This window comes from Jaculus jaculus, chromosome 14 (assembly GCF_020740685.1).
Source record: "Jaculus jaculus isolate mJacJac1 chromosome 14, mJacJac1.mat.Y.cur, whole genome shotgun sequence".
Taxonomy (NCBI): domain Eukaryota; kingdom Metazoa; phylum Chordata; class Mammalia; order Rodentia; family Dipodidae; genus Jaculus; species Jaculus jaculus.
In genome coordinates, this window is record NC_059115.1 from 20,805,837 (window position 1) to 20,872,953 (window position 67,117).

General features: G+C 44.8%; 1 protein-coding gene across 2 annotated transcripts; it reads left to right on the forward strand.

Moving 5' to 3' along the window:
- Positions 1 to 598: 598 nt before the first annotated feature.
- Tsks (testis specific serine kinase substrate) lies at positions 599 to 37,845 on the forward strand. 2 transcript variants are annotated; one of them, XM_004672226.2, is made up of 11 exons: positions 599 to 768; positions 1,276 to 1,498; positions 32,858 to 32,953; positions 33,278 to 33,361; positions 33,529 to 33,639; positions 34,141 to 34,427; positions 34,679 to 34,873; positions 35,615 to 35,788; positions 36,269 to 36,404; positions 37,442 to 37,566; positions 37,689 to 37,845. In XM_004672226.2, the coding sequence occupies exons 1-11, from the start codon at positions 599 to 601 to the stop codon at positions 37,843 to 37,845; spliced, it is 1,758 nt and encodes a 585-aa protein (XP_004672283.2). The 2 variants fall into 2 exon arrangements, with proteins under 2 accessions (XP_004672283.2, XP_004672284.2); XM_004672227.2 differs by having other exon boundaries at positions 33,556 to 33,639.
- The last annotated feature ends 29,272 nt before the right edge of the window (positions 37,846 to 67,117 follow it).

Here is a 67,117-nt window from a genome sequence, read left to right on the forward strand (position 1 = left end):
TGATGGGTACTGAGGAATGAAACCTGGGTCATTAGGCTAACAGCTAAGCCATCTATCTCTCCAGCCCTCGATACTTTTTTTTTTTTTTCATAGTGAAAATTCATAATAGCATGAGGTTCTAATCCCAAGACACAAGTTGGTGAATTTTAGCAAATTCCCGCCCTTCCTTTGACTTGCTTTGTACCACTTCCAACTCACATCTCTGCCACCTCCCCTCCTAGGCTTCCATGGAATATGAGGTCCCCTAGGGCAGGCCTGGGATTGAGCCTATCTGTGTGTCATAGAAATCCCAGGCACCAAGACCATGCGCTTCATGAAGCAAAAAGAGGGACTGAGGGCTGGGTGACTCCAGGGTCAGCCCAGGAAGAGGAACCAGAGGCCCACCGTGAACTGGAACCAGGCCATCCATTCGCAGAACTTTAATCCTGGGCAGGAACAGTCCACTGTGGTCTGTGGGGGAGTGCCCTAGCCTCCCCCATGCACCTCACTGGGTCCACTGGTTGAGTCCTTTGTGACATAGGCCAGAGGTCAGGAGACTCTGAGCACTGGAAGCCAGAGTAAATGGTGAGTCTCCCCCTGGGAGCAGGTCCCCCACGCCATGGCAAGCGTGGTCGTGGAGACTATCTGGCAGTCCAAGGAGATCCACGAGGCGGGGGACCCGCCTGCAGGGGTCGAGAGCCGTGCCCAGCTGGTCCCGGAGGCTCCTGGGGGGGTAACCAGCCCTGCCAAGGGAATCACGAAGAAAAAGAAGACCGTGTCGTTCCACGGGTGGGTCTGCCCGCAGGGCCCAGTGCTCAGCGTTGCCTGGAGCAGAGCAGGAATTCCAGCAGGGGTGCCGTTGGGTGGAGAGGAGTGAAGACAGCGAGCCATGGGGGCCTGCGGAGCGGGGAGAGAGCAGGCCGTGCGAGCCGGGGAAAGAGAAGGGAGCCCGGGGTCAGGACCAGGGAGAAGGCAGGTGGTGGGAAGGGAAGAGCGAAGGCGGGTGGCAGGGGCTGGAAAGAGAAAAGAAAGCAGGCGGTGAGGACCAAAGAAGGCAGGCGGCAGGGCTGAGGAGAGGCGAGCATGCAGAGAGGACGGAGGAGGGGGAAGAAAGCAGGGTGTAAGCCAGAAGAGGGCAGGCAGTGGAGGCTGGGGAAGGGGGAAAGGAGGCAGCAGGAAAGGGCAAGCAGGGAGGTGGAGGTAGGGGGTGCAGCACCCACGTAGCAGAAGCAAGGCTGAAGCCTCGGGGGTTCCACCCTCACCTGCCTGCTCTCCGCTGGTCCTTCCTTCCCACAGGGTTGAGCCCCCGATGTCCCATGAGCCCATGCACTGGTGCCTCAACCTCAAGCGGTCGTCAGCCTGCACCAACGTGTCCTTACTTAACCTGGCTGCCATGGAGCCCGACTCCTCAAGCACAGACTCCACCACGGAGGACAGTGGCCCACTGGCGCTGCCCGGGCCTCCCGCCTCACCAACCCCGGCCTGGGCTCCAGAGGACCCAGACATCACAGAAATTCTCGTGAGCTGTTCCCACGGGGAAGGAAGACTAGGGCCTTGTCAGGTAGGCAGGCTGATGATGCTAGGGAGGGGGCAGCTTTGAGTGAGAAAGTTCTAGATGCCGAGGCCCCAAAGGACCACGCTGCTAGGGGGTGTCTGGAAAAGTTTCCTGGGGCTGGGAGTGTAGCTAAGTGGCATGGCACTTTCTGGGCCAGTGGGTGGTTCCGGGCCTTTGGTTCCATCCCCAGTTTGGCTGGAAAAAAAAAAAAAATCAAAAATCTGTGTCTCTCATTCAACTACATAATTTATTTTTTTTTTATTGTTATTTTTTGGTTTTTCGAGGTAGGGTCTCACTCTAGCCCAGGCTGACCTGGAATTCACTATGGAGTCTCAGGTTGGCCTTGAACTCACGGCGATCCTCCTACCTCTGCCTCCCAAGTGCTGGGATAAAAGGCGTGCGCCACCACGCCCGGCTTCAACTACATAATTTCTTTAAAAGGAAATCAAACAAACAATTCTTAGAATGAAATAAGGGGACTGGAGATATGGCTCAGTGGTTAAGGCACTTGCCTACAAAGCCTAAGGACCCAGGTTTGAGTCCCCAGTACTCATTTAAAGGCAGATGCACAAGGTGGCACATGCATCTGGAATTTGTTTGCTCCTTGTTTGGTCCTCAAAGATCAGCAGCTAGAGGCCCTGGTGCACCCATTCTCTCTCTCTCTCTGCGATCTGCCTCTTTCTCATAAATAAGCTGGGTATGGTGGCACATACCTTTAATCTCAGCACTCGGGAGGCAGAGGTAGGAGGATCACTGTGACTTTGAGGCCACCCTGAGGCTACATAGTGAATTCCAGGTCAGACTGGGCTACATTGAGACCCTATTCCAAAATAAATAAATAAATAAATAAATAAATAATATTTCTGTTCCCCCCCCCAAAAAAAAAAACCCATGGTGTTCTCCCTAAGGGTCATAGTGGATTCAGGGGGATAGAAAGGGCCACTTGGTAGGCTAAATGTATTCCCATATCCTAAGGTCCTACTGTGTGCTAAGGACTGAGTTATATCTGGGCAGTGATTTCATTTTCCTGTTTTAGAACTTCGAAAGAAGCTGTCGTAATGACCCAGTTTAAAGATGTGAACAGAAATAACTGAGTTGTGGAGGCGTGTAGGAATCTCCAAGGTCAAGGTTGGCGAGCTTGTAAGAAGCAGGGTCAGGGTGAAGAAGGCTGCTGGGTTTGATAACAAAGCAAAAGTCTTCTCCTTCCTTGACTCTCCTGTAGTACTGGATGCTGGATGAGAAGGGAGGAGAAGGGGCTAGGAGGCCAGAGGAGAGGCTGGCCAGGGCTGCAGAGGAAGTGGTTACAGGGCCCCCTCCTGTGCCCACGTCAGTGCAGTCCTTCAATCTGTCACCCATCCAGAGGCTCTCATGAAACACCTTCCTTCTGCCTCTCCTCAGAGTTATTTCTGATTCATGTCCCCCAGGGACTGATGATGCCTAGAAAACCCTGGATGACAGGGATCAAGGCCTCAGAGATCAAGGCTATGTGAGCTCCCAGTGGGCTGTGCGTTTTTACCAGGCTGCAGCTTCCTTCCCAGAATGGAAGCAGTGCGTCAGCCACGCAGGGCAGTGTTGGGGGTGGGGCAGGACAAGAGCAGATGTTAGCCCACAGCCGGTGAGCTGCAGAGAGGGAGAGCGGGAGAGAGGAGAAGGAGGGGTGGAGACTAGGAGAAAGGGGGACAGAGATCCAGAGAGAGAGAGACAGAGAAGAGAGAAAGGGACAGATACTGAAAAGGGGGAGGAAGGAAGAGAAGAAGAGACTTGAGAGACAGAAACTCTGAGAAATGGGGATAGGGACACAGAGAGAAGGGGACAGAGATAGATAGAAGAGAGAGAAACTCAGAGAGTCCCAGAAAATGATGGAAGTCCTGGCTGATTTATAGTCTCTGACAGGGAGAAAGAGAGGGAACCAGATGTAAACTGTCTATTGCGCTCTCTCTCTCTCTCTCTTTTTTTCCTTTTCTTTTGGTTTTTTGAGGCAGGGTCTCGCTCTAGCTCAGGCTGATCTGGAATTCATTCTGTAGTCACAGGGTGGCCTTGAACTCATGGGAACCTCTGCCTTTCTGAGTGCTGTGTTCTTAGGTTTGTTTTTTTGTTTGTTTGTTTGTTTTTGGAGGTAGGGTCTCGCTCTAGACCAGGCTGACCTGGAATTCACTATGTAGTCTCAGGTGGCTTCAGACTCATGCTGATCCTTCTACCTCTGCCTCGAGTGCTGGGATTAAAGGTGTGCGCCACCATGCCTGGCTTGGAGGCCTGCTTTTTATGTCCATTTTCCAGCTCTCTGGTTATGACAGTCCTAGGTGTTGCTCTCTGTTGGTTTACATCATTTAGAGTTAATTGGGCTTCTTGGAAGTACCAATTAATTGGGGAAGTGTCTGCCATTCTTTCTCTTAAAAAATATTTTATTTATTTATTTGAGAGAGATAATAGACACACCAGGGCCTCCAGCCACTACAAATGAACTGCAAATGCATGCACCACCCTGTGCATCTGGCTTATGTTGATATTGGGAATTGAACCTGATTCCCTAGGCTTTTCAGGCAAGCACCTTAACCACTAAGCCATTTCTCCAGCTCTGCAATTTTTTTTCTTACCTCTTTTCTCCTCTCTTCTAACCCTCTGATCCATAGGTCTCTGGCACTCTGTTCATTTTTCTTCATTTAAAAATATTTTTAGACAGGCGTGATGGTGCACACCTTTAATCCCAGCACTCAGGAGGCAGAGGTAGGAGGATTGCTGTGAGTTCAAGGCCACCCTGAGACTACATAGAGAATTCCAGGTCAGCCTGAGCTAGAGTGAGATCCTACCTCAAAAACAAAATAAAAATATTTTTATTTGTTTGCAAGAGAGAGATTCTTACAAACAGGGTTTCTTGCTGCTGCAAAGGAACTCCAGATACATGTGCCACGTTTTGTTTGTTTTTTAATTTTTATTGACAACTTCCAAAATTGTAAACAATATCCCTCCCATGGTAATTCCTTCCCCCCCCCCACTTTCTCCTTTGAAATTCCACTCTCCATCCTATCCCCTCCCCCTCTCAATCAGTCTCTCTTTTATTTTGATGTCATGATCTTTTCTTCCTATTATGATGGTCTTGTGTAGGCAGTGTCAGGCACATGTGCCACTTTGTGCATCTAGCTCTACACTGGTAATTTAAGCTAGGCCAGCAAGCTTTGCAAGCAAACACTTTAAACCACTGAGCCATTTCCTTAGCCCATTTATTTTCATTCTTCTTTCTTTATGTTCTTCAGATTAGATGATCTTGGAAAACTATGTTCAAATTCATTGATTCATTCCTCTTATTATGTAACTAGGGCTACTGAGCTCCTTGGAGTGAATTTTTTTTAAAGAATTTTTTAAAAATTTATTTGAGACAGGGAGGGAGGGAGAGAGAGAGAGAGTGAGAATGAGCGTGCCAGGGGTTCTAGCCACTGTAAACGAACTCCAGACAGATGTGTCACCATGTGCATCTGGTCTACGTGGGACCTGGAGAATTGAACCTGGGTCCTTGGGTTTCATAGGCATGTGCTTTAACCACTAAGCCATTCTCCATCCTGGAGTGAATTTTTTTTTTTTTTTTGAGAAACAGTCTCCCTGTGTAGCTCAGGCTAGCCTCACCCTCACAACTCCGCTCCTCTAATATCAACTTTCTGTTGTCATTATCTTCACATTCTTGAGAACAACGCTGGACCAAAAGCAGCTGATGGGAGGAAAGTTGTTTTTTGTTTTGTTTTGTTATTGTTTTCTACTGAATCACATCCTCCAGAGTACGAATTTCATTTTGTTTTGTTTTTTGAGGTAGGGTTTGACTCTAGCCCAGGCTGACCTGGAGTTCACTACGTAGTCTCAGGGTGGCCTTGAACTCACAGCAATCCTACTACCTTTGCCTCCCAAGTACTGGGATTAAAGTTGTGCGCCACCATGCCTGGCTAAGGAAAGTTTTCCCTTTGGCTGACAATCTTGAGGAAAAGCACCATGATGGCAGAGAAAGCATGGCCTGAGCAGAGAGTGGACATCACCTCTGCCACAGCAGGTGGACAACAGCAGCCAGAAACTGAGTCAGGCTGTGTCAAGGGGGAGCGAGCTATAATACCCATAAGCCTGTTCCCAACAATACACCTCCTCCTAAAGGCTTCACCTCCCAAATTGCCACCAGCTGGGCACCAAGCACTTGGAACATGAGTTTATAGGAACATCTGACCAAAATAAACTCTTGCCTCCCATCAGCTGCTTTATGTTGGATGTCCCAGCAATGTATACTAACTACATCAAGGATATTGGTCTATACCAATGTAGGGTAATGACATCAGGGATATTGGTCTATAGTTTGTGTGTGTGTGTGTGTCTATCTGTTTTTGCTATTAGTATAATGCTGACTTCAAAGAACTAGTTAGGAAGCATTACCTCCTCTTCAATTTTATAAAATACCTTGAGCAATGCTTTTAGATCTTCTATAAAGCTCTGATAGAATTCTTCAGTGAGCCCATCTTGGCCTGGACTTTTGGGAGAGTTTTACTTATTGCTTCAATTTTGTTACTTGTTACAAATTTATCTCATCTCTATTTAACTTTGGTAGATCACATGTATCAAGAAATTCAGAAGCCGGGTGTGGTGGTGCATGCCTTTAATCCCAGCACTCGGGAGGCAGAGGTAGGAGGATTGCCATGAGTTCGAGGCCACCCTGAGACTCCATAGTGAATTCCAGGTCAGCCTGGGCTAGAGTGAGACCCTACCTCGAAAAACCAAAAAGAAAAAGAAATTCAGGGCTGGAGAGATGGCTTAGGGATTAAGGCACTTACTGACAAAGCAAAAGGACCCAGATTCAATTCTCCAGTACCCACATAAAGCCAAATGTATACCTCTGGCTCCCAAGTGCTGAGATTAAAGGTGTGTGGTACCCAAATTATGAAAATCTGAAAGAAATGGATGATTTCCTTGATTTATATGATCTACCTAAATTAAATCAAAATGAGATTAATCACTTAAATAGACCTATAACAAACATGGAGATCCGAACAGTTATCAATAATCTCCCAACTATAAAAAGCCCAGGCCCAGATGGATTCACTGCTGAATTTTACCAGACCTTTAAGGAAGAGCTAACACCATTGCTTCTTAAGCTTTTCCAGGAAATAGAAAAAGAAGGAATTCTACCAAACTCCTTCTATGAGGCCAGCATCACCCTGATACAGAACCAGGCAAAGATAGAACAAAAAAAGAAAATTACAGACCAATCTCCCTCATGAACATAGATGCAAAAATTCTCAATAAAATATTGGCAAACAGAATACTAGAGTATATCAAAAAGATCATTCACCCTGACCAAGTAGGCTTTATCCCAGAGATGCAGGGATGGTTCAATATATGCAAATCTATAAATGTAATACATTATATAAACGGGTTGAAGGACAAAAATCACATGATCATCTCATTGGACACAGAGAAAGCATTTGACAAAATCCAACATCCCTTCATGATAAAAGTCCTACAGAGACTGGGAATAGAAGGAACATATCTCAATATAATAAAAGCTATTTATGACAAGCCTACAGCCAACATATTACTAAACGGGGAAAAACTGGAAGCTTTTCCACTAAAATCAGGAACAAGACAAGGGTGTCCACTGTCCCCACATTTATTTAATGTAGTTCTAGAAGTCTTAGCCATAGCAATAAGGCAAGAGACGCACATAAAAGGGATACAAATTGGAAAGGAAGAGATCAAGTTATCATTATTTGCAGATGACATGATTCTATACATAAAGGACCCTAAAAACTCTACTAGCAAACTGTTAGAGCTAATCAAAACCTACAGCCATGTAGCAGGATACAAAATAAATACACAGAAATCATTAGCCTTCATATATGCTAACAACAAACACACAGAGGATGAAATCAGAGAATCACTCCCATTCACAATTGCATCAAAAAAATAAATAAATAAATAAAGTACCTTGGAATAAGCCTAACCAAGGAAGTAAAGAATCTCTACAATGAGAACTTTAAAACACTCAAGCGAGAAATTGCAGGAGACACTAGAAAGTGGAAAAACATCCCCTGTTCCTGGATTGGAAGAATTAATATTGTGAAAATGGCAATCTTACCAAAAGCAATCTACACATTTAATGCAATCCCTATCAAAATTCGAAAAGCATTCTTCATGGAAATATAAAAAACAATCCAAAAATTCATTTGGAATCACAAAAAAACCTCGAATATCTAAAATAATACTGAGCAACAAAAATAAGGCTGGTGGTATCACCATACCTGATTTTAACCTATACTACAGAGCCATAGTAACAAAAACAGCGTGGTACTGGCACAAAAACAGACATGTAGATCAGTGGAACAGAATAGAGGACCCAGATGTAAGCCCAAGTAGCTATAGCCACTTGATATTCGATAAAAATGCCCAAAATACTCATTGGAGAAAAGACAGCCTCTTCAGCAAATGGTGTTGGGAAAACTGGATATATGTCTGTAGAAGGATGAAAATAGATTCTTCTCTCTCTCCATGCACAAGAATTAAGTCCAAATGGATTAAAGACCTTAACATCAGACCTGAAACTCTGAAACTGCTAGAGGAAAAAGTAGGGGAAACCCTTCAACATGTTGGTCTTGGCAAAGACTTTCTGAATACAACCCCAATTGCTCAGGCAATAAAACCACAGATTAATCACTGGGACCTCATGAAATTACAAAGATTTTGCTCTGCAAAGGACACAGTGAAAAAAGCAAAGAGACAACCTACAGAATGGGAAAAAAATCTTCGCCAGCTATATATCTGATAGAGGATTAATATCTAGGATATACAAAGAACTCAAAAAGTTAAATAATAAGGAATCAAACAAGCCAATCAAAAAATGGGCCATGGAGCTAAATAGAGCATTCTCAAAGGAAGAAATACGAATGGCATATAAGCATCTAAAAAAATGTTCCATGTCACTAGCCATCAGGGAAATGCAGATTAAAACTACATTGAGATTCCATCTCACTCCTGTCAGATTGGCCACCATCATGAAAACAAATGATCATAAATGTTGGCGGGGATGTGGAAAAAGAGGAACCTTTCTACACTGCTGGTGGGAATGCAATCTGATCCAGCCATTGTGGAAATCAGTGTGGAGGTCCTAAAACAGCTAAAGATTGATCTACCATATGACCCAGCTATAGCACTCCTAGGCATATATCCAAAGGACTCATCTCATTTCCCTAGAAATACGTGCTCAACCATGTTTATTGCTGCTCAATTTATAATAGCTGGGAAATGGAACCAGCCTAGATGTCGCTCAACTGATGAGTGGATAATGAAGATGTGGCACATTTATACAATGGAGTTCTACTCAGCGGTAAAGAAAAATGAAGTTATGAAATTTGCAGAAAAATGGATGGACCTGGAAAGGATTATACTAAGTGAGGTAACCCAGGCCCAGAAAGCCAAGCGCCACATGTTCTCTCTCATATGTGGATACTAGCTACAGATGACTGGGCTTCTGCATGAGAATGAAAATACTTAGTAGCAGAGGTCAGTAAGTTAAAAAGGAGACATAAAGGGAAGAGAAAGGAAGGGAGAAGGGTACTTAATAGGTTGATATTGTATATATGTAAGTACAATGATTGTGATGGGGAGGTAATATGATGGAGAATGGAATTTCATAGGGGAAAGTGTGGGGGGTGGGGAAGGAGGGAATTACCATGGGATTTTTTAATTTTAATTTTTTATAATCATGGAAAATGCTAATAAAAAATTTAAAAATTAAAAAAAAGACACTCAGAACTCATTAAAAAAAAAAGGTGTGTGGTACCACGCTTGGCTAAATACATTTATTTATTTATTTATTTGCAACCTGAGTCTCTCTCTCTCTCAAATAAATAAAATATTTTGAAAACATTATTTATTTACTTATTTGAGAGAGATGAAAGAAAGAATGGGCATGCCAGGGTGTCTAGCCACTGTAAATGAACTCCAGATGCATGTGCCACCTTGTGCATCTGGCTTACTTTGGTCCTAGGGAATCAAACCTTAGTCCTTTGGTTTTGAGGTAAGGCCTCACTCTAGCCCAGGCTGACCTGGAATTCACTCTGTATTCTCAGGGGCCCTCGAACTCACTGTGATCCTCCTACCTCTGCCTCCTGAGTGCTGGGATTAAAGGCATGCGCCACTATGCCCGGCTCCTAAAATTTTTTTTAAAAGAAATTCATCTTTTTTTTTTTCTAAATTTTCCTGTTTGATGGAATACAGGGTTTTAAAATTATTTTATTTTTATTTATTTATTTATTAGAGACAGAAAGAGGAAGGAGAGAGAGAGATTGAGAATGGGAATACCAGGGCTTCTAGCCACTGCAAATGAACTCCAGATGCATGCGCCACCATGTGCATCTGGCTTACGTGGGACCTGGAGAATCAAACTTGGGTCCTTAGGTTTTGGAGGCAAGCATCTTAACCACTAAGCCATTTCTCCAGCCTTATTTTTTAATTGTTAAAATATTTTTATTTATTTATTTGAGAGAGAGACTCGGGTTGCAAATAAATAAATAAATAAATGTATTTAGCCAAGCGTGGTACCACACAGGGAAAAGAGGAAAAGAGCAGACTGAGAGAGGGAGAGAATGGGCACACCAGGGCTTCCAGCTACTGCAAATGAACTCTGGATGCATGTGTCACCTTCTGCATCTGGCTTACGTGGGTACTGGGGAATCGAACTGAAGTCTTTTGGCTTTGCATGCAAGTGCCTTAACTGCTAAGTCATCTCTCCAGCCCAGGTTTTTTATTTTATTTTATTTTATTTTATTTTTATGAAAGAGAGAGAATAGGTGTGCTAGGGCTTTAAGCCACTGCAATTGAACTCCAGACATGTGTGGCCCCTTGTGTGTATGCATCACCTTGTATGTCTGGCATAAGTGGGTTCTAAGGAGTCAAACCTGGGTCCTTAAGCTTTGCAGGCAAGCACCTTAAACACTAAGCCATCTCTCCAATCCCCAGGTTTTTTTTATTTTTATGTTATTTATTTGAGAGAGAGAGAGAGGCAGACAGAGAGAAGGAATGGGTCCACCAGGGCCTCCAGCCTCTGAACTCCCAATGCGTGTGCCACCTGGTGCATCTGGCTTATGTGAGTCCTGGGGAATATATCCTGGCTCCTTAGGCTTTGCAGGCAAACGCTTTAACCACTAATCCATCTCTCCAGCCCACAATACAGGTTTTAAAAATAATACTTTATTTATTTATTTATTTATTTGAAAGCAGAAAGAGAGAGAGAATGGGCACACCAGGGCCTCCAGCCACTGCAAACTCCACATGCATCCGCTTTATGTGGACACTGGAGAATTGAACCCAGGTCATTAGGCATTGCAGGCAAGTACCTTAACTGCTAAGCCATCCCTTCAGCCCCAGAATGCAGTTTTTTGAAATCTGTCTTAATGATCCCCTTGATTTCACTGGTAGCTGTTATGATATCTCCTTTTAAAAATGTTTTAAATTTTTATTTATTTATCAGAGAAAGAAGGGAAGAGAGAGAGAGAAAGAGAGAGGGAAAGAATGGGTGTACCAGGGCCTCCAGCCACTGCTAACAAACTCTCGTGTGCCCCCTTGTGCATCTGGCTAACGTGGGTCCTGGAAATCGAACCTGGGTCCTTTCGCTTTGCAGGCAAATGCCTTAACCTCTAAGCCATCCCTCCAGCCCTCCGTTTTTATAAAAAAATATTTATGTATTTGAGGGAGAGAAAGAGGCAGAGAGAGAAAGAGGGAGAGAGAATGGGCACACCAGGGCCTCCAGCCACTGCAAACTAACTCCAGATGCATGTGTCCGCTTGTGTATCTGGCTTACGTGGGTCCTGGAGAATCAAACTGGGATCCTTTGGCTTTGCAGGCAAACACCTTAACTACTAAGCCATCTCTCCAGCTCAATATCTCCTTTTAAATCTCTAAACATTTCTTTCTTTCTTTCTTTTTTTTTTTTTTTTTTTTTGATTTAGAGTCTTGCTCAAGTCCAGGCAGACCTGGAATTCACTATGTTGTCTCAGGGTGGCCTCAAACTCATAATGCTCCTCCTACCTCTGCCTCCCAAGTGCTGGGATTAAAGGTGTGCACCACCATGCCTAGCTAAATATTTTTAATTATTTATTTGCACAGAGAGAGAATGAGAATGAGAATGGTGTGCCAGACGCTGCAGCCATTGCAAACAAAGTCCAGATGCATGTGCAACTTTATGCATCTGGCTTTAGTGGGTACTGGAGAATCAAACATGAGCCATTAGGCTTTTCAAGCCAGCATCTTAACCACTGAGTCATCTCTCCCACCCCCTTATTTTTATTCAGTTGTAAGAATTGTTTGATTTCCTTTTTTAAAAAGTGTTTTATTTATTTGAAAGAGAAAGGAGAGGGAGAAAGAGAAAGAGGCAGATAGAGAATGGGCATGCTAGAACTTCCAGCCACTGCAAACCAACTCCAGAAGCACGCACCACTTTGTGCATCTGGTTTACATGGGTACCAAGGAATAGAACCCGGGTCCTTAGGCTTAGCAAGTAAGCACCTCAACCACTAAGCCATTTCTCCAGCCCTGATTTTCTTGTTTTAAATTTATACTGTTGCTTGGCGTCGTGGCACACACCTTTTTTGTTTGTTTGTTTGTTTTTATTTATTTATTTGAGAGTGACAGAGAGAGAAAGAGGCAGAAAGAGAGAGAATGGGTATGCCAGGGCCTCCAGCCACTGCAAAGGAACTCCAGATGCCTGTGCCCCCTTGTGCATCTAACGTGGGTCCTGGGGTATCGAGCCTCGAACCAGAGTCCTTAGGCTCCACAGGCAAGTGCTTAACCGCTAAACTGTCTCTCCAACCCCATGGCACACACCTTTAATCCCAACACTCTGGAGGCAGAGGTAGGAGGATTGCCATGAATTAGAGGCCACCCTGAGACTACATATTAAATTCCAGATCAGCCTGAGCTAGAGAGACCCTACCTCGAAAAACCAAAAAGAAAAAAATTTTTTTTTATTGTTGAATGAGAGACAGATTATGTGTGTATGGGCAAGCCAGGGCCTCTTGCACCTGCAAACAAACTCCACACACATGGGCCACTTTGTGCATCTGGTTTTACATGGGTACTGGAGAATCAAACCCAGGATGGTAGGCTTTGCAAGCAAGTTAACCAGTGAACCATCTCCCTAGTCTTCTTGTTGGTTTCTTCAACAAGTCGTTCATGTTCAAAAAATATGCTTAGCCAGGCATGGTGGCACATGCTTTTAATCCCAGGCAGAGGTAGGAGGTTCGCTGTGAGTTTAAAGCCAGCCTGAGATTGCATAGTGAATTCCTGGGCTAGAGCAAGACCATACCTCCAAAAACCAACATATATATATATTAGTGTCTTGTTCAATCTTCAGGAGTTGTTTTTTTTTTTTTTTTTTTTTTCCCTGTAGATTGTCTTGTTACTTTCTAACTTTACTGCATTGTGGTACTCATACAAAACACAAGGAGTTATTTCAATGTTCCTAACTTGTTTAGAATTGGCATTGTATCCTAATATGTGATCTATTTTAGAAAAAATTCAGTGGGCTGGTGAGAAGAATGTATTCTGGAATATTTGGATAAATGTACTGTAAATGTCTCCTAGGTCCATTTGGTCTATAGTGTTGAATAACTTCCTTGTTTCTCTGTTTCTCTTCTTCTTAATGACCTGTTGGTAAAAATGGGGTATTGAAGTCACCCACTATTATTGTGTAGTAGATTTTTTTTCCTTTTTGAAGAGTTGGGTTTTTTTTTTTTGTTTGTTTGTTTTGTTTTTTTTTTAATGAGAGAGAGAGAGCATTGGCATGTCAGGGCTTCCAGGCTCATCAATTGAGCACCAGACGCTTACGCCACCTAGTGGGCATGTGCGACCTTGTGTTTGCCTCACCTTTCTGCATCTGGTTTATGTGGGATCTGGAGAGTCAAACATCGGTCCTTAGGCTTTGCAGGCAAGCACCTTCATCGCTAGGCAATCTCTCCAGCCCTAGATTTTGTTTAAGAAATTTAGGTGCACCTGTGTTTGGTGTGTATATGTTTAGAATTGCAATGTCCTCTTGGTGAAGTGTTCCTTTGACTAGTATGAAGTGACCTGCTTTGAGACTTCTGCTTAATTCTGGTTTTAAGTCTATTTTGTCAGATATTAGACTAGTTGTACCTGCTTGTTTCCTAATTCCTTTGCTTGTAATATCTTTTTCCATCCTTTCATTCTAAGTAGTCTGTCTATGACAGTGAGGTGAGTTTATTGAAGACAGCAAAAGGATGAATCCTGTTGTGTGATCCAAGCTGTTAGTCTATGTTTGGTGAGTTTTTGTGTGTGTGTGTGTGTGTGTGTTTGTATTTATTGTATCTTGTATTTTTGTATTTATTTTATTTTATTTTTATTTTTATTTTTTTAAATTTTATTTTTATTTACTCATTTGAGAGTGTCAGAGAGAGAAAGAGGCAGAGAAAGAGAGAGAGAATGGGCGCACCAGGGCCTCCAGCCACTGCAAACGAACTCCAGACGCATGCACCCCCCTTGTGCATCTGGCTCACGTGGGTCCTGGGGAATCGAGCCTCGAACCAGGGTCCTTAGGCTTCCCAGGCAAGCGCATAACCGCTAAGCCATCTCTCCAGGCCCGTATTTTTGAGTTAGCTCTAGCTCTGGCTGCCCTGGAATTCACTACGTAGTCTCACGGTGGCGTTGAACTCACAGCATTCCTTCTACCTCTGCCTCCCGAGTGCTGGGATTAAAGGTGTGCGCTAATATTATTATTAGTCGGCTGTGGTGGTGCACACCTTTAATCCCAGCACTCGGGAGGCAGAGGTAGGAGGATCGCCATGAGTTCGAGGCCACCCTGAGACTACATAGTGCATTCCAGGGCAGCCTGAGCCAGAGTGAGACCATACCTCAAAAAAAGAAAATATTATTATTAAAGTTATTATTAGAAAATGCTAGTCCCTGTAATATTGATGATTTTGTAGTTTGATGTTTCTTTCTTTTTCTCCTTCCTTCCTTTTTCCCTTCCTTCCTTCCTTCCTTCCTTTCTTCTTTTTTCCTTCCTTCCTTCCTCCCTCCCTCCCTTTCTTCCTGCCTTCTTGCAAGCAAAGAGGGAAGCATACACAGAGAGAGAGAGCATGGGCACACCAGGGTCTCCTGCCACTGTAAATGAACTCTAGAGGTATGTGTCTGGCTTCATGTGGGTACTGGGGAATTGAATCTGGACCATCAGGGTTTACAAGCTTGCCTTTAATGGCGGAGCCGTCTCTCCAGCCCTATCTTTTTCAAGGTAGAGTCTCACTCTAGCTCAAGCTGACCTGGAAATCACTATGCTGTCTCAGGGTGGCCTCAAACTCATGGCGATCCTCTTACCTCGGTCTCCTGAATGCTGGGATTAAAGGCATGTACCACCACACATGGCCAGCCCTGTTTATTTATTTTTTAAAGTTTTATTTATTTGAGAGAGTCAGAGAGAGAGAGAGAGAGAATGGGCATGTCAGGGCCTCTGGCCACTGCAAATGAACTCCAGATGCATGTGCCCCCTCGTGCATCTGGCTTACATGGGTCCTGGGGAATTGAACCAGGGTCCTTTGGCTTCACAGGTAAATGCCTTAACTGCTAAGCCATCCTTTCAGCCTCCCCAGTTTATTTAATTTTAATTAATTTATCTGTGTGTATGAGAAAGAAAGAGAGTGAGAGAGATAAAGAATGTGCCTCTTGGGCTGGAGAGGACTTAGCATAGCAGTTAAGCGCTTGCCTGTGAAGCCTAAGGACCCCAGTTCGAGGTTCCATTGCCCAGGACCCATGTTAACCAAATGCACAAGGAGGCGCACATGTCTGGAGTTCGCTTGCAGCGGCCGGAGGCCCTGGCGGGCCCATTCTCTCTCTCTCTCTCTCTCTCTCTCTCTCTCTCTCTCTCTCTCTCTGCCTCTTTCTCTGTCTGTCACTCTCAAATAAATAAAAATTAAAATAAAAAAAATTAAAAAAAAATAGAATGTGCCTCTTAAACTGGGTATGGTGGTACATGCCTTTAATCCTAGCACTTGGGAGGCAGAGGTAGGAGGATCACCATGAGTTGAAGGCCACCCTGAGACTACATAGTGAATTCCAGGTCAGCCTGAGCTACAGTGAGACCCTACCTCGAAAAATAAAAAATAAAAAAGGAATGTGCCTCTTGCCACTGAAAATGAACTCCAGAAGAATGTCACATCCATGTTGTGCATCTGGCTTTATGTGTGTATTGTGGAATCAACCCCATGCTGGCAGGCTTTGCAAGCCATAACCTTGAATATTTTTCTTTATTTTAAAGAAACAGAGGGAGAGAATTGGTGCGTCAGGGCCTCAGCCACTGTAATCCAACTCCAGATGTTGTGCTGCATAGTGGGAGTGTGCAACCTTGCACTTGCCTCATCTTTGTGCGTCTGGCTTACATGGGATCTGGAGAGTCTAAAATGGGTCCTTAGGCTTTGCAGGCACGAGCCTTAACTGCTAAGCCATCTCTCCAGCCCTCCTCTATTTTTTAAATATGTTTTTATTTTTATTTGTTTATTTATTTGGGAGAGAACCTGGCAGATAGAGGGAATGAGCATACCAGCACTTCCAGGTACTGCAAATGAACTCCAGATGCATGTACTACCTTGTGCATGTACCACCTTGTGCATCTGGCTTATGTAGGTCCTGGAGAATTGAACTTGGGTCCTTTGGCTTTGCAGTCAAGTGCCTTAACTGCTAAACCATCTCTCCAGCCCTCTTCTTCTATTATGAGAGATAACTTTGCTGGGTTTAGTAGTTTGGTTTGGAAGCTGGGGTTTTACAAACTTGGATTACATCATTTCATGCCCTTCTGGCTTTTAGTGTTTCCACTGAAAAATTCGCCATTATTCTGATGGGTCTGACTTTGTATGTGGTGGGATGTTTTGCTCTTGTAGTTTTCAGTACTTTTTCCTTTATTCTGCATATTTGGTGTTTTGACTATATTAGAATATGGGGAACTTATTTTCTGATCTGGTCTAACTCGTATTCTGTATTCCTCTTGTGCCTGAATGGGCATCCCTTTCTCTAGATTTGGGAATTTTTCCACTATAATTTTAATTAAAATATTTTCTGGGGCTGGAGAGATGGCTCAGTGGGTAAAGGCACTTGCTTGCAATGTCTGATGGCCTGGGTTCGGTTTCCCAGTACTCACATAAGATGAGATGCACAAAATGGCACATGCATCTGGAGTTCATTTACAGTGGCAGGAAGCCCTGGTGCACCCACATACATTCCCTCCCTCTCTCTCTCTCTCTCTCTCTCTCTCACACACACACACACACACACACACACTCACACACAAATAAATAAAATACTTAAATTTTTTTTCTTCTGGGGTTGGAGAGATGGCTTAGCAGGTAAGGTGTTTGCCTGCAAAGCCAGAGGATCCTGGTTCTCTTCTCCAGGACCCACATTAGCCAGATACACAACGGGGCGCATGCATCTGGAGTTCGTTCGCAGTTGCTGGAGGCCCTGGTATGCCTATTCAGTCTCTCTGTGCCTCTTTCTCTCTCTCAAATAAATTAGATAGATAGATAGATAGATAGATAGATAGATAGATAGATAGATAAAATATTAAAAAAAGAAAATTCCCTTTCCTTTAAAATTTTTTTTCTTCTGTGTCATTCTGTGAAGTTGTTCTTGTATGCCCATAGTTTGGACATTTGGTCTTTTCTAGGTGTTACATATTTGTTTCTTTTCTCTTCTTTTTTTTTTTTTTTTTTTTTTTTTTTTTTGGTTTTTCAAGATAGGGTCTCACTCTAGTCCAGGCTGACCTGGAATTCACTATGTAGTCTCAGACTGACTTTAAACTGACAGCAATCCTCCTACCTCTGCCTCCCAAGTGCTGGGTTTAAAGGTGTGTGCCATCACACCCAGCTTCATGTTCTTTTCTCAATTTTTTAAAAAAAAATGTTTTATTTATTTATTTTTAGAGAGACTGAGAGAGGCAGATAGAGAATGGGCACACCAGGGCCTTCAACCACTGCAAACTCCAGATGCATGTGCCTCCTTGTGCATCTAACTTATGTGAGTCCTGGAGAATTGAACCTAGGTCCTTTGGCTTTGCAGGCAAGCGCCTTAACTGGGAAGTCATCTCCCCAGTCCATTTTATAAAATTTTTATTTATTTATTTATTTGAGAGAGAGAGAAAGAAGCAGAGAGAGAGAGACACACACACACAGAGAATGGGCGCACCAGGACCTCAAAGCACTGCAAAGGAACTCCATATGCATGTACTACCTTGTGCATCTGGCTTATGTAGGTCCTGGAGAATCGAATCTGGTTCCTTTGGCTTTCTAAGGAAGTGCCTTAACCACTAAGCCATCTCACCACCCCTTTTCTTTAAAATTTATCTTCATTTATTTATTTGAGAGAGAGAATGAGAGATAATGGGCATGCCAGGGCCTCCAGCCGCTGCATCTGGCTTTATATGGGTACTGATGAATTGAACCTAGGTCATCAGGCTTCACATGCAAGTGCCTTTAACCACTGAGCAATCTCTTCAACCCACATCGAGTATTTGTTTAATAAATTTGGGTGCACCTAAGTCAGTGCATATATAGAAGTAATATCAGTATGAAGTGACTTTTTTGTTTGTTTGTTTTATTTTTCAAAGTAGGGTCTCGCTCTAACCTAAGCTCATCCGAAATTCACTATGTAGTCTCAGGATAGCCTTGATCTCACAGCGATCCTCCTACCTCTGCCTCTCAAGTGCTGGGATTAAAAACATGCACCACCATGCTGGCTTGAAATGTCTTTTTAAAATTATGAACTTACTGCATGAAGAAATCGCATATTGGTCCTATTCCCCTGGTGGAAGTTTTATATCCTCACCTTCCCTGCCTTATTCTACTGAGGGTCCTGGAGTTACTGGTATTCACCATGGGGTTATGAATACATCATTCTCTGTCCATAAGTGGGAACAATGCCTCAGGAACTCCTTCCCACTCTATGGCTCTTGCAGTCTTTCAGTCCCCTCCCCTGCATTGTTCCCTCAGCCTTGGTGGATGTGTTATGTCTAGTTTTGAGCTCTTGGCAATTTCTGGATTTCTGCTTTGATGGGTTTTGAGTGATCTCAATGTCTAAATGTTTAAATTCCCACTTCCTCTGTGATGTCTCCTGGGCCCTGACAGATGTGCTAGATGTGGCTCATCTCATGCTAGCCACTTGACTATCTTTTCTTTCATATTGATGGATGTTGGATCTTCCCAGTAGTCTCTGTCATGTGTTGATGTATGTAGCCACTCTTCTTGGTCAAAGACTAATAGGTACTTCTCTCTGGAGTCTAGGACCATCATAGCCATAGGATTCTGACTTGGTTCTCAGAAGGTAGGAGTTCTCTCCCACTGATGGAGTCTTTTATCCAGAGAACTGTTGATTACCTACATAGGCTGTGTGCCACTATTGCTTGGGTGTGGACATGTTGTCTGGCTGGTTGATTTCTTAGCTTGTGGGATCCCCTGCTTGTTCATGCTCTTGGTGACCATTATCCCCCAGCAGCTTGCATAGCACTTTCTTGCACTACAAGGGGTAGTCAGCAGGGAGCTGGCTTCTTTCTAAATTCCATCTTAATCTCTCAATGTCCTTTGTCCACAGCCTGTACTGTCTTCAGCCATAGGGTCTTATCATTGAGCTCTGGCAGGTAACCAAATGATTTGGCTATTTATAGCCTGCACTGTTTTGGGGACCTCATGCGTTGCCTCAACCAACAGCACACTGTGGGGGTGTAATCCAATTCTGGCATTGGGATTTGCAATTAGAGCCCATTGTTTTAGGATTAGGCTTTCCCCGCCTTCACCAGCTCTCCGGGGCCTTTGGGGAAGGGGAGAATGGCCCCTCCCTCTCACTAAGGGTTATATCTTTTAGTTTGCTATCCAGAAGGAAGGTTCTTTTTATCTTTTTATTTTATTTTATGTTTTTGGTTTTTTTGAGGCAAGGTCTCACTCGAACCCAAGCTGACCTGTTATTCACTATGTAGTCTCAGGGTGGCCTTGAACTCATGGCAGTCTTCCTACCACTGCCTCCCGAGTGCTGGGATTAAATTATTAAAGGCGTGCGTCACCACACCCAGTTTAGTCTGTGTCTTGTGATCCGAGAATTGAGGCCATTAATATTCAGAGGTTTTATTGTTTTTTGTTTGTTTGTTTGTTTGTTTGTTTTTCGAGGTAGCGTCTCACTCTAGCCCAGGCTGACCTGGAATTCACTATGGAGTCTCAGGGTGGCCTCGAACTCACAGCAATATGCCCGACAATATTCAGAGTTATTAAGGGGGCTGAAGAGATGACTCAATGGTTAAAGGTGCTTGCTTGCAAAGCCTGATGGCCTAGGTTTGATTTCCTAGTACCCCCATGAAGCCAGATGTACAAAGTGGTGTATGCATCTGGAGTTCATTTTTAGTAGCAGCTGCTGGCATGTCCATTTCTCTCTGTCTCTCTCTCTCTTTCTCTCAATAGGTAAATAATGGGTAAAGTTATTTACCTATTTGCATGTGTGTGAGCATGCACGCGCACTAGGGTCTCTTAACCATTGCAAATGACACTTGCACCACTCTTTGCATGTGGCTTAAAGTGGGTGGCTGGGAATTGAGCCAGAGGCAGCAGACTGTGCAAGCAAATACCTTTAACTGCTGACTCATCGCCCTAGCCCTTTGGTGATATTTTTTAAAATTTCCTATGCTTTTCATTTCCAATATTTCAAGTTGGTTTTTCTTCAATGTTTCCCATTTCCTTCTCATATCTTGTGTGAACCTCCTTAATTTTATTTTTTATTTTTTTAACATTTAATTAATTTATTTATTTGAAAGAGAGAGAGAGAAAGAGGCAGAGAGAGAGATGGGCATGCCAGGGCCTCTAGCCACTGAGTTCCAGGTGCTGGCTTTTCCTTGTACATCTGGCTTAGTGGCTCCTAGGGAATCGAACAGAGGACTTCTGACTTTGTAGGCAAATGCCTTAACCACTAAGCCATCTCCCCAGCCCTGAGCTTCCTTATTTTGATTAACTTCTTTCTGTTTTTTATTTTTATTTATTTGCAAGCAGAGAGAGAGACAGTGAGAGAGAGAATGGGTATCCCAGGGCCTCTAGCCACTGCAAATGAGCTCCAGGGGCATGGGCCACTTTGTGCAGCTGCCTTTACATGGGTACTAGGGGATCAAACCTGGGTTGTTTGGCTTTGCAGGCAAGTACCTTAACCACTGAGCAATCTCTCCAGTCCTTGTTTGGCTACTTTCTTATGTCCTTTTGGGATTCTTTTAGGAGTTTGTTCTTTTATGCCTTTGAACACACTTATAATTATTCTTTTGAATTATCTGGCATTTCATCTAATTTAGTCTCATTGTAGGTCATTACTGTGGGATTTACAATTTTTAGATAGGTTATGTTGTCATAGTTTTTTAATTTTATTTATTTATTTGAAAGAGAGAGAGAGAAAGGGAGAAAGAGAGAGAGAGAGAATGGATGCGCCAGGTCCTCCAGCCACTGCAAACAAACTCCAGACACGTGCACCACCTTGTGCATCTGTGCAAAGCCAAGCGCCTTTGGCTTTGCAGGCCAACACCAGCACTTTCTCTCTCCTTATTAAAGTAGTGTCTCACTTTAGCTCATGCTGACCTGGAATTCATTATGTAGTGTCAGGGTGACCTTGAACTCACAGCTATCCTCCTACCCTGGCGTCCAAGAGCTGAGATTAAAGGCATGTGCCACCATGCCCAGCTTTTTTTTTTTTTTCTGTTTGTTTTTGTTTTGAGGTAGGGTCTTTCTTTCTATATAGGATGACCTAGAATTCATTATGTAGTCTTGGGCTGGTCTCAAACTCATGGTGGTCTTCCTATGTCTGCCTCCCAAGTGCTGGGATTAAAGGCATGTACCACCATGTCTGCCTCTTTAAAAAAAAAAAATTATGCTGAAGAAGTGACGGAAAGCATGTAAGAGCCAAAGAAAGGGTAGGACTCCTTACAACGTGCTCCTCCAAGACACAAAATGGCCTAGGTATCCAAGACCTCACAGTGCCTGACACTACCTACACAAGACCATCATAATAGGAGGAAAAGATCATGACATCAAAATAAAAAAAGAGACTGATTGAGAGGGGGAAGGGATATGATGGAGAGTGGAGTTTCAAAAGGGAAAGTGGGGGGAAGGAGGGTATTACCATGGGATATTTTGTGTGTGTATGTCTTATTTTAATGGGATATTTTTTTATAATCATGGAAGTTGTTAATAAAAATAAATTTGAAAAGGAAAAAAATTTTTTGATTTATTTGAGAAAGATAGAGAATATGGGCACACCAGGGAGACTTTCCTCTGCAAATGAACTCTAGATGCATGTGCCACTTTGTACATCTGGTTTTACATGGTTCCTGGGGAATCCACCCTGAGCTGTTAGGCTTTGCAAGCAAGTGCCTTTATCTATCCACCCTTTTTTTTTGTTTTGTTTTTGTTTTTCGAGGTAGGGTCTCACTCTGGCCCAGGCTGACCTGAAATTCAATCTGCATTCTCAGGATGGCCTCGAACTCATGGCGAGCCTCCTACCCCTATCCCCCCCACCCCAAGTGCTGGGATTAAAGGCGCATGCCACCACGCCCGGCTATCCAGCCCTTTTTATCAGCTATATTATTGGATGTGTAGACCCTAAACTGTATCTTCAGCATAGGAGCTCCGGGGGTCAGGTGTGGCCTCTGTTCTCCTCCCAGAGCAGAGTGCTAGCAGCAAGAGTGACCTGAGCTGGCAGGTATCACTGCTATGAGGGTGTGCTTATAGTGAATTAACCACAATGCTCCTTGTGACTTCAGTACTTTGGGGGGGTAGATTTGATTTGTGAAGCTGGTTCCCTCTATGGCATACATTTATTTACAAGGAAAAAGAGAGAGGAAGAAGCAGATAGAGAGAGTGGGCATGCCAGGACCTCCAGCCACTGCACACGAACACCAAGTGCATGTGCCATCACATGCATCTGGCTTTTGTGAGTACTGGGGAGTTGATCCTGGGTCCTTATGTTTAGGATGGTGTTTCTGGAACTTTTTTTTTTTTTTTTACAAGAAAAGAAGAGGAAGAGAGAAAGAGAGAATTGGCACACCAGGGTCTACAGCCACTGCAATCAAACTCCAGATGCGTGCACCACCATGTGCACAAGTGCGACCTTGCACACTTGTGTTACTGCATCTGACATATGTGGGAGCTGGAGACTTGAACAGGGGTCCTTAGGCTTCACAGACAAGTGACTTAAGCACTAAGCCATCTTTCCAGCCCCTAGAAGTGTTTTTTGTTTATCTATTTGTTTGAGGTGGGGTTTCACTGTAGTCCAGGTTGACCTGAAATTCACTCTCTACTCTCAGGGTGGCCTTGAATTCACAGCGGTCCTCCTACCCCCGGCCCCTGAGTATTGGGAATAAAGGCATGTGCCACCACACCCAGCTCCTGGAAGTATGTTTGTTTTTTTTTTATTATTCTTATTTGGTTGGTTTTTATTGACAACTTCCATAATGATCAACAATAAACCATGGTAATTCCCGCTTTCCTCCCACTATCTATCATATCCCCTCCCCCTCTCAATCAGTCTCTCTTTTATTTTGATGTCATCTTTTCATATTATTTCCTATTATGATGGTCTTGTGTAGGTAGTGTCAGGCACTGTGAGGTCATGGAGATCCAGACCATTTTGTGTCTGGAGGAGCACATTGTATGGAGTCCTACCCTTCCTTTGGCTCTTACATTCTTTCTGCCACTTCTTCTGCAATGGACCCTGAGCCTTGGAATATGTAATAGAGATGTTTCAGTGCCGAGCGCTCTTCTGTCACTTCTTCTCAGCGCCATGGTGTCTTCTGTGTCATCCCAATGTCACCGCCATCTGAAAAGAGAAGCTTCTCTACTCAAAAGTGAGAGTAGCATTAATACATGGGTATGAATATTAAGAGAACTGCTTCTCAAATAAATAAATAAATAAAATTAAGAAAAAAAAAGCCCTGGCGCACCCATTCTCTCTCTCTCCCTCTACCTGTCTTTCTCTCTGTGTCTGTCGCTCTCAAATAAATAAATAAATAAAATTAAAAAAAAAAACTGCTTACCAGGCACTTTGGTGAGCATAATATATACATTTAGCCAGATGGACAATAGACATTACACCCCTAGGGCTCATGACTTCCTCCAACATATTTTTTTTTTTTTTTTTCGTTTTTTTTTTTTTTAGGTAGGGTCTCACTGTGGCCCATGCTGACCTGAATTTCACTATGTAGTCTCAGGGTGGCCTTGAACTCACAATGATCCTTCTACTTCTGCCTCCCAAGTGCTAGGATTAAAGGCATGCGCTACCACGCCCAGCTAGTTTTTTTTTAATATCTTATTTTATTTATTTATTTGAGAGTGCTAGATACAGAAATAGCCAGGTAGAGAGAGAGAATGTGTGTGCCGTGTGCCAGGGCCTCCAGCCACTGCAGATGGACTCCAGATACATGCCCCCCCCCGAGGCCTCTGGCTTACATGGGTCCTGGGGAGTTGAACCTGGGTCCTTTGGCTTTGCAGGCAAGTGCCTTAACCACTAAGCCATCTCTCCAGCCCTCCAACATAGGTTTTCAGTATCAGGGATGTATTCCCTCCTGTGGAGCGGACCTCTAATACAATTAGAGAGCAGTTGGTTTCCCCAGTAACAGACATGCCACTATTGCACCCATTGGATCATTTGGCCTGGCTGGACAAGTTTAAGATTTGCAGTATCCACTGTTGTTTATCTCCACTGGTGTATTCCCTACCATGGTACTTCATGCAGCATAGCTTTTTCCAGCTTTTTATCAGCTGGTTTACACAGGGGAAGCTTACAGCTCAGCTCTAGCAGGATTTCCCAGTGACCTTGCTGCACAAGTATGTGGAGTCTTCAGCAATAGTGTCTTACCATCTATTCCTCATAGGAAAACAAGAACCTTGGCAATAGCCTGTAATGTTTTGGGAGCATTAGTGACCTCCCTGGCCAACAACTCACTGGAAGGTATCTCATCCCTGCCACTGATAATTTTCTAATAACAATCTATGGCTTCTGGGTGTGCCATTGTCCAAAAAAGTAGGTTTCCATATGATTTATTCATACCCTCTTAAGATTTTATTTATTTATTATTTATTTATTTATTTTGGTTTTCCAAGGTACGGTCTCACTCTAGCTCAGGCTGACCTGGACTATGTAGTCTCAGGGTGGCCTCAAACTCACGGCGATCCTCCTACCTCTGCCTCCAGAGTGCTAGGATTAAAGGCATGCACCAATATGCCTGACTTCCCTCTTAGATTTTGATCAGCCCTCTCCCGACCTTTCCTTTACTCAATCTCTTCCCCTGACCTCACTTACAGCTTTTCGCCCCCATTAATCTGTTGTTCTACTTACATATATACAATACCATCTTCTCAAGTCCCCCTCCCTCCCTTTCTGTTCCCTTTATATCTCCTTTCTAGCTTACTGGCCTCTACTACTGAGTTTTATTCAAACTCACATGGAAGTCCAATCATTTGTAACTAGGATCCACATATGAGACTGAACATGTGACATTTGGCTTTCTGGACCTGGGTTACCTCACTTAGTATAATCCTTTCCAGATCCATCCATTTTTCTGCAAATTTCATATTTCTTTACCACTGAGTAGAACTCCATTGTATAAATGTGTCACATCTTCATTATCCACTCATCAGTTGAGGGATATCTAGGCTGGTTCCGTTTCATGGCTATTATGAATAGAGCAGCAATAAACATGGTTGAGCAAATATCTCTAAGGTAGTGAGATGAGTCCTTAGGAGATATGCCTAGGAGTGGTATAGTTGGGCCATAAGGCAGACCTATGTTTAGCTGCCTCAGGAATCTCCACACTGATTTCCACAATGGCTAGACAAGATTGCATTCCCACCAACAGTGTAGAAGGATTCCTCTTTTTCCACATCCTCGCCAGCATTTATGTTCATTTGTGTTCATGATGGTAGCCAATCTGACAGGAATGAGATGGAATCTCAACACAGTTTTAATCTGCATTTCCCTAATGGCTAAGGATGTAGAACATTTTTTAGATGTTTATGTACCATCTGTATTTCTTCTTTTGAGAATTTTCTAGTTCCATAGCCCATTTTTAAATTTTTTTTTTTTGGTTTATTTTTTTTATTTATTTATTTGAGAGCAACAGACAGAGAAGGAGGCAGAGAGAGAGAGAGAGAGAGAGAGAGAGAGAGAGAGAGAGAGAGAGAGACAGACAGACAATGGGCACACCAGGGCTACCAGCCACTGCAAACGAACTCCAGACGCGTGCGCCCCCTTGTGCATCTGGCTAACATGGGACCTGGGGAACCGAGCCTCGAACCGGGGTCCTTAGGCTTCACAGGCAAGCGCTTAACCGCTAAGCCATCTCTCCAGCCCCATAGCCCATTTTTAATTGGATTGTTTGATTTCCTAATATTTGGGTTTTTTTAATTAATTAATTATTTATTTATTTGAGAGCGACAGACACAGAGAGAAAGACATAGAGGGAGAGAGAGAGAATGGGCGCGCCAGGGCTTCCAGCCTCTGCAAACGAACTCTAGACGCGTGCGCCCCCTTATGCATCTGGCTAACGTGGGATCTGGGGAACTGAGCCTCAAACCCGGGTACCTTAGGCTTCACAGGCAAGCACTTAACCTCTAAGCCATCTCTCCAGCCCAATATTTGGTTTTTTGAGTTCTTTGTATATCCTGGATATTAATCCTCTATCAGAGGTATAACTGGCAAAGATTTTCCCCCATTCTTTAAATTGCCTCTTTGATCTATTCACAGTGTCCTTTGCTGTACAAAAGCTTTGAAATTTCATGAAATCCTAGTGGTTGATCAATGGTTTTATTTCCTGAGTAATTGGGGTTATATTCAGAAAGGCTTTGCCAAGACCAATATGTTGAAGGGTATCCCCTACTTTTTCCTCTAGCAGTTTCAGAGTTCCAGGTCTGATATTTAGGCCTTTGATCCATTTGGACTTAATTCTTATACATGGAGAGAGATAAGGATCTATTATCATCCTTCTACAGATACATATCCAATTTTCCCAGCACCGTTTGTTGAAGAGGCTGTCTTTTCTCCAATGAGTGTTTTTGGCATTTTTGTCAAAGATCAGGTGGCTGTAGCTACCTGGAGTTACATCTGGGTCCTCTATTCTGTTCCATTCTATGTGTCTGCTTTTATGCTAGTACTGTGCTGTTTTTGTTACTATGGTTCTGTAATGTAGGTTAAAATCAGGAATGGTTATACCACAAACCTTATTTTTGTTGCTCAGAATTGTTTTAGGTATTTGAGGTTTTTTTGTACTTCCAAATTAATTTTTGGATTTTTTTTTTCTATTTCCATGAAGTGGAATATTGGAATTTTGATGGGGATTGCATTAAATGTGTAGATTACTTTCGGTAAGATTGCCATTTTCACAATACTGATTCTTCCAATCCAAGAACAAAGGTTGTCTTTCCACTTTCTAGTGTCTTCTGTAATTTCTACCTTGAGTGTTTTAAAGTTTCCATTGTAGAGATCCTTCACTTCCTCAGTTAGACTTATTTCAAGGTACTTTATTCATTTTTTGATACAATTGTGAATGGGAGTGATTCTCTGATTTCATCCCCGCCATGTTTGTTGTTAGCATATAGGAAGGCTACTGATTTCTGTGTGTTTATTTGTTTATTTCCAGCTACATGGCTCTAACAGTTTGTTGGTAGCTCAGGCTGACCTGTATTTCACTGTGTAGTCTCAGGCTGGCCTAAAACTTACAGCGATCCTCCTATCTATTTTCATCCTTCTGCAGATATATATCCAGTTTTCCCAACACCATTTGCTGAAGAGGCTGTCTTTTTTCCAATGAGTATTTTTGGCATTTTTATCGAATATCAGATGGCTATAGCTACTTGGGTTTACATCTGGGTCCTCTATTCTGTTCCACTGATCTACATGTCTGTTTTTGTGTCTTTTATGTATAGAATCATGTCACCTGCCAGTAATGATAATTTGATCTCTTCCTTTTCAATTTGTATATCTTTTATATGTGTCTCTTGCCTTATTGCTATGGCTAAAACTTCCAGTACTATATTAAATAAAAGTGGTGGCCGGGTGTAGTGGTGCACACCTTTAATCCCAACACTCAGGAGGCAGAGATAGGAGGATCGCCGTGAGTTTGAGGCCACCCTGAGAGTACATAGTGAGTTCCAGGACAGCCTGGACTAGAGTTAGACCCTACCTCAAAAACCAAAAACAATTTAAAAAAAAGTGGGGACAGTGAGCACACTTGTCTTGTTCCGGATTTTAGTGGAAAAGCTTCAAATTTTTCCCCATTTAGTATTATGTTGGCTGTGAGTTTGTCATAAATAGCCTTTATTATATTGAGATATGTTCCTTCTCTTCCCAGTTTCTGGAAGACTTTTATCATGAAGGGACGTTGGATTTTGTCAAATTTGCTTTTTCTGCATCTAATGAGATGATCATGTGATTTTGTCTTTCAGTCCATTTGTATAATGTATTACATTTATCGATTTGCATATGTTGAATCATCCCTGAATCTCTGGGATAAAGCCTACTTGGTTGGGGTGAATGATCTTTCTGATATATTATTCTATTCTGTTTGTCAACATTTTGTTGACAAATTTTGCATCTATGTTTATGAGGGAGATTGGTCTGTAATTTTCCTTTTCTTTTTCTTTTTCTATCATTGTCTGGTTTTGATATCAGGGTGATGCTGGCTTCATAGAAGGAGTTTGGTAAGCTTACTTCCTTTTCTATTTTATGGAAAAGTTTGAGAAGCATTGGTGTTCTTCCATGAAGTTCTGGTAAAATTCACTGGTGATTCCATCTGGACCTGGACTTATTTTAGTTGGAAGAATTTTTTTTTTTTTTTTTTTGAGTTAAGGTCTCACTCTAGCCCAGGCTGGCCTGGAATTCACTATGTAGTCTTGGGTGGCCTTGAACTCACATCAATCCCCTTACCTCTCTGCCAATCTATCTAGTGCTGGGATTAAAGACATGTGCCACCATGCCCGGCTCTAATTTCTTAATTTAGGCACTTAAAGCTATAAATTTCCCTCTTAGGACTGCCTTCATTGTGTTCCAAAGGTTTTGTTATGTTGTGTTCTCATTATCATTTGATTCTATGAATATTTTGATGTCCGTATTGATTTCTTCATTGACCCATTCATCATTTAGTAGTGTATTATTTAGTGTTCATGATTTTCTGTATGCCCTATAGCTTTTCTTGCTGTTGATTGTAGTTTAGTCCCATTATGTTCAGATAGCATGACAGGAATTATTTCAGTTTTCCTGTATTTCTTAAGATTTGCTTTGTGTCCTAATATATGGTCTATTTTAGAGAATGTGCTGCTGAAAAGAATGTGTATTCTGTAGCATTTGGGTGAAAAGTTCTGTAGATATCTGTACGTTTATTTGTTTTATTGGAAGTGTTTTTAAATTATTTTAAAACTTTATATTTATTTGTTAGAGACAGGGGGAGAGAGAGAGAGAGAGAGAGGGAGAATGGGCATGCTAGGGCCTCTAGCCACTGCAAACAAACTCCAGACACATATGCCACCTTGTGCATCTGGCTTATGTGGGTCCTGGAGAATCAAACCTGGATCCTTAGGCTTCGCAGGCACATGACTTAACTGCTAAGCCATCTCTCCAGCCCAGAAGTGTTTTTAAAGACAGGATCCTATGTAGTCCCCATGCAGTACTTACTGGCATCAAACTTATGGCTATATTTTTTTCATTTTTTTAATGTTTTATTTTATAAAATATTTTATTTATTTGAAAGAAATAGGCAGGGAGAGAGAGAACGAGAGAGAGAGAGAATGGGTGCACTAGAGCCTCCAGCCACTGCAAATGAACTCCAGACGCATGCACCACCTTGTGCATCTGGCTTACAGCTTACATGGGTCCTGGAGAATCAAACCAAGGTCCTTTGCCTTAACCTCCTTTTTTTTTTTTTTTTTTTTTTGAGGTAGGGTCTCACTCTAGCCCAGGCTGACCTGGAATTCACTATGGAGTCTCAGGGTGGTCTCTAAATCATGGTGATCCTCCTACCTCTGCCTCCTGAGTGCTGGGATTAAAGGCATGCGTCACCACACCCAGCTTGTTTCTATTTATTAATTTATTTATTCACAATTTCATACTGTGTGTAATATATTTTTATATTTACCTCCCATTACCTTCTCTAGTTCCCTCCCCCTCCTACAGATACCTCCTGAGTGCTGGGATTAAAGGTGCGTGCCACCACACCTGGTGTGCTCAGACTTCTTTCTTAAAATACTTTATTTTTATTTACTTACTTCAGAGGGAGAGAGAGAGAGGAAAAATGGGCATGTCAGGGCCTCTAGCCACCACAAACAAACTCCAGGTAAATGTGCCACTTTGTACATCTGGATTACGTGAGTTCTGGGGGAACTGAACCTGGGTCCTTAGGCTTTACAGGATAGTGCCTTACTGCTAAACCATTTCTTCACCACGGCTTATCCTTTTTAAATGTTGTTTCGGGGATGGAGGGATACTTCGTGGTTAAGGTGCTTGTCTGGGAAGCCTAAGGACCCAGGTTCAACTCCCCAGGACCATGTAAGCCAGATGCCCAAGTTGGCACATGCATCTGGAGTTTGTTTGCAGTGCCTGGAGGCCCTGGAACACCCATTCTCTCTTTCTCTGTCTGCCTGCCTCCTTCTCTCTCTAATAAAAATAAAATAAATGTAAAAAAAAAAAAAAAAAAAGGTTGCTTTTATCACAGCCCTCCAGAAAATGTTCTAGTATGGTGCTCATTTGTAATCTCACCACTTGGAAAGGATCTCAAATCTGAGCATAGCTGGGCATGGTGGCGCACGCCTTTAATCCCAGCACTCAGGAGGCAGAGGTAGGAGGATCGCCGTAAGTTTTAGGCCAACCTGAGACTACACAGTGAAATACAGGTCAGCCTGAGCTAGAGTGAGACCCTACTTCGAAAAAAATTTTTTTGAGGATAGCCTGGACTACACAGTTTCAGGTTCTACTTGCGCTACAGTATCAAATCCTGTCTCAAAAAAAAAAAAAAAGAGAGAGAGAGAGAGAGAGAGATGAGGAGGAAAAGATGGATGTGGAAAAAAAAAGAAGAGAAGCAGGAGAGGGACAAAGGGACGAAACCATGCCTATTCTTTTAAATCTTCACCCAGTGGGCCTGGAGCGATGGCTCAGCTGCTAAGGTGCCTGCTTGCAAAGCCGAATGGACCCTGGGTTCAATTTCTCCATACCCAAATAAAGCCATATGCACAAAGTGACACATGCATCTAGAACTCATTTGCAGTGACTGGAGGCCCTAGAGCACTCATTCTCCACCCCTTCACCCCTGTTAAATAAATAAATAGTTTAGAAAAAATCATCACCCATTGCTCATACCACACCCATTGGCTGGCATGAGTCAAATGACTACAAATCTACTGCAAAGAGGCTCTTTGGGACTTTTTACTTTCTTTTTTTTTTTTAATTTTTGTTTGTTTGTTTGTTTGTTTATTTAAGAGCCACAGACAGAGAGAGAAAGAGGCAGATAGATAGATAGAGAGAGAGAGAGAGACACATGCGCCCCATTGTGCATCTGGCTAACGTGGGTCCTGGAGAATCGAGCCTTGAACCAGGGTCCTTAGGCTTCACAGGCAAGTGTTTAACCATTAAGCCATCTCTCCAGCCCTGGGGTTTTTTTTTTATTTTTATTAGCATTTTCCATAATTATTAAAAAAAATCCTATGTTAATTCCCTCCCCCCCCCCCACTTTCTCCTTTGAAATTCCATTCTCCATCATATTACCTCCCCATCACACCCTGGGGTTTCTTACTTTCAATTGTAAAATTAAAATGTATATTATGGGTTGGAGATACGGCTTAGTGATTAAGGTACTTGCCTGAGAAGCCCAAGGATCCATGTTTGAGTCTCCAGATCTCACATAAACCAGATATAGGAAGATGAGGCAAGCACAATGTCGCACATGTCCACTAGGGATTCAAGTGTCTGGAGTTCAGTTGCAGTGGGTGACGCTCTGGCAGGGCAATTCTCTGTCTCTCTCTCAAAAAAAAAAGTACACTACCAGCCAGTGTGGTGGCACACGCTTTTAATCCCAGCACTAGGGAGGCAAAGGTAGGAAGATCACTGACAGTTCAAGGTTACCCTGAAACTACATAGTGAATTCCAGGTCAGCCTGAGCTAGAGTGAGACCCTACCTTGAAAAACAAAACAAACAAGGGCTAGAGGGATGGCTTAGCCGTTAAGGAGGTTGGCTGCTAAGCCAAAGGACCCAGATTTGCTTCCCCAGGATCCACGTTAACCAGATGTACAAGGTCGCACATGCATCTGGAGTTTGTTTCCAGTGGCTGGAGGCCCTGGTGTGCCCATTCTCTCTCTCCCTCCCCCTCTTTCTCTTTGTCAAATAAATAAATAAAGTAAATTACAAATTCTACTACTGTAACAAAAAAGGTATAAAATAACAGCTTAGGCTGGGGGGGGGGGTGGCACACACGCCTTTAATCCCACCACGACAAAGGCAGAGGTAGAAGGATGGCTGTGTTTCAAGTTACCCTGAGACTACATAGTGACACTCTACTTCAAGAAAAATCGAAAACAACAAAAATAACAGTTTGGGCACATCAGAAGATAATTGTGGTCTTCATCTGATAGCCCAAGACAGCTGTGAATTTAGCACTCCAGTCCCTTTTCAGGTTCTGGGCAGAACACCAGAGCCTTGCTCATGCTATGTGGGCACAGTACTGCTGAGCCACGCCCCACCCTCACTGTGGATTCCAGACAGGAGCTCTACCTCTGAGCCACGCCCCCAGCCCTCACTGTGGGTCTAGACAGGAGCTCTACCTCTGAGCCACGCCCCAGCCCTCACTGTGGGTCTAGACAGGAGCTCTACCTCTGAGCCACGCCCCCAGCCCTCACTGTGGATTCTGGGCAGGAGCTCTACCTCTGAGCCACGCCCCCAGCCCTCACTGAGGATTCTAGACAGGAGCTTTACTGTTGAGCTACATTCCTAGCTGGTGGGGTTTTTGTTTGTTTGTTTGATTTGTTTTGTTTTGTTTTGTTTTGTTTTTTGGCTTTTTAAGGTAGGGTTGCCCTCTAGCTGACCTGGAATTCACTATGTAGTCTCAGGGTAGTCTTGAACTCATTGTGATCCTCCTACCTCTGCCTCTTGAGCGCTAAAAAAAAAAGAAAGAAATAAAAGGAAGGAGGAAGGAATGAGAAAGCCACATGCTGAAAGCACAGCAATGCAGCTTTCTGTTTGTAGATTTTTCTTCAGTTTGAGGCAGACCATCATCCAACTTTGAACCACACCTGTCTTGCATTCTTTTTTAGAGTGGGGTCAACAGTGGATTGGTCCGTGCCAAAGACTCCATCACCAGCTTGAAGGAGAAGACCACGCGAGTTAACCAGCACGTGCAGACTCTGCAGGTATGGCAAGTGACAACGCCTGACCCAACAGGACACCCCTTCCCTCAGAGGGTTTTTTTGTTTTGTTTTGTTTTGTTTTTGTTTTTTCAAAGTAGGGGTTTCAGTGTAGTCCAGGCTGACCTGGAATTCACTATGTAGTCTCAGGATGGTCTTGAACTCATGGTGATCCTTCTACCTCTACCTCCCTAGTGCTGGGATTAAAGGCGTGTGCCACCACGCCCGGCACCCTCAGAGTTTTGATCCCCAGTTAGAACTTGGGTTCTGCAGGGAACTTGGGAACTGTCATCCTGCCGCCTTGTCTAACTCCTCCTTCTCGTGGTCAAGAGCGAGTGCTCCGTGCTGAGTGAGAATCTGGAACGGAGGCAGCAGGAGGCGGGGGAGTTGGAGGGGTACTGCAGTCAGCTGAAGGTGAGACTCTGGGCAGGAGGTGGTGGGGACCAGGCCTGGGAGGAAGAGGGGAATCCGATAGAGGTGAGAGCTGGTGGATGAAACCGTCCCTGCAACCCGGGGAACCTGGCTGGAAAGTGGGGCTTGTCCGGTTGGGGGTCAGGGGCAGAACTGGAATGGGAAGGCAGGGCCCCCGCCCTGATGTCCTGACCCAGGAGAACTGCCGCAAGGTGACCCGGTCAGTGGAAGATGCTGAAATCAAAACCAATGTCTTGAAGCAGAACTTCGCCCTGTTGGAGGTAAGAGGGTGGGTGGGCAGGGACAAGAGTGGAGAAGCTGTGGTAGGTGGGTCCCACGGGTGGGTGGGTCTGAGTAGGAAGCCTAGACCTCAGGCGGGAAGGGCCTGCAGGCCGAGCTTAGAACTGCTGTGGTAGAGTCGAGCCTAGAGGGGATGGGGCGGGCGGGGCCCTGCGGGTGGGCGTGGTCTGTGGGCTGGGCCTGGGGGCTTCAAGGCGTGGGACGGTGGGACCCACTATAGGCGTGGCTTCCACAGCACTGCCGGGCCATCAGGGGCGGGGCGGGGTGGGGCGGGGCGGGGTGGGGGGAGTGCAGGACTTCCTGGAGCCGGGGAGGCAAGCTAGCAGAGTTCAGAGTAAATTGCACGCCAGCTGGATTTTATGACAGCAAACAGTTCAGTTAGACGCACGTGGTACTTCTCCAGTCTTTGGGGTTACTAGGGTAGAAGTGGCTGCGAATGGCCAGGGGCTGGACGCCTGGCCTCCTTCTCCTTCCTCGCCCAGGAGAAGCTGCGGTACCTCCAGCAGCAACTGCAGGATGAGTCGCCGCGGAGGCAGGAGGCCGAGCTGCAGGAGCTAGAGCAGAAGCTGGAGGCCGGCCTCTCCCGGCACGACCAGGGCCCCGCCGCTACGAACCTGGCCTGCTCCGGCCCTCCGGGCAGCCCCGAGGAACCCCAGCGGCCACGCAGCCTGGTCCCCAGTGGCTGGACAATGGGGCCTCGGGCCGGAGAGGGCCTGTACCTGGGCGAGCAGGAGCTGCAGAGGGTCTCCACAGGCCTGGAAGAGCTGAGGTGGGCGTGGCCTCGGGAGGAGAAAGGATGGACTTGTGGGCGTGGCCTGAAGTGGAAGGGATGTGGTATAGAGCAGTGGTGCAGCATCCCATGCATAAGGAAGGTCGTGGGTTCGATCCCAGAACTTCACCCCCCAAAAAAGAAGGAATTTGGGGAGTCACTAGATCTGAGTTGCCAGGGTGATGGCGTCAATGGGGTGGGGATGGTGTAGCCGTGGCCCCACCTACTCATCCCCCCCCCTCCACCTGCAGGAGGGAGGTGTCTTCCTTGACCGCCCGGTGGCATCAGGAGGAGGGGGCAGTGCAGGAGGCCCTGAGGCTGCTGGGGGGCCTGGGCGGCCGGCTGGACGGCTTCTTGGGCCAGTGGGAGCGCTCACAACGCGAGCAGGCGCAGTCGGCGCGGGGCCTGCAGGAGCTTCGAGGTCGGGCCGATGAGCTCTGCAGCATGTAAGGGACTGGCAAATCGAGAGGGGAGGTGGGGCCAGGCCGAGGGCAGGGCCTGGCGGGGAAAGGGGGCTGACAATCAGCCGGGCCTGACCCACCACACTGTACACGAACCTAAAGAAGGGCCAGTTAGCTTAGGGATGGGGGCTGTCTTACATAAGGCCTGAGAGGTGGAGCCGGAGAAAGGGTGTGTTCCATAACTTAAGTGGACAAGAGTCAGAAGGAGTACAGACACTAAAGTCAGAAAAGAGGCGAACTTGATGGAAGAGGCCTGTGATCCTAGCTACTGGGAAGGTGGAGGCTGGGGGATGTCAAGTTCAAAGCCAGCCTGAGCTATAGAGAATGTTCAAGACCAGGCACGATAACTTAGGGACATCCTCTCAAATTAAGTAAAAAAGAACTGGAGAGATGGCTTAGCTGTTAAGGCACTTGCCTGCCGAGCCTAAGACATAGAGGCAGATGCACAAAGTGGTGCATGTATCTGGAATTCATTTGCAGGGGCAGCGGGCCCTGGCCTGTCCATTCTGTCTGTGGGTCTGCCTGTCTCCTCTCTCTCTCTCCACTTGCAAATACTTTTTATAAATAAGTAGAGTGCAAGTGGTAATGTGTCTGCCTAGAATCCACCAATGAGTGGCTGGGGGCGTGGCTCAGCAGCAGTACTTGCTTCCCATGAGGGAGGCCCCAGGTCCCATCTCCAGCGGGTGGGTTAGTACCCTGCCACATTTGGCCATTCTCCTGCTTCAGGATGGAGCGGTCTGCAGTGTCGGTGGCTTCACTGAGGAGCGAGCTGGAGGCGCTGGGCCCAGTGAAACCTATTCTGGAGGAGTTAGGGAGGCAACTTCAAAGTTCCCGAAGGGGAGCCGATCAGGCCTTGAACTTGGATCGATCACCCCAGGGGCCCTGCACACGCTGTGCCAGGTATGGGAGTTGTCATTGTGAGAGACAAAGTGGCTCCGTGCGCTGTAGGGCCATCCGGTCCTGCTGCATTGTGGGAACCTATTTCTTGTCTGCCTGAAAGGTAAAATTAGGGTCTAGTGGACCTCAAGGAAGATTTGATACCCTTGCAATGATTTTTCCAGTGCATCATGGGAAAGTTGAGGCGTGGCTCACAATGGGCCTTCCATGTGTTGTGGAAATAGCAGGGTCATTAAAGGAAGTGGGGTTCCCAGTACAATATCAGATCAGGTTTAACTCATGCACTGTGAGAAATGCGAGGTTTGGTGGCTTGGAGACCTAGAAGGCTGTTCGGTGCTGTTTGGAAGTAGGACCCCCAAGGTCGCGCAATCCTCTGAGATACCCCAAGTATGGTGGGGCAATGGCATAGGGAACATAATGGAAATAAGGCTAGGTGGAGGCAGAGTTCTGGGCCTCGTTCTCTAGCGAACACCCCTTACCCAGCCAGGGGCAGCAACTGTCCACCGAGTCCTTGCAGCAGCAGCTGGAAAGAGCGCTGACCCCGCTGGTCAATGAGATGAAGCAGAAGGGCCTGGCCCCTGCCTGTCCCAGCTGTCAGAGGCTACACAAGAAGATTCTGGTACCAGGGACCGTGGGTTACATGTCCTACTTTTCTTTTGTGTTTGAGCGGCCTCAGGGATGGCACAGCAAGGGGAGGACTGAGCTGGCACAGCACTTGTCTCCCGTGCATGGGGGGAGGAGGGAGGGGCAAGCAGCTTGGTGAGTCCAAAACAAGATGGGGCCTTGGGTCTGTCACACAGTGGGATACAAGGGACATGGCCCCTGTTGACTGTAGACCTTCAGAGATGCCATTGGGGTACCAGGGAAGCATGGAGGCCAGACTGGGGGCCCAGTGGTAAATGTCACAGTAAGGTAATTGCATTATGGGAAGTAGAACCTCTACTCTTCCAGAAGCATTGCACAACAGACTAAAGCCCCAACAGCTGCTGGAAATTGAGCCTGGGTACATTGTGGGACATGCAGATCCAATGCATGATGGGAAATTGACCTGTGGTGATGAGATATAAATTGTAGTGGGTGGAACTTGCAAGTGAGGCATTGTGGGACATTGAGGTGAGAGCATGTATGAATACACGGCTGCCCTGGGCCTCATGCATGGTGGGATATGAGAAGTACAATGCATGATGGTATATTTGCTGAGGAGATGGTAGGATAAAAATTGTGGTGAGCTCCTGAAGGAATAATTGAAAGTCCATGGGACAGACCACAGCAATAAGGACTATATTTGTGACAGGGGCCTCATAGCTGTGAGGTTTTATGAATTATGGGATGTCGCAGGGCACCATGAAAATATACACATTAAATACAGATAGTTCAAAAGCATTGTGGAACAATATTTCAGTCATGAATTAGTTATTGCCGCCACATAGGCCAATGCATTAGGGGGGATATTCACAAAATTCCTGTACAATGGAATTGAGAAAGCAGTGCATTGTGGGATGTCAGGGCCAGTTCCAGTCTGAAGGCATGATGGGATACACTGGGGGTAGTTTGTGGGCTCCATGGGACACTGCCCCTTGCCCTCTGCGACCCAGCTCCCCCTCCACTCCCAGCCCAGTCCAGCAAGCCCAGCGGTGCCTACACTCCTCTCCCCAGGAGCTGGAGCGCCAGGCCTTGGCCAAACACGTCAGGGCAGAGGTCCTGAGCTCCACCCTCCGGCTGGCCCAAGACGAGGCCGTGCGGGCCAAGAACCTACTGCTGACGGACAAGATGAAGCCGGAGTGAGGAAGGAGGCAGAGGGCATGGGAGGAGGGTGAGGTTTACTAGGGCCTGGCTCCTCCTCTCTGCTCCCTTACCTACCCCCAGCCTGCCCAGGCCCAACTCCAACTGGCTATCATTACAGGGAGAAGGTGGCCACCCTGGATTATATGCACTTGAAGATGTGCTCCCTCCACGATCAGCTAAGCCACCTGCCACTTGAGGGGTCCACAGGGACAATGGGGGGAGGAAGTATTGGAGGGGCTCCCCCAAAGCGTGGGGGCCCAGCCCCTGAACAATAAATGGCCTCTCATGTTGGCATGAATTCTGTCTCTTATTTGGCATCAAAAGAACGACAGTAGCTGATAATAGTGACTACACCATACTACACATGCAAAAAACCCATATTTTATTTATTTGGAAGAAAAGAGAGAGGAGAGAGAATGAGCATGCCAGGGCCTCTAGCTGCTGCAAACAAACTCCAGATGTATGGACCACTTTGTACATCTGGCTTTACGTGGGAACCTGGATTATTAGGCTTTGCAGGCAAGTTCCTTAACTGCTGAGCCACCTCTCCAGCCCAAATGACATATTTTTTTTTAATTTGTTTGTTTGTTTTTGTTTATTTATTTGAGAGCGACACACACAGAGAGAGATAGAAAGAGGCAGAGAGAGAGAGAGAATGGGTGTGCCAGGGCCTCCAGCCACTGCAAATGAACTCCAGATGTGTGCGCCCCCTTGTGCATCTGGCTAACATGGGTCCTGGGAAATTGAGCCTTGAACCGAGGTCCTTAGGCTTCACAGGCAAGCGCTTAACTGCTAAGCCATCTCCCCAGTCCCAAATAACATGTTTTTTTTTTTTTTAATTAACAAAAGAGCACGGCATGGTGGCACATGTCTTTAATCCTGGTACTTGGGGTGGGGTGGGGTAGAGGTAGGAGGATTGCCATGAGTTCAAAGCCACCCTGAAACTACATAGTGAATTCCATGTCAGTCTGGTCATTAGCAAGACCCTACTTCAAAAAATGTTAAACAAAAAAATTTACAAAAAGAGTCCGGTGCTAGAAAGATGACTCAGTGGTTAGGTTGCTTCCTGAGCATGCATGAGGGCCTGAGACCATTTGAGTTAGATCCCCAGGACCTACATACACAGAAAGGCATGGGCACATGTTCCTGTAACCCCAGTCCCATTGGGGAGCAGAGACCTCAGAATCCCTTTAACTCACAAAAAAATAAATAAATAAAGCTTCAAGATGAATAAGAGACTCTGAGGATGGAGAGATGTCTCAATGGTTAAGGTGCTTGCCTGAAAAGCCTAATGACCCCAGTTCGATTTTCCAGTGCTCACATAAAGGCAGATGCACAAAGTGGTACACACATTTGGAGTTCATTTGGAGGTCCTGGCTTGCCCATTCTCTCTTTCTTCTCTATATGTCTGTCTCTCTCTACTTGAAAATCAATAAATAACTTTAAAAAGACTCTAGGGCTGGAGGGATGGCTTAGAGGTTAAGGCGTTTGCCTGCAAAGCTAAAGGACCAAGGTTCGATTCCTCAGGGCCCACGTTAGTCAGATGCACAAGGGGGTGCACGCATCTGGAGTTCATTTGCAGTGGCTGGAGGCCCTGGCATGCCCATTCTCTCTCTCCCTCTTTCTCTGTCAAATAAATAAATAACAATAAAAATATTTTTAAAAAGAGACTCTAGTTCAAAGAAGAAGTGGTGAGTGTTCACCCTGCTCCTCAATCAGTCACATGTGTAACCCACCAGTACCCACCCAGAGAAGACTAGGTCCATTTGACTCTGATCCCACTGCCCTATCTGTCCAGAGTACAGATGCTGGGCCCACTCTTTGCTAATTACACTCCCCAGTATATCCAGGCCAGACTGTGGATAGGCTACCAGCCTGTAGTAGACAGCTTCATGTTGCTGGAGTGAACCACCACACCGGGCACCATTTTTGGGAGGAAGGGCTTATTTCAGCAGACATATCCAAGGGGAAGTCCCCCTGTAGTGGAAGAAGCAGGCTCCCATTCATAACTCCAAGCAGAGAGACAGCCGCCAGCAACCACAAAACAGACTAGCAAACAGGACCCCCGGCTCAAATTGCTCTCTTCCCTTTGGGCTGGAATTCAGATCTGCCCAGAGTGACACTGCCTCCAAGTGGTTGGCTGGAGACCCAAGTCACAAGCTTTAATAAAACACCCGCATCTGGGGGCTGGAGAGATGGCTTAGTGGTTAAGGCACTTGCTTGCAAAGCCAAAGGACTCAGGTTTGATTCCCTAGGACCCACATGAGGTGGCACATGCATCTTGAGTTCATTTGCAGCTGCTAGATGTCCTGGTGTGCCCATTCTTTTTCTCTACCTGCCTCTCTCTCTCTCTCAAATATATAAATAAAAAATTTTAAAACCTTTTTTAAACACCTGAGTTTGTAGGGGACATACAGTCAAACTACCACACAGCCCAAGCCCAGCCAGAGCAAGGCAGACCAGGCTGTTCAACACAGGCTCCAGCAGAGCAGGTGTCAAACAGTAAGCCGGGCATGGTAAAATACACCTTTAATCCCAGCCCTCGGGAGACAGAGGTAGGTGAGTCGCCATGAGTTCAAGGCCACTTTGAGTGTACCTAGCGAACTCCAGGTCAGTCTGGGCTCAAGTGAGACCCTACCTCTGAAAACCAAAAACAACAACAACAAAAAAGATAACAAAAAAGAGGACATGAATGAACAAAGGAATAAAATGGAAGAAAATGAGCAAAAATAATGCAGTAGAAAGGCTGGAGAGATGGCTCAGTGATTAAAGCACTTGTCTTCAAAGCCTAATGACTTGGGTTCAAGTGTCCAATATCTACACATAAAGCCAGATGCACAAGGTGGTGCATGCATCTGGAGTTCATTTGCAGTAGCTAGAAGCCCTGGTGCACCTGTTCTGTCTCTCCTCTCTATCTTTCTTTGCTTACATAGGAAGGAAGGAAGGAAGGGAGGGAGGGAGGGAGGGAAGGAGGGAGGGACAGCTGAATGAATTGAAAGAGGACATGATCAGATGCCTTAATGAATTCCAAGACAGCACCCACTGTTGCAGTCAGGTTCACATTGCTGGTAGAAATCACCCAAACAAGAGCAGCTTGTGGGGGGGGGGGAAGAGGTTTATTTTGGCTTCCAGCCTGGGGCGGGGAGCTCCATGATGACAGGGAAAATGATACAAGGGGAAACTGGCTGTAACATCCATAAGCCTGCCCCCAACAATACACTTCCTCCAGGAGGCGTTAATTCCCAAATCTCCATCAGCTGGGAACCTAGCATTCAGAACACCTGTTTATGGGGGACACCTGAATCAAACCACCACATCCCAACCCAGATCTGTAAGCTTGAGATAAATCCTTTCCTCCCCTAAACTGTGCCTGGTTTGGATGTTCATCCCAGCAAGGTGTAGCTGTCCACACAGTATCATCTACCTTGATCAAGTAGGTTTCATCCCAGGGAGAGAGGGTTAGGAGGGGTAAAAGGAGGGTTAATCAAAATTTAAAGCCAGGCATGGTGGTATATACCTTTACTCCCAGCAATCTGAAGCCATAGGTAGAAGAGTTACTGTGAGTTCAAGACCAGCTTGGGACTACAGAGTAAGTTCCAGGTCATCCTGGGTTAGAGGAAGATCCTATCTTGGAAAACCAAGAGAGAGAGAGAAATAGAGAGCTTGGGCAGAAGTATCCTATAAAGGTAAATAAAAATGTGTCCAGAAGCCATAGATTGTTATTAGAAAAATCTCAGTGCCAGAAGCAGGATATCTTCTAGTGAGTTGCTACAGAAGCCCCTAATGCCCCCAAAACATTACAGGCCATTGCTAAGGCTCTTGGTTGGACACCAGAACTAGATGGGAAGACCCTATTGTTGAAGACTCCACATACTGGGGCTGCCTGTCACTGAGAAGTCAAGCTGGAGCTGAACTGAAAACCTTCTCTCTGTTGGCTTCCTGTCAGACAGCTGGAAAGAGCTAGCAGCACACAGCCTTCTGAGAGAAAAGTCACCAATGATGTTAACCAGCAGTGACCCCTGCAAGCTTTATGGCTGGCCAGCCAGGCTAAATGTGCCATCTGGTGCAATAGTGGCATGTCTTTTATGGGGGAAACCAACTGTTCTCTGATTGGACTGGAGGCCTGCTCTATGGGAGGGAATATATGCCTGGTACTGAAAACTTCATACAAAGCTCATGGCTGGGGAGGCCATAAGTCCTAGGGTAGTAACTATTGTTTGTTCTCTGGCTAAATGCATATATCATGCCCACCAAACTGCCCTCTAAACATTTATGTTTATGCCCATGTATTAATGCTACTCACTTTTGGTTAGAGAAGGCTCCTCTTTTATTTATTAGAAACAGAGAGAGAGAGAGAGAGAGAGAAAGAGAGAGAGAGAGGGAGGGAGGGAGGGAGGGAGGGAGGGAAAGAGGGAGGGAGGGAGAAAATGGGTAGGCCAGGACCTTCAACCACTGCAAACGAACTCCAGACAAATGTGCCATCATGTGCATCTGGCTTACAAGGGATCTGGAGAATTGAACCTGGGTCCTTAGGCTTCACAGGCAAGCGTTTTTCCAGCTAAGCCATTTCTCCGGCCTGAAGCTTCTCTTTTCTGATGGCAGAGACCACTGGGGTGACTCAAAATGCATCATAGTGCTAAAAAGTGACAGTGTAGTGCTCAGCACTGAGACATCTTTATCACACCCTCCAGAGCTCAGGGACCATTGCAGAAGAGGTGGCAGAAAGAACACTCAATGTGGCCAGCGGCCTCATGTGCCTACTGCCGTGCCCTCTTTGCCATGATGGACAGTACCCTTAAGCTGTGAGCCATGCTTGCAGCCATGAAGAGAGGGCAGGGAGGTTAATACAGACATGCCTAGCTGGCAATACCAAAAATAAGTGAGTACTGTGTGCTCAACCCTACACATGACATCTAAACCACACCTTTCATGGCTCAGGGTACTTTTGTGGGAGAGGGCAGAAAGAATGCAAGAGCACTTATGAGTCTGGCTTTACATGGGTACTGGAGAATCGAACCAGGGTTGGCAGGCTTTGGAAGCAAGAGCCTTTAACTGCTGATCCATCTTCTCCAGTGCCAAATATATCTACTTATTTTATTTTATCTTATTTACTTGAGAGTGAGAGAGAAAGAGGGAGAGAGAGAGAATGGGTGCACCAGGGCCTCCAGCCACTGCAAACGAACTCCAAATGCATGCACCACTTTGTGCATCTGGCTTACGTGGGTTCTGGGGAGTTGAGCCAAGGTTCTTTGGCTTTGCTAGCAAACACCTTAACCACTAAACCATCTCTCTAGCTCTATATACGTATTTTGTTTTGTTTTGGTTTGAGGTAGGTTCTTGCTCTAGCCCAGGTTAACCAGGAATTCACTATGTAGTCTCAGGCTGGCCTTGAACTCATGACGATATGGCTACCTCTGCCTCCCAAGTGCTAGGATTAAAGGTGTGTTCCACCAAACCTGGCCCAAAATATTTTATTTACTTGTTGATTGATTGATTGATAACTTCCATAACTGTAAACAATATACCATGGTGGTTCCCTCCATCCCCCCACTTTCCCCTTTGAAACTCCACATTCCAACATATCCCCTTCCCCTCTCAATCACTCAATCAGTCTCTCTTTTATTTTAATGTCATGATCTTTTCTTCCTATTATGATGGTCATGTGTAGGTAGTGTCAGGCACTGTGAGGTCATGGATATCCAGGCCATTTTGTGTCTGGAGGAGCACATTGTAAGGAGTCCTACCCTTCCTTTGGCTCTTACATTCTTTCCTCCACCTTTTCCACAATGGACCCTGAGCCATGGAAGGTGTTTGAGATATTGAGATATTTCAATGCTGAGCACTCCTCTGTCACTTCTTCTCAGCACCATGGTGCTTTTTGAGTCATCCCAAGGTCACTGCCATCTGAAAAGAGAAGATCCTCTAACAAAAGTGAGAGTAGCATTAATATATGGGTATTAACATTAAGAGAAATGCTTACTAGGCAGTTTAGTGAGCATAGTATATACATTTAGCCAGACATCAGCAGACGTTACACCCCTACAACTCATGACTACCCCTGTTGTAGGTTTCAGTATCAGGTTTTCCCTCCCATGGAGCAGACCTCCAGTCCAATTAGAGGGTACTTGGTTTCCCCCTTAACAGACATGTCCCTATTGCACCCCTTGGCTCATTTGGCCTGGCTGGCCAAATATAAGGCTTTCAGTGTCCACTGTTGGGTATCTTCACTGGTGATTTCTCTCTCTTCCATTGAACTGCATGCAGCATGGCTTCTTCCAGCTGTCTGTCAGCTGGTCTACATGGAGGAGGTTTTCAGCTCAAGCTCCAGCAGGATTTCTCAGTGGCCTGGCAGCCCATGTGTTTGGAGTCTTCAGCAATATGGTCTTACCACCTATTCCTGGTGGGAAACCAAGGGCCTTGGCAATGGCCTGTAATGTTTTGGGGCATCAGGGACCTCCCTGGTCAACAACTCACTGAAAGGTATCCCATTCCTGGCACTGAAAAATTTCTAGTAACAATCTGTGGCTCCTGAGTGTTCCATTGTCCAAAAAAGTAGGTTTCCCTGTGACTTATTTATATTCTCTTTGATTTTAATCAGCCCTCCCCCACCTTTCCTTTACTCAATCTCTTCCCCAACCTCATTTAGGCCTTTTCACCTCCATTAATCTGTTATTCTACTTACATATATACAATACCATCCTATTAAGTCCCTCCTCCCTCCCTTTCTCTTCCCTTTATATCTCCTTTCTAGTTTATTAGCCTCTGATAATTGAGTTTTCTTCCTACTCTCACAGAAGTTCAATCATTTGTAGCTAGGATCCACATATGAGAGAGAACATGTGACATTTGGCTTTCTGGGCCAAATTTTATTTATTTATTTATATGAGAGAGAGAGAAGGGGAGAGTGAGAAAGAGAACTTCATATGCATGTGCCAACTGGTGCATCTGGCTTATGTGGGTAATGGGGATTGAACCTGGGTCCTTAGGCTTCACAGGCAAGAGCCCTAAGAGTTAAGCCATCTCTCCAGCCCTTGAATTTTAATATATATATTTGGTTGTTGTTGCTGTTGTTGGAGGAAGAGTCTTACTCTAGCCCAGGCTGACCTGGAATTCACTTTGTAGTCCCAAACTAGCCTAGAACTAAAAAAAAAAAAAAAAAATTTAATGTAAGTCAGATGCACAAGGTGATGCATGTGTCTGGAGTTCATTTGCAGTAGCTAGAGGCCCTGGTGTGCCCATCTTCTTTTTTTTTCTGTCTCTCTTTCTTAAAATAAATAAAATAGGCTAGAGAGATGGCTTAGTGGCTAAGATGTTTGCCTGCGAAGCTAAAGAACTCAGGTTCGATTCCCCAGGACCCACGTAAGCCAGATGAACAAGGGCACATGCATCTGGAGTTCATTTGCAGTGGCTATAGGCCCTGGCATGCCCATTCTCTCTCTCTGCTTGCAAATTAATTAATTAATTAATTATACAAAAAATCAGGGGCTGGGGTTTGGAGAGATGGCTAAGCCGTTATGGCACTTGCCTGCTAAACCTAACAACCCAAGTTCAATTTCCCAGTACCCATATAAGCCAGATGCACAGAGTGGCACATGCATCTGGAGTTCATTTTCAGTGGCTGGAGGCCCTGACACACCAAATACACACACTCTCTCCCTTTCTATTTTCTATTTCTTTCTCTCTCTCTCTCTCTCTCTCTCTCTCTCTCTCTCTCTCTGTAGCTCTCTGCTTGCAAATAAATAAATAAAATATTAAAAAAAAATATCAGAGTCTGGGGCTGGAGAGATGGCTTAGCAGTTAAGCACTTTGCCTGTGAAGTCTGAGGACCCCGGTCTGAGGCTCGATTACCCAGGACTCACATTAGCCAGATGCACAAGGGGGTACACATGTCTGGAGTTCATTTGCAGTGGCTGGAAGCCCTGCCACGCCCATTCTCTCTCTCCCTCTCTACCTCTTTCTCTGTCACTCTCAAGTAAATAAATAAATAAATAAATAAATTTTAAAAAATCAGAGTCTGGGCATGGAAGTGCATGCCTTTAATCCTAGCACTTGCGTAGCAGAAGTAGGAGGATTGCCATGAGTTTGTGGCCAGCCAGAGACTACATAGTGAATTCCAGGTCAGCCTGGGCTAGAGTGAAACTCTACCTCAAAAACAAAAGTAGCAGGGCGTGGTGGCACATGCCTTTAATCCCAGCACTCAGAAGGCAGAGGTAGGAGGATCACCATGAGTTTGAGGCCATCCTGAAGCTACATAGTAAATTCCAGGTCAGCCTTGACTAGAGTGAGACCCTACCTTGAAAAAACAAACAAATAAATAAAAACAATGGCACTCAGAGCCACCCCAACCCCAGCCCAGCTTTCTTTGCTCTGAGTCCTGCCTGTACCCTGATTGGCATTAAGTAAATAACTGTGAGCCCTCCCCAGGTCCCTCCAAAAGTCAGTCAATCTACTAACAATGGGGCAAGGAACTGAACAGAGATTTCTCAAAGGAAGAAGTAAAAATGGCCATGAAACTTCTAAAACAAAAATCAACATTTTTAGCCATCAGGAAAATGCAAATTAAAACTACTTTAAGAGCCTTTCTCACTCTTGTCAGAATGACTATCATCAGAAAAATCATGGGGGGCTGGAGAGATGGCTTAGCGGTTAAGCGCTTGCCTGTGAAGCCTAAGGACCCTGGTTCGAGGCTCGGTTCCCCAGGTCCCACGTTAGCCAGATGCATAAGGGGGCGCACGTGTCTGGAGTTCGTTTGCAGAGGCTGGAAGCCCTGGCGCGCCCATTCTCTCTGTCCCTCTATCTGTCTTTCTCTCTGTGTCTGTTGCCCTCAAATAAAGAAATAAAAATTAAAAAAAAAAAAAAGAAAAATCATGGGCTTAAAAAAAAAAAAGTCATGGGCTGTCTGCTCCATGGGAGAGAATACATCCCTAATACTGAAAACCTACAACAGGGGTAGTCATGAGTCCTAGGGGATGTGATGTCTGCTGGTTTCTGGCTAAATTTATATACTATGTTCACCAAACTGCCCAGTAAGCACTTCTCTTAATGTTCATACCCATATATTAATGCTACTCTCACTTTTGGGTAGAGAAGCTTCTCTTTTTAGATGGCAGTGACCTTGGGATGACTCAGAAGGCACCAAGGTGCTGAGAAGAAGTGACAGACTGCTCACCACTGAAATATCTCTATCACACCTTCCAAGGCTCAGGGTCCATTGTGGAAGAGGTGGTGGAAAGAATGTAAAAGCCAAAGGAAGGGTAGGACTCCTTACAACGTGCTCCTCCAGACACAAAATGGACTGGATATCCATGACCTCACAGTGCCTGACACTACCTACACAAGACCATCATAATAGGAAGAAAAGATCATGACATCAAAATAAAAGAGACTAGTTGAGAGGGGGAGGGTATATGATGGAGATTGAAGTTTCAAAGGGGAAAATGGGGGAAGGGAGGGAATTACCTTGGGTTACTGTCTATAGTTATGGAAGTTGCCAATAAAACGAAAAAATTAAATGGCTGGGGAAATGGCTTAGCTGTTAAGGTGTTTGCCTGTGAAGCCTATGGACCCTGGCTTGATTCCCCAGGACCCATGTAAGCTAGATGCACAAGGGACACATGCGTCTGGAGTTTGCAGTGACTAGAGGCCATGGCATGCATATACTCTCTTTCTCTTTATCTGCCTCTCTCTCATAGTCTCTTAAATAAATAAATAAATAAATGAATGAATAAATAAATAAATAAATTTAAAAAATAGTGGCTAGAGGTCCTGGCACGCCCATTCTCTCTTCCCTCTCTCTCTCTCTCTCTCTCTCTCTCTCTCTCTCTCTCTTCCTCTCCCCCTGTCTCAAATAATTTTTTTTTATTTATTTGAGAGTGACAGACAGAGAAAGAGGGAGAGAGAGAGAGGATGGGAGCATTAGGGCCTCCAGCCACTGCAAACAAACTCCAGACGCATGCGTCCCCTTGTGCATCTGGCTAAAGTGGGTCTTGGGGAATCGAGCCTCGAACCGGGGTCCTTAGGCTTCACAGGCAAGCCCTTAACCACTAAGCCATCTCTCCAGCCCTCAAATAATTTTTTTTTAATAATGGCTGTTGGTATGGAACATGGAGGGAGTGACACGGCTGGAATCTGGAAGAGAGTCAGTCCCCAGACAGTTAGCGTGTCTAGTGCCAGAAGGTGCCACATGAGTGACTGGGGGAAGATGACCAACATCTGTCCAAGCAACTCGTGGTTTAAATTATTCAGCAGCAAATAACCTGACGTGATGCTCACACAAGTACAATAGTGGCACACAGCCATGGTGGGAAACCAACTGCTCTTGATTTGTCTAACTGATCTGCTCAGTGGAACAGATCCCAAAGCTGGAGCTGGGAATCAAGTCAGAACCATGTCCAGAATGAGTCTTCTCTCCATTACCAAGCTCCCATCATTCTCAGGCTGTAAGAGGGCCTACACCTATCAAATTCTTTCCAAAAAAACAAAGGTTATCCCATTTATCTGGAACTAACTTCACGCTCTGTTGGAGAATTTGCTTCTCTTTTTCAGATGGACACAGATTCTAAGGAGAAAACCAGCCCATCACACCTCAACAGGGCCCCAGCTGAAACTAAGAATAATTGGGGAAATGAGCAAGAGTGTTGCTTTCTTGCTGAACCTAGTAACAGCACAAGGGTGAAGGAGAGAGATACACAGAACACACAGCTCCTATCAAACCAGATATCCAGAGACACAGAGGCTCCCAAGACCTCATCACTGAAGCAGACCTAAAATGAACCCAACATGGCTCAGGGAAATTTGCGGAAGAGGGGGTGGAATGAATGTCAGAGCCACAGGTTGGGTCATGATACACAGAGACATTGCCTCCTACCCATATCTGATGGCTAACCCCACAATGCATGACCCATATTCCCCAGGAGGAGGGTCCCTGCCAAGGGGGGAGGACAGGGAGGAGGCTAACAATGGTACCAACTTGACTGTATACACTGAATACAAAACTAATAAAAAAAATAAGATGATGGGTTAGAGAGATGGCTTAGGGGTTAAGGCCCTTGTGCAAGGTGGCATATGCATCTGGAATTCTTTTTTTTTTTTTTTCAAGGTAGGATCTCTCTCTCTAGCCCAGGCTGACCTGAAATTCACTATGTAGTTTCAGGATGACCTCAAACTCACAGTGATCCACCTACCTCTGCCTCCCAAGTGATGGGATATTAAAGATGTGTGCCACCATGCCCTACTCCATCTGGGGTTCCCCATCTAGAGTTCTTTTGTAGTGGCTAGAGATCCTGGTGTATCCATTCTCTCTCTCTCTTTCTGCCTCTTTCTCTTTCTCTCTCAATAAATAAATATTTTTTAAAAAATCAAATGAGTTGGGTGTGGTGGTGCACGCCTTTAATCCCAACACTCAGGAGGCAGAGGTAGGGCGATCATCATGAGTTCGAGGCCACCCTGAGACTACATAGTGAATTCCAGGTTAGCCTGAGCTGGAGTGAGACTCTACCTCAGAAAAAAAAAATCAAATAAATTGCTAGAGAAATGTCTTAGTGCTTGAGGTGTTTGCTTGTGTAGCCTAGGGACCCAGGTTCAATTCACCAGTACCCATGTAAGCCAGGCACACACATCTGGAGTTCATTTGCTGTGTCTGGAGGCCCTGGTATTCCCATTCTCATTCGCGCGCTCTCTCTCTCTCTCTCTCTCTCTCAAATAAGTGAATAAGTAAATAAATAATTTTTTAAATAAATAAATTTTTGAAGTAGGGTCTCACTCTCTAGCCCAGGCTGACCTGGAATTCACTATGTGGTCTCAGGTGGCCTCACACTCATGGTGATTCTCCTACCTCTGCTTCCCATGTGCTGGGATTAAAGGCATGCACCACCATGTCTGGCCCATATACTTTTATTTTATTTCTCATTATTGAGTGAGTGATATATAGACAGAGACAGAGGGAGAGAATTGACATGCCAGGGCTTCAGCCACTGAAATTGAACTTCAGATGCTTGCATCACCTAGTGGGCATGTGCGACCTTGCATTTGCCTCACCTTTGTGCATCTGGTTTATGTGGGATCTGGAGAGTCAAACATGTGTGCTTAGGCTTTGCAGGCAAGCTACTTAACTGGAAAATACAAACCCCTGGAAAATATTTTATTTATTCATTTACTTGTTTGTTACAGAGAAAGAAGCAGATGGCGAGGGGCAAGGAGAGAATGGGTACCCCAGGGCCTCTATCCTCTGCAAATGAACTCCAGATGTTTGTGCTTCCTTGTGTATCTGGCTCACATGGAATTGAACCTGGGTCCTTATACTTTGTAGGCAAGCACCTTAACTGCTAAGCCATCTGTCCAGCCCAGCAAGCGTTTTTAACTGCTGGGCTATTTCTCTAGCCCATGGCCCATACCTTTAATCTCAGCATTTGGGAGGCTGAGGTTAGAGAATGAGTTGCAGATCAGTCTAGGCTACAGTGAGACCCTGCAGTGAAAAACTCAAAAACAGCACTAGAGGTATGGCTTAGCAGTTAAGGCACTTGCCTGCAAAGTCAAAGGACCCAGGTTTGTCTCCCCAGGACACCTGTAAGCCAGATGCATATGGCAGAGCATGCTTCTGGAGTTCGTTTGCACCAACTGAAGGCCCTGGCGCACCCATTCTTTATCTGCCTCTTTCTCTCTCTTTCTCAAATAAATAAAATAAATAAAAGGTTTTAAATAAATAAAAAGAAAAACTCAAAACAAACATGAAAATCCCAAAACATTGAAACCATATATTGTTGCTATAGGCAAATCCAAATGCCAGAGCTGAGTCACCTACCATAGTGAGCTGCTGGTCAGGGAGGCCCACCACTTGAAAGGCAGAGGTAGGTGGATAACTGCAAGTTCAAGGCCACCCTGAGATTACATAATGAATTCCAGGTCAGCTTGGGCTAGAGTAAGACCCTACCTCGAAAAACCAAAAAAAAAAAAAAAAAAGTCACCTACAACATGAACAAGCAGTAGGTCCTGCAAGCTACAAAAATAACCAGCCAGGTAAGATGTATTGTCAGTGTAATCGGGGCACTTAAATTATAGGATAATCAACTATGCTCTGATTGGATATGAGGCCAGTTTACAGGAGGGTATTTGTGCCTGACACTGAGAACAAAGTTATTTATTTATTTGACAGAGAGAGGGAGGGAGGAAGAGAGAGAATGGGCCTGCCAGTGCCTCCAGCACTGCAAATGAACTCTAGACGGATATGCTCCCTTGTACATCTGGCTAACGTGAGTCCTGATGAATTGAACAGGGGTCCCTTGGCTTTGCAGGCAAACGCTTTAACCGCTAAGCCAGCCCCCCAGCCCTGAGAACAAAAATTTTTGATTTCTGATAGTCCTGAGGGCCAAACCCAGGGTAATGGAGGAAAGCGCTCTCAACCTCTCAAGGCAGATTCTAGGCAGGAGCTCTACCACTGAGCCACGCCCCCAGCCCTCACTGTGATTCTAGGCAGGAGCTCTACCTCTGAGACACGCTCCCAGCCCTCACTGTGGATTCTAGACAGGAGCTCTACCTCTGAGACACGTCCCCAGCCCTCAGTGTGTATTCTAGGCAGGAGCTCTACCTCTGAGCCAGGCCCCCAGCCCTCACTGTGATTCTAGACAGGAGCTCTACCTCTGAGCCACGCCCCCAGCCCTCACTGTGGATTCTAGACAGGAGCTCTACCTCTGAGACACGCTCCCAGCCCTCACTGTGGATTCTAGACAGGAGCTCTACCTCTGAGCCACGTCCCCAGCCCTCAGTGTGTATTCTAGGCAGGAGCTCTACCTCTGAGCCAGGCCCCCAGCCCTCACTGTGATTCTAGACAGGAGCTCTACCTCTGAGCCAGGCCCCCAGCCCTCACTGTGGATTCTAGACAGGAGCTCTACCTCTGAGCCATGCCCCAGCCCTCACTGTGGATCTAGACAGGAGCTCTACCTCTGAGCCAGGCCCCCAGCCCTCACTGTGGATTCTAGACAGGAGCTCTACCTCTGAGCCATGCCCCCAGCCATTACTGTGGATTCTAGACAGGAGCTCTACCTCTGAGCCAGGCCCCCAGCCCTCACTGTGGATTCTAGACAGGAGCTCTACCTCTGAGCCACGCCCCCAGCCCTCACTGTGGATCTAGACAGGAGCTCTACCTCTGAGCCACGCGCCCAGTCTTTCAGTGGCATAAGTAATAAATGGCTGAGAGTAGCTCCTGGGAGGAAGCCAGTCCAGCAAGGATGTAACTCTGGATGTCAGGAGGTGGGGCGGGGTGAGTGGGCGGAGACTGCAGAAGGAAACTGTCTACTAATGACACAGGAATAGTATCTGTGTCATCGCTGACTGAGCTGCTGGTTCTCCTGAAGCACATTCAGGACTCGCATGTGCAGGGCTGATGCTGGGGGTTGAGGGAATACAGCTCATTGTTTCTTCCGGTCCATTCTCAGGGCTGGTGCTGTGGCATTAGTGTGTTCTAAGCTTGTTTGTTTTTGTTTTGTTTTTATGCAAAGGGAAAATGGGAATATGGAGACCAGGGTGATCACTGAGTTTCCTGATCATTGGGTACAATAGGTTGCAGGTTTTCTTGCTTGTTTTTTTTTTTTTTTTTTTTGTTGTTTGTTTGTTTACAATTTAGGTCTTCTATATTTAGGACATCTATTAAGCCATGAATTCAGAGGGAATAGGCTCCAGCAGCTCAGGCTCTTTTCCATTAGTTCTCACACAGGGCGCTGCTCTGGGAGGAGCTGGCTGCTACTTCAGCTGCCCCCAGCTTCCTTTCTCTTTGGCTTCCTTTTTCTTCGGATCATTTTCCTTCACCCTTTTCAGGAAGCTGCCTCGGCTCTTAGAGTGCTTAATATGCTTAATATGCACATTAATTCTCTTGGCAAGAATCTTGCCCTTGACTTGCTTGTTCACAACAATGCCAACAGCATGCTGAGTGACATTGTAGACTCCTCCAGTCTTCCCATGGCAACATTTATGAGGCATTCCCTTGATATCTACAATATCACCCTTCTTGCGGATTCGCATATAAGTGGCCAGTGGAACAATCCATGTTTTCTAAAAGGCCTGGAGACCGTGCGCTGTGTGCCTCTCCTCTTTCCCTTTGTGTTTGTCATTTTGGCAAAATTACTGGAAGATGGCGGCTCTGGCTGAAAGGACTGGGTTTTGTTGTTGTTTGTTTGTTTTGTTTTGTTTTGTTTTGTTTTGTTTTCCAGAGGCAGGGCCTCACTTTAGCCCAAGCTGAGCTAGAATTCACTATGTAGTCTCAGCGTGGCCTTGAATTCACCGTGATCCTCCTACCTCTGCCCTGCCTCCCAAGTGCTGGGATTAAAGATGTGTACCAACATGGCTGACTGGTGGTTTTTCTTTTTTTTTTTCTTTTTTTTTTCTGTCTCTCTCTCTCTCTTCTTATTTATTTACTTATCTACATGTGTGTGTTGTGTGTATCGGAGCACCATTTTCCATCTGGCTTTTCATGGGTGCTGAGAATTTAACGTGGCCATCAGGCTTTGCAAATAAGAATCTTTAACCACTGAGCTATTTCCCTACCCCTTAGGGTTTATTTGTTTTAATATATAAGGCATTTTGTTTATTTGTGAGGGAAAGAAAGAGAGAGAGGGGATGTGAATGGGCGCATCAGCCAGCTCCTCTTTGCATTGTAAACAAACTCCAGACCATGCACCACTGTGTGTATCGGTCTTTATATGGGTACTGGGGAAGTGAACCCAAGGATAGCAGACTTTGCAAGCAAGTGCCTTTAACCATCTCCCCAGCCCAGTTTTTTTATTTTTCTTAATTTTTTGTTTTGTTTTGTTTTGTTTTTCGAGGTAGGGTCTCACTCTGGTCCAAGCTGACCTGGAATTAACTCTGTAGTCTTAGGGTGGCCTCGAACTCATGGCAATCCTTCTACCTCTACCTCCTGAGTGCTGGGATTAAAGGTGTGTGCCACCATGCCCGGCTTTTTAAATATTTTATTTTTATTTATTTATTTGAGAGTAACAGAGAAAGAGGGGGAGAGAAAGAGAAGGAGAGAGAGAATGGGCGTGGCAGGGCTTCCAGCCACTGCAAAGGAACTCCAGACGCGTGTGCCCCCTTGTGCATCTGGCTAATGTGGGTCCTGGGGAACCGAGCCTCGAACTGGGGTCCTCAGGCTTCACAGGCAGCTGCTTAACCACTAAGCCATCTCTCCAGCCCCTCAGCCCAGTTTTTTAAAATATTTATTTATTTGCAAGCACGGAGAAAGAGAGAGAAGGAGGAAGGAGAGATGGTGTGCCAGGGTCTCTTGCCACTGCAAAGGAACTCCAGACACCTGCTCCACTTTGTGCATCTGGTTTTATGTGGGTACAGGGGCATCAAACCCTGGCCATCACACTTTGGAAGCAAGTGCCTTTAACCACCAAACCATCTTGCTAGCCCTCTCCAGTGCTGGGCTTAAATGCTTGTGCCACATGCCCAGCTTTTTCTGTTTTTTTGTTTTTTTTTTCAGGTAGGGTTTCCTCTAGCCCAGGCTGACCTAGAATTCACTATGTTGTCCAGGGCTCGGGGAGGCCTCAAACTCATGGTGATCCTACTACCTTTGCCTCCTCAAGTGCTGGGGATTAAAGGTGTGAGCCACCACCAACTGGCTCATTTTTTAAAATCTTTTTTTATTTCATTTTTATTTATTAGAGATAGAGAGAATATGAACATGCCAGTGCATATTAACTCCAGATGCACATTCTGCTTTGTGCATCTGGTTTATGTGGGTCCTGGGAAAGCAAACCTGGGTCCTTTGGCTTTGCAGGCACCTCTAAGCTATCTCTCTAGCCCCTGGCTCTTTTTTTTAGGCAGCAATAAACCTTATTAAGAGCAAAAGAAAGTAATGATTTGAATAAACTGCCAGTAGGACATGTGATAAAATATTTTATTTGTTAGCTGGGCATGGTGGCGCACGCCTTTAATCCCAGCACTCGGGAGGCAGAGGTAGGAGGATCACCGTGAGTTCAAGGCCACCCTGAGACTACAGAGTTACTTCCAGGTCAGCCTGGACCAGAGTGAGACCCTACCTCGAAAAACCAAAAAAAAAAAAAAAATTTTATTTGCAAGCAGGGAGGAAGAGAGAGAGAGGAGAGAGAGAGAAAGAGATAATGGATATGCCAGGGCCTGTAACCACTGCAAACAAACTCCAGATGCATGTGCCACTTTGTGCATCTTGCTTTACATACTGGGGAATCAAATGTGGGTCGTTAGGCTTAGAAGGGAAGTGTGCTAACCTCTGAGCCATCTCTCCAGTCCATCAATGTAGTCTTTCTACATGTGAATATCCAACACCATGTGTTGAAAATTTTGTCCTTTGCACCCTTATCAGAAAACATGTGGCCAAGTGTGGTGACACATGCCTTTATTCCCAGTACTTGGGAGGTTGAGGTAGGAGGATTGCTGTGACTTCAAGGTCAGCCTGCTCTAACGAGAGACCCTACCTCGAAAAACTAAAATAAACACAAAGTAAATAACATATGCTCAGGGACTGGAGAGATGGCATGCCCATTCTCTCTCTCTCTCTGCCTCTTTCTCTTGCTCTCTCAAATGAATAAGTAAGTAAATAAGATACTAAAAACAACTATATGCTGGGCTGGAGAGACGTCTCTGTGGCTAAGGTGCTTGCCAGCAAAGCCTAATGACTAGGTTCAATTCCCCAGTACCCATGTAAAGCCAGATGCACAGTGGCACATGTTTTGTTTGCAGTGGATGGAGGCCCTGAAGTGCCCATTATCTCTCTGTTTACAAATAAGTAAACAAAAATAAAAATCGGAAAAAGCGCATATGCACGCCTGGCATGTTGGCACATACTTTTATTTTTTTTTATTTTTTTTTAATTTTTATTTATTTATTTGAGAGCGACAGACACAGAGAGAAAGACAGATAGAGGGAGAGAGAGAGAATGGGCGCACCAGGGCTTCCAGCCTCTGCAAACGAACTCCAGATGCGTGCGCCCCCTTGTGCATCTGGCTAACATGGGACCTGGGGAACCGAGCCTCGAACCACGGTCCTTAGGCTTCACAGGCAAGCGCTTAACCGCTAAGCCATCTCTCCAGCCCGGCACATACTTTTAATCCCATCACACAGGAGGCAGAGGTAGGAGGATCCCGTTAGTCAGTCAAAGCCACCCTGAGACTACATAGTCAGCCTGACTAGAAGGAAAAAAAAAAACCATGCTAGGCTGTAGAAATGGCTAATGGTTAAAACACTTACTTGCCAGCAAAGCACAATGAAATGGGTTCAATTCCCCAGCGCCCACATCAAGCCAGATAAATGCACAAAGTGACAACATGCATCTGGAGTTCATTTGCAGTGGCTGAAGGCCCTGGCATGCCCATTCTGTCTTTCTATCTCTCTCACTCTGTCTCTCTCTCTCTCTTCTGCTTGCAAATAATTTTTTTTAATTGTGGGCTTTTTTGGGTTTTTTTTTTTTTTTTTTTTTTTTTTTGTTTTTCAAGGTAGGGTCTCATTCTATCCCAGGCTGACCTGGAATTCACTATGTAGTCTCAGGGTGGACTTGAACTCACGGTGAACCGCATACCTCTGCCTCCCAAGTACTAGGATTAAAGGCGTGCACTACCACGCCCAGCAATAAATATTTTTAATGGAAAGACTTTTTTCATATTTATTTACATGAAAGAGAAAGAGAGAGAGAATGAATGGTGACTCCAGAGCCTCTAACCACTGCAAATGAACTCCAGACATGTGCACCACCTTGCCTTGTGCATCTGACTTACATGGGTACTGGTAAAGCAAACACAGCACACAGGAATCAGAGTTACGAGAATCACCATGAGCTCAAAGCCACCCTGAGAGACTACATAGTGAAATCTAGGTCACCCTAAGCTAGAGTGAGACCCTACCTTGAAAAACAAAAGCAAAAAAAAAAGAAAAAGGAAGGAAAGAAAAGAAACTGGAGGGCTGGAAGGATGGCTTTTTAGCAGTTAAGGTGTTTGCCTGCAAAGTCAAAGGACCCACATAAGCCAGATGCACAAGGGTTCGCACTTATCTGAAGTTTATTTGCACTGGCTGGAGGCCCTGGCAAACCCATTCTCTCCCTCTTTCTCTTTCAAATAAATAAATAAATAAACAGTAGAAAATTAAAGTTAGGCTTCATCCCACCCTCTCCAGGGCCCTTCAATTAAGGTGTTCCCTCTAAGGTCCTGGTGAAGGTTCAAACTTTTAGTCTGTCTTCCAGGATATAGGTCTTATAGTACCAGTTCCATGTGGGTCCAGTTTTGTGTCCCCCACCCTTACCCTCCCCTCAAGCCCTACCCTACCTATTGTCCGGTCCTCAGTATGACTATTAGGTATGTCAGTATCTTGGGCTGATCCAGGTTAGGAGCCACAGATGAGTGAGACCATGTGACAATTATCTTTCTGTGATTGGGTAAGACCTCTCAGTATGATCTCTTCCAAGTTTCACCATTTTTCTACAAATTTCATTATGTCTTCTTTTCTACTTGCTGAGTAGAATTCCATCATGTAGTTATACCACATCTTGGTTATCCATTCATCCAACGATGAGCTTCTGGGTTGATTCCAGTTCTTAGCTATTATGAATTGAGCAGTGATAAATATGTTGAGCGACTATCTGTAAATAGAGGCATGCAGCTTTTAGGGAATGACTGGGTCTGTTGATAACTATAGTCAACCGTTTTTGGAGTCTCCATATTCTTCCCATAGTGGCTGTACCAGCCTACATTCCCACCAACAGTGAATGAGGGTTCCTATTTCTCCACATCCTCATCAACATTTGTTTCATTTGACTTTTTAATGTTTGCTATCCTTACCCTAGGATAGGGTGGAATCTCATAGTTATTTTAATTTGTGTTTCCCTGATGGTTAGTGATGTTGAACATTTTCTTAATTATGTGTTAGCCATTTGTGTTTCTTCCTCTGAGAATTCCCTATTCAGTTCTCTTCCCCACTTTGTAAGTGGGTTTTTTGATTTTTATTGTTTGTTTGTTTTTCTAGGTAGGGCTTCACTCTAGCTCAGGCTGACCTGGAATTCACTATGTAGTCTCAGGGTGGCCTCAAACTCATGGCAATTCTCCTACCTCTGCCTCCCAAGTGCTGGGATTAAAGGCATGAGCCACCACATCCGACTGTTGGATTTTTTTTTTTTTTTTTTTTTTTGAGGTTGGTTCTCACTCTGGTCCAGGCTGGCCTGGAATTAACTATGTAGTCTCAGGATGGCCTCAAACTCATAGCAATCATCCTACCTCTGTTTCCCAAGTGCTGGTAGTAAAGGCATGCACCACCATGCCTGGCTGTTGGATTTTTTTTTTATTAATTATGTACACACTGTGTATACAGCCATAGTGGTACCATCATTAGCCTCCTCCCTGTCCTACCCACCTCTAAAGGGACCTTCTTCATTGGGGATTGTGGGTCGTGCATTGTGGGGTTAGCCATCAGTTATAGGGAAGAGGCAATGTCTCTGTGCAGAATGTCCCAACTTGTGGCTCTAACAATCTTACGCCCCCTCTTCCACAAATTTCCAAGCCATGTTGGGTTCGTTTTAGGTCTACTTCAGTGATGAGGTATTGGGAGCCTCTGTGTCTCTGGATATCTGGTTTGGTAGGAGTTGATTGTTCTCTGTGTTTATCTCCTTCACCCCTGTGCTGGTACCAGGTTCACCAAAAAAACACCACTCTTGCTCATTTCCCCAATCCCTCTATGGTTTCAGCTAAGGCCCTGGTGAGGTGTGATGGACTGATTCTCTCCTTGGGTTCTGCTTCCATCTGAAAAAGAGAAGCAAATTCTCCTATGGAGAGTGAAATCAGCACCAGATAAATGGGATAGCCATTATCATTTTAGAGAGAATTTAATAGGTGTAGGCCCTCTTGTAGCCCACAATTGGTGGGAGCTTGATACTGGAGAGTGGCTTGTTTTTTGGATATGGTTCTGACATGTTTCCCAGTTCCAGCTAAGGGTTCCATTTCACTGAGTAGATTCATTAGCCAAATCAAGAGTAGTTGGTTATCCACCATGGCTGTGTGCCACTATTGCACACTATTGCACTATTGTGAGCATCACGTCAGGATGATTGCTGCTGAGTAGCTTAGACCACAAGCTGCTTGGACAGGTGTTAGTCATTTTCCCCCAGTCACTCATGTGCACCTTGTGGCACTAGGTGAGCTAACTGTCTGGGGACTGACTCTCTTCCGGATCCCAGCCAGTTCACTCCATTTTCCATACCAACAGCATATGGTGTCTTTGGCAGTAGGGTCCTACCATTAACTTTTGGTGTGTCATCAAGTACTCTGACAGAAATATGTCTTCTTTTGGGAAACCTTGTAGGTCTCTCTGATCAACAGCTCATTTATGGATGTTAAGCACATGCTGGTACTGGGAGTTACAGGCCAGCACCAAAGGAAAAGAAGGAATAAAAAGATAGGTAATATAAGAGAGAAAGACAGAGGAGAGAGAGAAACAGAAGATTAAGGTTAGTCTTCATCATACACTCTCCACAGCCCTGTGGTTCTGGTGTTCCCTCTAAGGAACTAATGAAGGTTCAACCTTTTGTTTTTCAGGGTAGAGGATTTTATGGTACCATTGTCATTTAGGCCCAGTTTTGGGTCCCCCACCCTAGCCTTCCCCTCCCACCCAACCCTCCCTATTGTCCCATCCTCAAGATGCCTATTAGGTATGTCAGCATCTCGAACAGGTTCAGGTTAGGAGCCACAGATGAATGGGACCATGTGATGATTATCTTTCTGTGATTGGGTGAGTTTGCTGAGAATGATCTGCTCCAGGTTCAACCATTTTTCTTCAAACTTCTTTGTGTCATTTTCCCTTACAGCTGTGTAGAATTCTATCATGTAGATATACCACATCTTGGTTATTCACTCATCTAATGACGGGCATCTGGGTTGATTCCAGCTCTTAGCTATTATGAATTGAGTAGCTATAAACGTGGTTGAGCAAAATCTCTAAACTGAGGCATGGAGCTTTTAGGGTAGATGCCTAGAAAGGGAATAAGTGGGTCTGTGATAACTCTATAGTCAACCTCTTTAGGAGTCTCCATATTGCTTTCCATAGTGGTTGTACCATCTTACATTCCCACCAACAGTGAATGAAGGTTCCTATTTCTCCACACCCTCACCAGCATTGGTTTTCATTACATTTTTTAAATGTTTGATATTCTTGCTGGCATAAGGTAGAATCTCATAGTTGTTTCAATTTTCATTTCCCTAATGATTAGGGATGATGAACATTTTCTTAAATGTGTGTTCACCTTTTGTATTTCTTCCTCTGAGAACTCCCTGTGCAGTTCTCTGCCCCATTTTGTGAGTAGGTGGTTTGTCTTACTTTGGTGGTGGTATTTTGTTTTTTGTTTGTTGGTTTTTGTTTTTGCTTTTCAAGGTAGGTTCTCACTCTAGCCCCAGGCTGACCTGGAATTCACTATGTAGTCTCAGGGTGGCCTTGAACTCATAGTAGTCCTCCTACCTCTGCCTACTGTGTGCTGGGATTAAAGGTATGCACCTCCATGCCCAGCTAATGTTAGGATTTTTTTTTTCTTTTCTTATTTTTATTTATTTATTTCAGAGCGACAGACAGAGAGAGAAAGAGGCAGAAAGAGAGAATGGGTGCTCCAGGGCCTCCAGCCACTGCAAACAAATTCCAGACGCATGCGTCCCCTTGTACATCTGGCTAACGTGGGTCCTGGGGAATCGAGCCTCGAACTGGGGTCTTTAGGCTTCACAGGCAAGTGCTTGACCACTAAGCCATCTCTCCAGCCCTAATGTTAGGATTTTTATTGGTGTTGCATTAAATATGTATATTGCTTTTGATAGGATTGCCATTTTCACATTAATTCTGCCTATCCAGGAGCATGGAAGGTCTTTCCATCTTCTCAAGTCCTCCTCAATTTCTTTCTTGAGTGTTTTTATGTTTTAATTATATTGGTCTTAAAATCCTTGGTTAGTGTTGTTCCAAGGTATTTTTATTGCTGTTGTTGCTGCTGCTGTTGAAAATGGGACAGTGACACTAATTTATTTCTCTGTATCTTTGTCCTTTGCATATAGAAAGGCTACAGGTTTTGTGCATTGATTTTGTATTCTGCTACTTTGTTGTAGGAATTAATCACCTTTAAATGACTTGAGATGGAGGGTCTAGGGTAACTAATGATCAAGTCATCTATAAATAGGGCTAACCTTACTTCTTCCTTTCTAACTTAAATACCTTTTTTTTTTTTAATGGTTTTTCAAGGTAGGGTCTCACTCTAGCCCAGGCTGACCTGGAATTCACTATGTAGTCTCAGGGTGGCTTTGAACTCACGGTGATCCTCCTACCTCTGCCACCCAAGTGCTGGGATTAAAGGCATGCGCCACCACACCTGGCTTCTGGTCATTTCTTTCCAGCACCATGATGCCTTCTGAGTCATCCCAAGGTCACTGCTATCTGAAAAGAGAAGATTCTCTACCAAAAGTGAGAGTACCATTAATATAAGGGTATGAACATTAAAAGAAGTGCTTACTGGGCAGTTTGGTGAGCATAGTATATACATTTAGGCAGACAGCAGCAGACGTTACCCCTCTAGGGCTCATGACTACCCCTGTTTTAAGTTTTCAGTATCAGGGATGTATTTCCTCCCATGGAGCAGTCCTCCAGTCCAATTAGAGGGCAGTTTCCACCATGACAGACATGCTACCATTGCACCCATTGGCTCATTTGGCCTGGCTGGCCAAATATAAGACTTACAGTGTCCACTGTTGAGTATTTTCACTAGTGACTTCTCTTTCTCCCATTGATTTATTTATATCCTCTTAGATTTTGATTAGCCCCTCTCCACCTTTCCTTATCTCAATCTCTTCCCATGACTTCACTATGGGCCTTTTCACCCCCATTAATCTATTCTTCTACTTATATATATATACAATACCATCCTATTAAGTATCCCCCCCTCCTTTCTCTTCCCTTTATATCTCCTTTCTAGCTTAATGGCCTTTACTACTGAGTTTTCTTCTTACTCAAACAGAAGTCCAATCATTTGTAGCTAGGATCCACATATGAGAGAGAACATGCAAAGCTTGACTTTCTGGGCCTGGGTTACCTCACTTAGTATATCCCTTCCAGATCCATCCATTTTCCTACAGATTTCATAACTTCCTTTTCTTTACTGCTGAGTAGAACTCCATTGTATACATGTGCCATATCTTCATTATCCACTCATCAGTTGAGGGACATATAGGCTGGTTCCATTTCCCATCTATTGTGAATTAAAAGTGGCAATAAATATGGTTAAACAAGTATCTCTAAGGTAATGAGATGAGTCTTTAAGATATATGGCTGCAGTACTTGGGAGGCAGAGGTAGGAGGATCGCACATGTTTGAGTCCTGAGACCCCATAGTGAACTCCAGGTCAGCCTGGGCTAGAGTGAGACCCTACCTAAAAAAATTAAAAAAATAAGATATATGGCTAGGAGTGCTATAGCTGGGTCATATAGTAGATCTATTTTTAGAGTATTAGGAGCCTCCACATTGATTTCCACAATGGCTGGACCAGATTGCATTCCCACCAACAGTGTAGAAGGGTTCCTCTTTTCCACATCCTCACCAGCATTTATGGTCATTGGGTTTCATGATGGTAGCCAATCTGACAGGAGTGAGATGGAATCTCAACCTAGCTTTAATCTGCATTTCCCTGATGACTAAGGATGTAGAACATTTTCTTAGATGCTTATATGCCATCCATATTCATAAAAGGAGTTGGGGAGATTTCCCTGTTCTCTGATTATGTGGAGCAGTTTGAGAAAAATTGGTTTCAGTTCTTCCGTGAAGGTTTGATAGAATTCAGCTGAGAAGCCATCTGGTCCTGGACTCTTCTTTTTGGAGAGGTTTTTGATTACCTTTTCAATCTTGATGGGTGTGATAGATTTGTTTAGGAGATTAATCTGCTCTGAATTTAGTTTTGGTAGGTGGTATGTATCCAGGAATTTATCTACTTTTTCCAGATTATCCAGTTTGGTGGAGTAAAGGTTTTGGAAGTAAAACCTGATTATTCTTCCAATTTCACTTATGTTTGTTGTGATCTCTCCTTTTTCATTTCTAATTTTGTTAATTTGAAGCTTCTTCTTCTTTTTTTTTTTTTTTTTTTTTTTTTGCTTGATCAAATTGGCCAGGAGTTTATCAATCTTGCTTCTTTTTTCAAAGAATCAGCTCTTTGTTTCATCAATTTTCTTTTCTTTTCTTTTTTGGTAGGGTCTTACTCCAGCCCAGGCTGACCTGGAATTCACTATGGAGTCTCAGGGTGGCCTCGAACTCACGGCAATCCTCCTACCTCTGCCTCCCGAGTGCTGGGATTAAAGGCGTGTGCCACCACGCCTGGCTTCATCAATTTTCTTAATTGTTTTCTTATTTTCCAAGATTATATCTTTTCATCTGGAGCTTTTTGGGTTGGATTCTTGTTGTTTTTCCAATGCTTTTAGATGGATGGTTATAGTATTGATTTGGGATCTCTCTGTCTTTGTTATGAAGGCATTTAGTACTATGAATTTTCCCTTAAGGACTGCCTTCATTGTGTCCCATAAGCTTTGGTATGATGTGCTCTCATTGTCATTCAATTCTAGGAATTTTACATTCTCATTTTTTTGCTTCATCTGTCACCCATTTATTGTTTAAAACTGTGTTGTTCAGCTCAAGTCCTACCAAACCAGAGATCTAGAGATCCAGAGGCTCCTAAGATCCCATTACTAAAGTTAGACCTAAAACGAACCCAACATGGGCTCAGAGAATTTCACAAAAAAGAGGCGGAAAGATTGTTAGAGCCATAAATTAGAACATTACCTACAGAGACATTTATTGCCTCTTCCCCATAACTAATGGCTACCCCCACAATGCATGACCCACAATCCCCATGGTATTAACTGGAATCCCCAATGAGGACAGTCCCTTTGGAGGGGGCCAGGGATTAAGGTAAGCATGCTACCAACATGTGCTGTTTACATACTGAGTACATCCATAGCTAATAAAAAATGTAAACAGCAGTGCGTGGTGGCACACACCTTTAATCCCAGCACTTGGGAGACAGAGGTAGGAGGATCACCATGAGTTCAAGGCCAGCCTGAGAATACAGAGTTAATTCCAGATCAGCCTGTGCTAGAGTGAGACCCTACCTCAAGAAAAAAAAAAAAAATTAAGTATGTTGTGTAGTCTTCAGGAGCTGATGGAGTTCCTGGAGCATCTCTTGTTGTTAATTACTAGCTTTACAAAACTGTGGCCTGAGATCATGCAGGAAATTATGTAAATTTTCCTAAATATATGGAGGGATGTTTTATGGCCCAGTATATGATTTTTTGGAGAAGGTTCCATGAGCAGCTGAGAAGAATGTGTATTCTGTAGATCTTGGGTAGGATGTTCTGCAGATGTCCGGTAGGTCTAGTTGATTTTTGGTGTTATTGAACTCTCTTACTTCTCTGCTAATTTTCTGTTTGGATAGTCTGTCTATTGCTGATAGTGTAGTATTGAAGTACCAGACTATGATGGTGTTGGTGCATATTTCTGTTTTGTTGTCAAGTAGGTTTTGTTTTATGAACTGTAGTGCACCTGTGTTTGGTGCATAAAGATTGATAATTGTAGCTGGGCGTGGTGGCACACACCTTTAATCCCAGCACTTGGGAGGCAGAGGTAGGAGGATCACTGTGCGTTTGTGACCACTCTGAGACTACGTAGTGAATTCCAGGTCAGCCTAGGCTAGAATAAGACCCTACCTTGAAAAAAACCAAAAAAAAAAAAAAAGTGATATCCTCTTGTTGGATCATTCCCTTGATGACTAAGAGTGGCTTTCTTGTCTTTTTTGATTACTTTTGGCTTGAGGTCTATTTTATCAGATGTTAGTATAGCTATAGCTCTTTGTTTCTTATTTCCATTTGTTTGGAATATCATTTTCCACCCTTCCATCCTGAGGAGGCATCCATCTTTAGTGGTGAGGTGGGTTTCTTGAGGACAGCAAATTGAGGGGTCCATTTACTCATGTCTCTTGATGGGTGATTTAATTGGTGTTTAGAGTAATAACTGTGAGGTTTTTTATTTATTTATTTGCAATGAGAGAGAGGGAGGATGAGTATCAAGAGAAAATGGTGCACCAGGGCCTATTGCTGCTACAAACAAGCTCCAGATAAACCCATAGGAGAAATATGGATCTTAATTCCTGTCCACCAAGTAGAGATAAAACAAACTTAACATCTCACATTCACCCTCCCCTGCTGTATGCAGTAGCTGTTGCAGAGCTGGAGTTATTCAGGTGCACAGGAAGTTCAGGCCTGGTCCCTTCCAGACACTGCGTCCAAGTGTGCTGACTTCTTCTGGATTCAGCCCTAAACCAGGATAAAAGGCTGGCTGCTCAGGAGGCTTTTGATGAACTTTTCTTGTTTTCTTTTTTTTTTAAGTACTATCCCACTTTGGCCCAGTCCTAGAATTCACTATGTTGCCTCAGGATGACTCATGGTGATCCTCCTACCTCTGCCTCCCAAGTGCTGGGATTAAAGGTGTGCACCACCATGCCTAGCTTTTTCTTCTCTTTTCTGGCTCCTAGACTATCTCCCAGAACTTGAGTTTTCACCACTGGTAAGGTTCTGTCCTTCCCACCCTGGCGGCTTGGCTGCTGCCCAGGTGGGAAAGGATGGGGTGTTGTGAATTTATTATTTTTTTTTTTTTGGTTTTTCAGGGTAGGGTCTCACTCTAGGCCAGGCTGACCTGGAATTCACTATGGAGTCTCAGGGTGGCCTCAAACTCACAGCAATCCTCCTACCTCTGCCTCCCGAGCACTGGGATTAAAGGTGTGTGCTACTGCCCAGCTCGACTTATTTTTTTTAAAGCCTCTCTTTTTTTTAATATTTTTGTTCATTTTTACTTATTTATTTGAGAGAAATAGACAGAGAGGAAGAGGCAGGTAGAGAGAGAGAGAGAGAATGGGCGCGCCAGGACCTCCAACCACTGCAAATGAACTCCAGATGTGTGCGCCCCCTTGTGCATCTGGCTAACGTGGGTCCTGGGGAACTGAGCCTTGAACTGGCGTCCTTAGGCTTCACAGGCAAGCGCTTAACCACTAAACCATCTCTCCAGCCCAAAAGCCTCTCTTTAATATTATTTTTCATTTTATTTGTTTTTCTAGGCTCATAGACATTTACATGGGCTCATAGACCACATGGAGGTACACTCCTCACCCTTTGATTTCTGGATTTTATGAAATAAAATGTAACAATTCACTAAAAATAACTGTCTCAATTTTGCTTTGGTAGACACAAGTTTGGGTTTGGGGTTTGTTTGAACCCCAAAAGTAAGTCCTGTCTCAAGACACATGTGCCACTTTGTGTACATGACCCTACATGGGTACTGGGAATCGAACCCAGGCCATCACACTTTGCAAACTTTTTGTTTGATTTTTGGTTGTTCGAGGTAGGATCTCACTCTAGCCCAGGCTGACCTGGAATTCATGATGCACTCTCAGAGTGGCCTGAAACTCATGTTGATCCTCCTACCTCTGACTCCGCAGTGGTGGGATTAAAGTCATGAACCACCATGCCCAGCTTTAATTTTTATTTTTTGTTATTGACAACTTCTATAATTATGGACAATAACTAATCTACTTTGCTAAATTTATAGAAGTGTAAGGGTGTGGAGAGCCCCTCGGGCCAAGCCCTAAAGATGGCACCTGATGGAAGTTCTATGCTTGGGACAAACAAGTCCATATTTGGAGGAGCTCACCCTCACTGCTGCTCATTGGCTTCTGATGCTTGTTTACTGGAGAGGTTGCGTAGCCTGGGGTGACTGGGCGGAGTGAGAGCGCTTAAAGGGGAAGCCCCGCCCGAGGCTTGGGGGAGATGAAGCTTGAAGTTGCCTGAATAAACTGCTGTAAGAAGAACTGGTGGTTGTGTCTTCCTTGCTGGTCGAGGCCGATGCGACAAGTGGTGGCCCATACGGGGAACCGGACTCCCCCACTGAAGAGTTCAGAACTTACAACAGTCAGGGGTACGTGCAGGGTAAGTCCCCAGTAAGTTGGGCTTACAACCCCAGGGTTTGGGGAAGGTCCTCAGGAAAATTGAGGCTATTTAGGACACCAGGAAGTAGGTGCTAGAAACAACCCCAGGGTTTGGGGAAGGTCCTCAGGAAAATTGAGGCTATTTAGGATGCCAGGAAGTAGGCGCTAGAAAGGTAAAATTGAAACTATGGGTGCGTCATCATCACATCCGATCTATTCAGCGTTGCAGGAACTGCTCAAATTAGAGGGGTTGGAACTGAGCAGAGCCACCCTGCAACGTTTCTTGGAGGAATGTGATACAGCAGCCCCCTGGTTTGCTGTGTCGGGAAACTTGACAGTGACCAGTTGGGAAAAACTAGGAAGAGATTTAGATTTTGCTAGAGAACATGGAACATTAAAACCAGGAGTAAGAGCAATCTGGAAAATTCTTTTCCATCCCGTTAAATGAAAAAGATGCTGAACGTTTTGCTTTCACCATACCTTTCTGTAATCATGAACACCCGACCAAAGATTCGAATTGATAGTTTTGCCCCAAGGGATGGCTAATAGCCCGACTA

What these genes read in the sequence shown, in the direction of transcription:
- Tsks (XM_004672226.2), top strand. Translation starts at nt 599, where the DNA reads ATGGCAAGCGTGGTCGTGGAGACTATCTGGCAGTCCAAGGAGATCCAC. An exon ending in ACAGGCCTGGAAGAGCTGAG is followed by an intron (nt 34,428 to 34,678) that starts GTGGGCGTGGCC and finishes CTCCACCTGCAG; the next exon opens with GAGGGAGGTGTCTTCCTTGA. An exon ending in GGCTACACAAGAAGATTCTG is followed by an intron (nt 36,405 to 37,441) that starts GTACCAGGGACC and finishes TCCTCTCCCCAG; the next exon opens with GAGCTGGAGCGCCAGGCCTT.